The sequence below is a fragment of the Rattus norvegicus genome, chromosome 14, assembly GCF_021556685.1.
Source record: "Rattus norvegicus strain SHRSP/BbbUtx chromosome 14, alternate assembly SHRSP_T2T, whole genome shotgun sequence".
NCBI lineage: Eukaryota > Metazoa > Chordata > Mammalia > Rodentia > Muridae > Rattus > Rattus norvegicus.
In genome coordinates, this window is record NC_141547.1 from 58,375,204 (window position 1) to 58,447,292 (window position 72,089).

Sequence of the window (72,089 nt, forward strand, 5' to 3'; positions counted from 1 at the left end):
GCATAGTGAAGCATGTGTCTTTGGTACGTGTTGGAGCATCTTTTGGGTATATGCCCAGGAGAGTTATAGCTGGGTCCTCGGGTAGTTCAATGTCCACTTTTCAGAGGAACCTCCAGACTTATTTCCAGAATGGTTGTACCAGCCCACAATCCCACCAACAATGGAAGAGACTTCTTCTTTCTCTACATCCTCGCCAGCATCTCCTCTCACCTGAGTTTTTGATCTTAGCCATTCTGACTGGTGTGAGGTGGAATCTCAGGGTTGTTTTGATTTGCATTTCCCTTATGACTAAAGATGTTGGACATTTCTTTAGGTGTTTCTTAGCCATTCTGAATTCTCAGCTTAGCCATCCTCAGCTGTGAATTCTTTGTTTAGCTCTGAACCCCATTTTTAAAAGGGTTATTTGTCTCCCTGCAGTCTAGCTTCGTGAGTTCTTTGTTTATTTTGGACATAAGCTCTCTATCAGTTGTTGGATTGGGAAAGATCTTTTCCCAATCTGTTGGTTGCAGTTTTGTCCTAACATCAGTGTCCTTTGCCTTACAAAACTTTGCAGTTTTATGAGCTCCCATTTGTCAATTCTTGGTATTAGAGCATAAATCATTTGTATTATGTTCAGGAAGTTTTCTCCAGTGCCCATGTCTACGAGATTCTTCCCCACTTTTTCTTCTTTTGGTTTGAGTGTATCTGGTTTAATGTGGAGGTCCTTGATCCACTTGGACTTAAGCTTTTTACAGGGTGATATGAATGGATCCATCTGCATTCTTCTATATGCTGACCTCCAGTTGAACCAGCACCATTTGCTGAAAATGCTATCTTTTTTCCATTGGATGGTTTTGGCTCCTTTGTCAAAAATCAAGTGACCATAGGTGTGTGGGTTCATTTCTGGGTCTTCAATTCTATTACACTGCTCTATCTCCACCAGTACCATGCATTTTTTATCACTATTGCTCTTTAATACTGCTTGAGTTCAGGCATAGTGATTTCCCCTGAAGTCTTTTTATTGATGAGGATAGTTTTAGCTATCCTGGGTTTTCTGTTATTCCAGAAGAAATTTGTAAATTGTTCTGTCTAACACTGTGAACAACTGTTTTGGAACTTTGATGGGGATTGCATTAAATGTGTAGATCACTTTTGGCAAAATGGCCATTTTTATTATATTAATCCTGCCAATCCATGAGTACGGGAGATTTTTCCTTCTTCTGAGATCTTCAATTTCTTTCTTCAGGGGCTTGAAGTTCTTATCATACAGTTCTTTCACTTGCTTGGTTAAATTCACACTGAGATATTTTATATAATTTGGGACTATTGTGAAGGGTGACATTTCCCTAATTTCTTTCTCGGCTTGTTTCTCTTTTTTGTAGATGAAGGCTACTGATTTATTACAGTTAATTTTATACCCAGCCACTCTGCTGAAGGTGTTTATCAGGTTCAGTAGTTCTCTGGTGGAACTTTTGGGATCAATTAAGTATATAATCATATCTTCTGCAAATAGTGATATTTTGAACTTTTCCTTTCCATTCTGTATCCCTTTGATCTCCTTTTCTTGTCTGATTGCTTTGGCTAGGACTCGAGAACTATATTCAATAAGTAGGGAGATTGGACAGCCTTGTCTAGTCTCTGATTTTAGTGGGATGGCTTCCAGTTTCTCTCCATTTATTTTTATATTAGCTACTAGTTTGATGCATATAGCATTTACAATGTTTAGTTATGGGCCATGAATTCATGTTCTTTCCAGGACTTTTATTGTGAAGGGCTGGTGAACTTTGTCAAAGGCTTTCTCAGCATCTAATGATATGATCATCTGGTTCTTATCTTTCAGTTTGATTATATGCTGGATTACGTTGATGGTTTTCTGTATATTAAACCATTCCTGCATCCCTGGAATGCAGCAAACTTGATTATGCTGGATGATTGTTTTGATGTGCTCTTGGATTCGGTTTGCCAGAATTTTATTGAGTATCTTTCCATTGATATTCATAAGGAAAATTGGTCTGAAGTTCTCTTTCTTTGTTGGGTCTTTGTTTGGTATAGATATAAGAGTAAATGTGGCTTCATAGAAGGAATTCGGTAGCACTCCATCTGTTTCAATTTTGTGGAACAGTTTGGATAGTATTGGAATGAGGTCTTCTATGAAGTTCTGATAGAATTCTTCATTGAACCCATCCTGTCCTAGGCTCTTTTTGGTTGGGAGACTTTTAATGACTGCTTCTATTTTGTTAGGAGTCATGGGGTTGTTTAAATGGTTTATCTGTTCCTGATTTAACTTCAGTACCAGGAATCTGTCTAGGGATATGTCCATTTCCTCCAGAATTTCAAGTTTTGTTGAATATAGGCTTTTGTAGTAGGATCTAATGATTTTTTGAATTTCCTTTGGCTCTGTTGTTATGTCTCCCTTTTCATTTCTGATTTTGTTAATTTGGATACACTCTCTGTGTCCTCTCATTAGTCTGGCTAAGTGTTTAGCTATCCTGTCGATTTTCCCAAAGAACAAGCTTTTGGTTCTGTTGGTTCTTTGTACAGTCCTTTTTGTTTCTACTTGGATGATTTAAGCTCTCAGTTTGATTATTTACTGCTTTCTACTCCTCCTATGTGTGTTTGTTTCTTTTTGTTCTAGAACTTTTGGGGGTGCTGTCAAGCTGCTGATATATGCTCTCTCCTGTTTCTTTCTGCAGGTACTCAGAGCTATGAGGGCTCCTCCTAGCACAACTTTCATTGTGTCCCATATGTTTGGGTATGTTGTACCTTCATTGTCATTAAATTCTAAGAAATCTTTAATTTCTTTTTTTTATTTCTTCCTTGACCAGGTTATCATTGAGTAGAACATTATTCAACTTCCATGTATATGTGGGCACGCTTTCCTTATTGTTATTGAAGACCAGCTTTAGCCCAGGGTGATCTGATAGGTCACATGGTAATTTTTCTATCTTTATCTGTTGAGGCCTGTTTTTTGAGCGATTATATGGTCAATTTTGGAGAAAGTACCATGAGGTGGTAAGAAGAAGGTATATCCTTTTGTTTTAGGATAGAATGTTCTATAAATATCTGTTGAGTTCTTTTGGTTCATGACTTCTATTTGTCTGTTTTCATGATCTGTCCATTGATGAGAATGGGGAGTTGAAGTATCCTACTATTACTGTGTGAGGTTCAATGTCTACTTTGAGCTTTAGTAAGGTTTCTTTTATGTATGTTGGTGCTCTTGTATATGGAGCATAGACATTTAGGATTGAGAGTTCATCCTGGTGGATTTTTCCTTTGATGAATATGAAGTGTCCTTCCTTATTTTTTTGCATGACTTTTGTTTGAAAATCGATTTTCTTCACTATTAGAATGGCTACTCCAGCTTGCTTCTTCAGTTCATTTGCTTGGAAAGTTGTTTTCCAGCGTCTTTCTCTGAGGTAGTGTCTCTCTTTGTCTCTGAGGTGTGTTTCCTGTAGGCAGCAATATGTTGGGTACTCATTGCATATCCAGTTTGATTACTGTGTCTTTTTATTGGGGAATTTAGTCCATTTATGTTGAGAGATATTAAGGAATAGTGATTGTTGCTTCCTTATATTCGTGTTTGGATGTGAGATTATGTTTGTGCTTGTCTTCTCTTTATTTTGGTGTAAAATGATAGTTTCTTGCTTTCTTTAGGTTGTAGCTTGCCTCCTTGTTTTAGAATTTACCATTTATTATCCTTTGTAGGACTGGATATGTAGAAGATATTGTGTAAATTTGGTTTTGTCATGGAATATCTTGGTTTATCCCTTTATGTTAAATGAGAGTTTTGCTGGATATAGTAACCTGGGCTGGTATTTCTGTTCTCTCGGGGTCTGTATGACATCTGTCCAGGATCTTCTGGCTTTCATAGTCTCTGGTGACAACTCTGGAATAATTCTGTTAGGTCTGCCTTTATATGTTAATTGACCTTTTTCCCTTACTGCTTTTAATATTCTTTCTTTGTTTTGTGCATTTGGTGTTTTGACTATTATGTGATGGGAGGAGTTTCCTCTCCGGTCCAATCTATTTTGAGTTCTGTAGGCTTCTTGTATGTTTATGGGCATCTCTTTCTTTAGGTTAGGGAAGTTTCTTTCTATGATTTTGTTGAAGATATTTACTGGCCCTTTGAAGTGGGAGTCTTCACTCTCTTCTATACCTATTATCCTTAAGTTTGATCTTCTCCTGTGTCCTGGATTTCCTGTATGTTTTGGGCTAGTCGCTTTCTTCACTTTACATTATCTTTATCAGTTGTGTAGATGATTTCTATGGAATCTTCTCCTACTGAGATTCTTTCTTTATCTCTTGCATTCTTCTGGTGATGCTTGTTTCTACGGCTCCTTGTCTCTTCCTTTGCTTTTCTATATCCAGTGTTGCCTCCCTTTGTGCTTTCTTTGTTGCTTCTATTTCCATTTTTAATTCCTTCACCTGTTTGATTGTGTTTTCCTGTAACTCTTTCAGGAATTTTTGCATTTCCTCTGTATAGGCTTCTGCTTGTTTATTTGTGTTTTCCTGCATTTCTCTATGTATCCCTTGAAGTTCTCCATCATCATGATCAAATGTGATTTTAAATCTAGATCTTGCTTTTCTGGTGTGTTTGGATATTCAGTGTTTGCTTTGGTGAGAGAATTGTGCTCCGATGATGCCATGTATTCTTGGTTTCTGTTGCTTGGGTTCCTGAGCTTGCTTCTTGCCATCAAGTTGTCTCAGGTGTTACATTGTTCTGCTATTTCTGACAGTAGTTAGACTGTCCTATATGCCTGTGTGTCAGGAGTTCTATAGACCTGTTTTCCTGTTCCTTTTCTGCCAGTTATGAGAAGAGAGTGTTCTGCTTTCAGGTGTGCAGTCATTCCTGTCTATTGGTCTTTAGCTCTTCCTGTGGACTTGTGTCCTGAGTCCACCAGGAAAGTCACTTGGAGCAGAAAAGTTGGTCTTATCTCTGGTCTCAGACATGGAGTTGCTTCTCAGAGCCGGGTTTCAGCTCTCCTTGAGGGCAGCACTGAGAAGGGCCTTCCCTGCCTTCACTCCGGACCCTGTACACAGGGGGCCCAGATGGCACTAGGTGTTTTCCTCTAGAGTCAGAAATGTGGGAAGAGAGTAGTCTCCTCTGGCTTCCCAGGCGTGTCTGTCCCTCTGAAGGTCTAGCTCTCCATCCCATGGGATTTGGGTGCAGGGAGCTGTTTGACAGGGTCCCTTCAGATCTGGCGGTGTCTCCCAATGTAGGTTTTAAAATATATGTATGTGCATTTGAAAATCACTTAGGAAAATACCTGGAATATTTAGCAAGCATATGAATAATTTCAAATGGCCTGCCAATATTTCCTCCAAAGTATCTTTACTGTTATTACACATTCTCATCATGAATGTTAATTCTTCATGATTTCACATCTTTTGAATCTATAAATGTTCAATATTTAACTTTTTTGGAACTCATGTGTATGTTATATAAATCCCTTTGATGGAGGAAACAAAGAAGTGCAGGCTGACATAAACTGGATATAGATCTCTCCAGAGAGAGACACAGCCAGAATACAGCAAATACATAGACGAATGCCAGCAGCAAACCACTGATCTGAGAATGGGACGCCTGTTAAAGTAATATTAGAAAGGACTGAAAGAGCTTGAAGGGGCTAGAGACCCCATTTGAACAACAATGCCAATCAACCAGAGGTTCTAGGGACTAAGCCACTACCCAAAGACTATACATGGACTGACCCTGGCCTCCAACCTCATAGGTAGCAATCAGTAGCCTAGTAAGAGCACCATTGGAAGGGTAAGGCCTTGGTCTTCCCAAGACTGAACCCCTAGTGAACGTTATTGTTGCGGGGAGGGCGGTAATGGGGGGAGGATGGGGAGGGGAACACCCACATAGAAGGGGAGGGGGAGGGGGAGGGGTTGAGGGATGTTGGCCTGGAAACCGGGAAGGAGAAATAACAATCAAAATGTAAATAAGAAATACTCAAGTTAATAAAGATGGAAAAAATAAGTCCCTTCACTTTATTTTCTTTCCAATAAATATTATTATCATGTAGTCTTATTTTATTTACCATATATCTGCTCTGTGAATGTGTCTGGTAAAATACCTTGTCTCTTTTTTTGCGAATTCTCTATTTTCTGCTCTTAGTAGTAAGTTCTTTAAGTAGTTTGGAAAGAATACCTTTATAACATGTGCTTTTCAAAGATCTCAGTCTGTATATTGACCTTTTATTCACTAAGTCATCTGTTTTTAGAAAGAAGATTATTTTAATTTTAATGATGTCTTCAACATTTTAGTTATTTTATTCATAGATCAGGATTTTGGCCTTATATTTAAAAATTAATATCTAAGCCAAAGGTTATAGGGACAGTCTAATGATGTCTCTTCTGAATTTTTTAATATCTATATTTTAAATTTTCACCTATGATCAATTTTAAAATAATTTTGGAAAGTTTCCTGTAAGATGTGTTGATATTTAGCTGTTATAGACACATATTTATTAAAATTTATCATCGATCAAATTTTTAGAATATTAACTTAATTCTCTCTGTTTATTTTACTATTACTATGTGCTATATCATAACATAACTATGTGATTATTCTTTTAATGAAATTATTCTGACTTGAATTACATGTATGTTCATATATGAGTCTTCTAACTCTTCATTATTTATTATTGTACAGTGTTTTCTGTGGCTTTCATCTTTTCATGTGTGTTTTTGATTCATGTTGTTATGTACCAAAAACCTGGAGGTCAGCATGTAGAAGAATGCAAATCAATTCATTCTTAAAACCATGTACAAAGCTTAATTCTAAGTGGATAAAGGACCTCCATATCAAACCAGATACACTCAAACTAATGGAAGAAAAAGTGGGGAAGAATCTTGAACACTTGGGAACTGAGAAAAATTTCCTGAACCAAGCAGCAATGGCTATGCTCTAGGATCAAGAATTGAAAATGTGATCTCATAAAGCTACAAACCTTCTGTAAGGCAGAGAACACTGTTATTAGGGCAAAATGGCAACCAATAGATTGGGAAAAGATCTTCACCAATCCTACAACTGATAGAGGGTTTATATCCAAAATATATACACAGAACTCAAGAAATTAGACCACAGAGAGATAAATGATAAATAACCACCATTAAAAATGGGGTATGGAGCTGAACAAAACATTCTGAGCTGAGGAATAACAAATGGCTGAAAAGCACTTAAAGAAATGTTCAACATCCTTAGTCATCAGGGAAATGCAAGTCAGAACAACCCTAATATTCCACCTCACACAAGTCAGAATGGCTAAGATAAGAACTCAGATGACAGCAGATGCTGGTGAAGATGTGGAGAACAGGAACATTCCTACATTTTTGGTGGGATTGCAAGCTGGTACAACCACTCTTGAAATCGGTCTGGAGGTTCCTCAGAAAATTGGATATTCCATTACCTGAGGACTCAGCTATACCTCTCCTGAGCATATACTCAAAAGATACTCGAACATACAACAAAGACACATGCTCCACTATGTTCATAGCAGCCTTCTTTATAACAGCCAGAAGCTGGAAAGAACCCAGATGCTCTTTGACAGAGGAATGAATTAAAAAAATGTGGCACATCTACACAATTGAATACTACACAGCTATTAAAAACAAGGACTTCATGAAATTCATAGACAAAAGGAATGAACTAGAAAATATCATCCTGAGTGAGGTATCTCAATCACAGTAAAGCACACTTGGTATGCGTTCATTGATATGTGGGTATTAGCCCAATACCTCGAATTACCCAAGATGCAATCCGTAGACCACAGGAAGCTCAAGAAGAAGGATGACCAAAATGCAGATGCTCCCACTCCTTCTTGAGAGAGGAAAAATATCCATAGGAGGAGATATGGAAGCCAAGTTTATAGTAGCAACTGAGGGAATGGACATTCGGAGCCTGCCCACATGTGGCCCATAGACATACAGCCACCAAAACTAGATAAGATAGATGAAGCTAGAAAATGCATGCTGAAAGGGACCGGATATAGATCTTTCCTGAGAGACACATACAGAGCATGTCCAATACAGAGGTCAATTCTAGCAGCAAATCACTGAACTGAGAACAGAACCCCGTTTAGGTGAATTAGAGAAAGGATTGAAAGAGCTGAAGGGGCTTGTAACCTCCAAGAACAACAATGCCAACCAACCAGAGCTGCCAAGGACTAAACCACTATCCAAAGACTATACATGGACTGACCCAGGGTTCCAAATGCATATGTAGCAGAGAATAGCCTTGTTAGGGCAGCAGTGGAAGGGGAAGAAGCATTTGGTCTTGCGAAGGTTGGACCCCCAGTGCAGGAGAATGTCGGGGTGGGGAGCAGTAAGGGAGGTGTAGAGGGGGAACACCTGTATGGGGGAAGGGGTAAGGATGTGGGCTTATGGACAGGAAGCCGTGAAAGGAAATTCCATTTGAAATATAAGTAAAGAAATATATCTAATAAAAAAATAAAATAAACAAATTGCAGTGGCCTTTGGGAGTACCAGATACTTGTATCCATGACCTTTATAGTATCAGAATATTTTTTGTTATTTTCATCACTGTTCACTAGTTTTATATATAGACATATTATATATAATATAAAATTTTTAATGTTTTAAAATTTATATACTTAACACAAAGTATTTAACTTTCTTATACTTACTTCACATATAAAATCTTCTGTTCTTATATTTCTTATATAAATAGATTTCTTAGCTTATTATTCCTTGACTAAATGAACAATTATATGTCCAGAAAACAGCTAAATAAGTTATTTACTATTTACTAAACTTTCTTTTTCACTCTATGTCCCACAGTTATCATTTTCCTCAATAGCCTACCCAGGATTTTTAGTATCATGATGAATTGAGCAAACATTTGTTTCTAATTCTACAGAAAATTAGTCAAATGTAACCTGATAGGGTAGTATTCTTCACATGTACTTTGACGTATTATTGCATTGAGTTATTCAGTTATTAAAAGAAGAGAGCTTGAGAGATGGCTCAGTGGTTAAGAGCACTGACTGCTCTTCCAGATGTCTTGAATTCAATTCCCAGAAACCACATGGTGGCTCACAACCATCTGTAATGGGATTTGATGACCTCTTCTTATGTGTCTGAAGATACCTACAGTGTACTCATGTATAATAAATAAATAAATCTTAAAAAATAGAAGAACATAGAATTCTTCATAATTTTAATAGTGGCTCCTTTTTTTCTGTTTTGTCATTTTCTTTTGTTTGTTTAAAGTAATTTTTGTTACATTGTGAGTTGTATATGTGTTACATCTCATTTTTTAATGTTCTAATTTTTATTGGATCTTTTCATTTACATTTCATGTCTCTTTTTTGTCTTTTCTTTTTATTCTGGATCTGAGAACCAAACCCAGGGACTTGTGCTTACTAGGCAAGTGCTCTACCACTGAGCTATATCTCCAATCCCTTTATTTACAGTTCAAATGTTATTCCCTTTCCCAGTTTTTCATCCATAAGCCCCCATCCCATCTCCCTCCTCTTCTTCTATAAGGATGCTTCCCCTCCCCATCCTGACATTCCTCTACACTGGGCGGTCCAGCCTTGGCATTACCAAGGGCTTCTCCTCCCACTGATTCTCAAAAAGGCCATCCTCTGCTACATATGCAGCTGGAGCCATGGGTCTGTCGATGAAAACTTTGGGTAGAGGTTTTGTCCCTGGGAGCTCTTATGGTTGGTATTATTGTTCTCATGGAGTGGCAAGCTCCTTCAGCTCCTTCAATCCTTTTTTAATCCCTCCACCAGGAACCCTGTTCTCAGTTCAATGGTTTGCTGCTAGCTTTCACCTCTGTATTTGTCACTCTTTGGCTGAGCCTCTCAGGAGACAGCTGTATCAGGCTCCTGTCAGCATGTAGTTTCACCAACATTGTCTAGTTTTGGTAGCTGTATATATATGGGCTGGATCCTTATGTGGAGCAGTCTCTGAATGGCCATTCCTTCAGTCTTTGCTCCAAACTTTGTCTCCATATCCATTCCTATGAATAGTTTTGTTCTCCCTTTTAAGTAGGACTAAAGAATCCCCACTTTGGTCGTTGTTCTTCTTGAGCTTCATGTGGTCTGTGGATTGTATCTTGGGTAATTTGAGCTTTGGCACTAATATCCACTTATCAGTAAGTGTATATCCTATGTGTGGTTTGTGATTGGATTGCCTCACTCAGGATGATATTTTCTAGTTCATTCCATTCGCCTATGAATTTCATGATGTCACTGTTTTTGATAGCTGAGTGGTACTCCATTGTGTAGATGTACCACATTTACTCTATCCATTTCTGTTGAAAAGCATCTGGGTTCTTTCTAGCTTCTGGCTATTATAACTAAGGCTGCTATGAACATAATGGAGCATGTGCCTTTTGTTCTATGTTGGAGCATCATTGGGGTATATGCCCAGGAGTGGTATAGCTTGGTCCTCAGTAGTATAATGTCCAATTTTCTGAGGAACCTCCAAGGAGATTTCCAGAATGGTTGTACCAGCTTGCAGTTCCACCACTGGAGGAGTGTTCCTCTTTCTCAACATCCTCACCAGCATCTGTTGTCTCCTGAGTTTTTGATATAGTTGTTCTGACTGGATTGAGGTAGAATCTCAGGGGGTTTTTTGATTTACATTTCCATGATAACTAAGGATGTTGAATATTTCTTTAGGTACTTCTCAGCTAGCTCTGTGTCCCATTTTTTTACATTGGTGGTTGCTCCTGCCTGTAGGATTTGCTGAAGGAGGTAGAGCAGGAGGATCAGGAGATCAAGGTCAGCCTGTGCTATACTTCATTTTTGAAGTTATAATCCATTCATTAAGTTTCATTAATAAACAATATTTTTTCCTTTGGTATTATTTACTTCACTTAATCCCTTGTTAATATACTATGAACAGTGTGCGTATGGAAAGTATTATAAATAATGATGGAATTTTCCAAATTAAAATAAACATGTGGTACTTTGGGGAATTAGGCAGATCTTACTTCATTATTTGTTAGAGTATCCTTGAGGTAGAATTCTTTGTGAAAACAAATATAACTTTTATCAAGGTTTAGTTTAGTTGAGAACTCTGAGGTAATAACATCTACCTTTCTTCAGAGTGGCCAAGGCTCTTTCTTATGGGTTTATGTTCACTCAGATTTTTTTATCAATGGCATCAGTAGAAGACAGAAAACAGCAGTTGATGCTTTTAGTAATTTTTCATTTAGAAGAGTGGTAGCGGTATGCAATGTATACTGATATTAACATTACAGAGCTACTGTGGGTAATTTATGAGATGGAAACTGGGTCTTAAGAAAATAGTTTAAGAGCCTTTGGCATATGTCTCTGAGATGCTGTTAGAGTTGACATCACATGATTTTAGACTGTGAAATTTAGGTCACCTCAATGTAGTTAAAGGAGGTGATTATTTTTTAAGCATAAAGAGAACGACTAGCTGGTCAAGAGCAACAGAGTGAGAATATCTGTGCTTATGAGTAGCTGTGGATACTACTGCTGAGTTTCTGACCCTGCACTAGAAAGTCTTTCCCAAGACATAAGAAAAAATTGCCTGTGTGGTTATGAGTCACTTCTAGGATTACTCACTACACACTTGCATTTAGACTACAGAGTTACTGGGGGAAAGGTTTAAATGAATGTAAAGTCTTCAGCGCATTACTTTCTGAATGGCAGGAGACTCACGTATGAACTCGTGCTCAAAAGACCTCAGGATTATATGTAAATGAATATAGAATCCCTGATCACAAAAGCACACACTTCTGAATTTGAATGCCTCTACTTGCCATCATATCCTATGAGATACAGACTCTTTCTAGCTTTTCAGTTGTTGGTGTATAATGAGAGACAACACTTCTTAGGTTATTGATGTTCTTATGCTTACATAATGTTATTGTAATTCTATAATTATTAAATTAATTATAAACTGTTTAACATGAATGTGATCGTATGTTACATAAATTTAAATTATCAAGGTATTTGCAAATGTAATCTTATACTATAAAATTTTATATTAAGGAAGAACATTTTCATTTCTTCCTCACCGCATTGATGATGACCCATAGCATTGCTGTCTTGTTTCAACGCTCTGTGGCTTATGACTCTTTGTTTTTATTGCATAGAACTGCAGTATGCTGTAATCAAGTGGATATGATTTAAATGAAATACTTTTATTAAAGAGAACTTCAAAACAACATTAGGGAAGCAAACTTTTGTGTTTATTCTTCTTGCTGACTAAACGTCTGCAGTCCTAGAACATCTTTTGATATATCTTCCAATACATTGCATAAAGGATGCTTCATGAATTTTCTCCAGATCATTTTATTGAAGGATTAATGTTTACATGAAAACATGATGTTTTATGAATATATTTCTGTTATAGGAAAGGACACCACAATGGTTATGGTGTTTGCTAATGCCTTGCTAACGCTGTTTCAAATACTTTTCTTTTTAATTTTTATCCTACTCACACATCCTATAGCCCCCAAGAAGGAAAGGTTTCTACTGTGGTGGCTGAAACAAAGCATGGTGACAACTAGGAAACAGTGAAATTAGCTCCACTTATAGAAATGGATCTACATTTCATCCAGCATCAACATTTCTCAGTGTCAATTTCAAATTATTTTTTTCAAATTTTTCCATATGTACTCTGATAACATCATTTTATATACATCAAACTGGGACACATTATACTTACACTATAGTCTGCTAAGAATGTTTTATATTTCCTCATTTTTCCCAATACTATATTATCATGGAAAACAAGTTTGTGTTGTGTTTCTCTACCAAATTCTTTGTCTTATTAACTCTTATGTAATAATGCATCAACAAGTGATACTGATATTAAATTATATATTTGAAATGTTACTCTTCTTCCTATTTTGCTTTATGAGTTTTTACATGTGTCTCTATTTTTGTGGTATTTATATATGTTATGTGTTGGGTGCATTTGCCTGCTAATGTGGATGGAAGGAGGGAACACTGAATAACTTCCTCTATGACACTCCTTCTTCTTCCCTGTAACTGGAACTTCACATTTGTGTTTTACTGGTTCATTAGAGCATCTACATCCTCATGTTTCCACTCTCCTTGGGTCTGAGTTACAGATATGTGCAACCATGCTCAAGTTTTATAAAGGTGCTAGAGATTCAAACTCAGGCTTATATACTTATGCAGTAACATTTTTACTTAATTAACTTTCTCCCCAGCATCTCCTTTTCTTCTTAAACTTCATTTTATGTCTTCACAAAGTTGAAGAAACTTCTACATGTAAACATATTAAAGAAGATGCTTTTCTTTCCTATTAACTATTCTGACAAGCATATGTGAACTGTTTCTTCATGTCCTTTTTGGATTTTCTGATTCAGGATTAATTTCTAAAATGACTCATTGCAAAGATGTTTTTAATTGGCTGTGGTTCAAGATTATGTACTTTAGAACAAAAATGAAGGAATTATAGGAATTTTTAATTGTTTTACAAATCTTTGGAATCAGAAAACATCTCAGTAGAATGATTTCTTCACTAGATGAATAATGAAAAAGTATTTAATATACAAATTCATGTAATAAATGCATCACTTTTAAACTGTAAAAATGCTACTTAATATTATGCTTCAGGAAATTCTAATAATTTAGGAAATAATGTTCAATGAGAGCTATTAATTAAAATGATGCTGAAATTGGTTATCTTATTATAACATTCAGTAGGTGAAATTGAAATATTATAAGGTAGAATACGCACTGTGCATTAGGTTAATCTTAAAGACATAAAGAACAACCAAGTGAAACCTATTCCTAAAACGTATTCCTTAAGACATATTCCTAAAAGTTCAAACCATTTGCAATAATATTAAACATCATAAATATAAGAGAATATTCTGTGTTGGTTTATTTCCAGTATTTGTAAAGGTAAATATATTAGAACATAATAGAAGATGAGTATCACAGGGTCAGCAGTGTTAAACTAAATGGGGACTTTCAGGAGACAAAGAGGACTGGAACTCATTTAGCAGAAAATTCATACTTCACTGAGCTTCAGACCAAGGGAAATGCTGTATCAAATTGGACAAAGTTTTATTGCACCTACAAACCCTACCCAGTATTGTTCTTGATTCCCCCACATGCATGTCACACATGTCATCACAAATATGTACCTTCATACATGAGCATACCTATGTACAAACACTACATATAAAACATGAAAACTGTATTTATTTATATCAATTTTCAGTGAAAAGAGATTATTTTCTCATGCAATATATACAGAACACATTTTATTTTCCTTTACTCTGCTGAGCCGCAGTCTACCTCCACTCTCTTCTCCATCTAAGATCTACTGCACCTACATTTCCTTTCAGAAAAGACATAGCCTCCAAGAGACAACAACCCTACACAGCAAAACAAGATGCAATAAGACAAGGCAAAAGCCCTCATATCAAGGCTGGAAAAGGGAACCAAATAGGAAAAAGGAGTCCAAAAAAAATCAAAAGGGCCAGAGACGCACCTACTCCATTTGTTAGGAGTCCCACGATACCTCAAGATAACAGGAAAAGCATAGATGCAGGGAACCTGATGCAGCCCTTGCAGGACCCATGCTTGCCACTTCATATTCTGTGATACCACATGAGCCCTGCTTAACTGATTCAGCGGGCAATGTTCTCATCCCTCCTGATTTCTCCAGTACTTCTTCTCCCTCTTCTGCAGAGTTCCCCCATGTACAAGGGGAAGGACACAATAGAGACCTCCAATTTAGCATTATCTCTGGCTGTTGTGGGTTTCTCTATACACACTCATCTGCTGCAGAAGCCTGTGTTATGAGGACTGGAAAAAAGGCCTAAGGCCTTTTTCCTTCTGTAAGTAAGGCAGCATACTATGAAGAATAATTTCATTGATATTTTTTATTATTTAAAGAGATTTTTGTTTTGTTTTGATTTCATTTTTGCTCTGTTTTTCCAGAAGTAAATCTGTATCCCCCTCTAGCTTCAAATTCACAGATATGTGCTTGCCTTTAGGATGGTTTAGAGAGTTGTGATTGAAGGAATTCACTTTCTCCCCCTGTTGTGTTTTGTTTTTCTCTAGTTTTCTGTACTATCCAGTCTCAAGTTTCTAGCCATCTAGACAGAGTGGAGCATGGACCTCATGTTAGAAATGTCTTGGTCACTTCCACAACTTTTGTGCTGTCATTTCACTGTCACTTCCTGCAGGAAGTACAGATTGTAGTTTGAATGTTTTGTACCAGGATTAATGTCCAGGTTCTCTTTTGATGTCCAACAGAGTATCTTCCCTTACCAAAGACACTACCCCATAAGGGTGAAAACTCTTTGAAGCCAACCTTCAATGAGATGTGTGGATGTTACCCTTGGCAATGGGGTACCCAATATCAGTTTTTAGAGAATGATCCTGTGTCCTAGCATTAATCAGCACTTTTAGAGAAACACATGGGACCTCCTCTGCCAACAGCTCAAAGGAATGTAACCCAAAGCAATCTCACCATTGGAAGCTTTGCCTACATATACAAGACACCAGTTCAGACTGTGTATCCTTCATTACTAAAAATCCCCACTACATTTGCCCTCATAAATGCCAATTTCCATACTACCCTCCAAATGACTCCAGTTCCAACCAATTCTTCTCACACTCTCTCCGTCCATTCATCCTCTGTGCACCTCACTCCTCCAGCTCTAAAACCTATGCACCCCAGTCTACCCACAACATCTACTCTGTGTTTCCATTCTCAGAAAGATCCACAAGTCTTTGATAGAAATTTTGTCTTTACCTAACCTTTCTAGGTCTGAGGAATGTAGCTGTATTATAACTGATTTAGTAGCTAATATAGATTTGTGCAGACCATATATAGTAACCTCTCTCAGAATGTTCTTTTACTTTTTACGTTGCACCTAGTTGTTTTCAAATTCCATGCTGCCATTTTTTAACAGATGATTGATACTGTGTAATTTAAATGTACCCTAATTTCCTTATCCGTTCTTGCCTTAAGGGGCTAAAGAGGCAGCCTAGCTCCATTGTTTATTTAAAGATCAAAAACTATATTAAAGACTAGCTAGGTAAATTCCTGTTTATGATTGAACACCTGTTCTTCAAGTATTGGCCTATGTCCTACTTGTAATCTTAACTATAAATGTTTCTGTAATTTCTGTTCCAAGGATGCCAATTACATCTTTGTTTCAGTACTTTATCTATAAACCTCTTGCAACCCTATTTTTTTGTTTGCATAACTTCACTTAGGATGATATTTTTTACTTCCATTTATTTTCCTGCAAATTCCATGCATTCCTTATTTTAAATAGCCGTGTAGTATTCCATTTGTTTAAATTTTCTAAGTTTGTGGAGTACAGCATTTAAAATTATTCTTTATCAAATTTCTTTATCCAATATTTGTTTGAGGTATGTTTGGCTTGTCCCCATTTTCTGCCTATTATGAATAAAGTTGCTATGAACATAATTGAGCACTTGTCCTTGTGGTATGGTAGAACATCTTTCCAGCATATGCCCAGGAATATTATAGATGGGTCCTGTGGAGGAAATATTCCCAATTTTCTGAAAACTGCCAGATTGATTGTCAGAGTGGTTGTACAAGTTTACACTCTCACCTGCAATGGAGGTTTGTTCGTCTTGCTTTAAATCCTGATCAACATGTTACATTACTTGTATTTTTATCTTTGACAATTTTATGGGTATAAGGTAGAATCTCAGCGTCATTTTGATTTGCATATACCTAACATCTAAGGACATTATATATTTCTTTAAAGCCTTCTTGGCCATTAGATGTTTCTCTTTTAAAAATTCTGTTTAGCTCTTTACTCCATTTTTAATTGACACACACACACACACACACACACACACACACATTGTTAATGTCTAACTATTTGATTTACACTGCATTGTTGAAGATTTTTCCCCAACCCTTTGCTGCCACTTTACTCCATGGACAGTGTCCTTTGCCTTACTGATGCTTTTCAGTTTCTTGAGACCATGTTCATTAATAGCTGATTTATTAGTGTTCTCTTCAGGAGATTGTCTCCTGTACCAATGTATTGAAGGCTTTTTTTTTCATTTTCTCTTCTATTAGATTTTCTGTATCTGGTTTTATGTTGAGGTCATTGATCCACTTGGACTTAAGTTTTGAGAAGAGTGATAAATACAGGTCTATTAACTTTCTTCTACATACAGACATTCAGTTAGAACAGAATCATTTGTTATAAAATATGTTCTTATGATTCTCTTACTTTCCTTGGTGTCCATTGTTATGTCCTACATTTTGTTTGTGATTTTATTAATTTATACAACCTCTCTCATTTAGTTTGTTTTTGGAGAGGTATTTGTATAACTTGTTGATCTTCTCAAAGAACCAATATTTTTTTCATTGATTTTGTTACTTTGCTCTCTTTGGTTATATTTTATTGATTTCAACCCTCTGTATAAGTCAAGTGGGCCATGCAACCAAATATCATAAGAACTGGTACACTTGAGTAACCTCAGACCTTGGGGATCACAGAGATTTGAGAATTTCAGTAGTTGAACTGATTATTACTATCTCTTCTCTGGAATATGTTATCACATCACTCCACTAAGAGGACTGTGGGCAACCATTTATCTAATGTAGCACCTAGAGTCATTCCACATGCCAATAGACTATTGATCACATCTTAGAATCATTTCAATGCAAAACACCTAGCCCATAAATCCTATTCTAGTTCTAAGGTTTATGAAGTCTCTGTCCACATAAAATAAGATCCACAAGGTTTTTTTTTGGGGGGGGGTGTTTTTGTTTGGTTTTTTTGTTTGTTTGTTCGTTTGTTTGTTTTTAACTGAGTATCATCTGAGAATGGCTTCCTTTACTGAACTATAACTCTTGGGGAGGAGTTCTCTCTCTAGAAGTGTTTACTATTGGATCCTGAACATGCTTACCTGACCATGCTCATGGCACTGCCACCTCTGCAGTTGGTATTGTTGCTTTAACTGAGGCAAAACATTGGATACCAGCTACCTGCCTCACACAGGACACTAATACATCTTCACTTCTTTTCTGAAAGCTGAAACACCCCAGCATTCCTAGCTGGACCAGCGCCCTGTGAAACTTATTTGTCCTTAGCTCCTTTACACTTCTTGGTCTGTTCTAATATACAGAGGCATCAGGCACCTCTTAAGAAAGCAGATGGACAGTGGACACCAACACAGATTTATTATTTCTTATTCCTTGACATCTACTCCCTTTAGGTATACTTCTATTTCTTCCCGAGATTTTAGGTGTGCTGTTCAGTTGCTAGTATAATATCTCTGCTTTTCTCCATTTTTTTCAAATGTAGGCACTTGGGGCTATGAAATTTTCATTCAGTAAAGCATTGTTCAGTTTTCATGAATTGGGAGGCTTTCTTCTGCTTCTGGTCTTCTTGAGTCTCAGCTTTTTTCCATGGTGGTCTGATGGAAAGCAGGAGACTATTTCTTTTCTTTTCTTTTCTTTCTTTTTTTTTCTTTTTCTTTTTTTAATTGGCTTTTTTAAATTTGCATTTCAAATTTTATTCCCTTTCCGCGTTTCCCAGACATAAGCCCTGTATCCCACTCCCCTCAACTTTTGCTATAAGGGTGCTCCCCACTCCCTTTTTACATCCCCTATACTAGGGGTTCAACCTTGACAGGACCAATAATTTCTCCTTCCATTGGTGCCCAACAAGGCCTTCCTTTGCTACATATGAAGTTTGAGCCATGGGTCAGTCGATGTATAGACTTTGGGTAGTGGTTTAGTACTTGGGAGCTCTGGTTGGTTGGTATTGTTGTTCTGATAGGGTTGCAAACCCCTTCAGCTCTTTCAATCCTTTCTCTAGTTCCTCCAACAGGGAACCCATTCTCAGTCCAGTGGTTTGCTGCTAGCATTCGCCTCTGTATTTGACATGATCTGGCTATGTCTCTCAGGAAAAATCTATATCCGATTCCTGTCAACACCCACTTCTTAGATTCATCAATCTTATGTAGTCTTGTGACTGTTTATATACGAGGCACTTGTGGGACAGGTTCTGAATGACTATTCCTATAGTCACTGCTCCAAGCTTTGCTTGCCTATCCACCCCTATGAATATTTTTGTTTCCTCTTTTAAGAAGGAGTGAAGCATCTGCACTTTGGTCATCCTTCTTGAGCCTCATGTGGTCTGTGAATTGTATCTTGGGTGATTTGAGCATTTGGGCTAATATCCACTTAGCAGTGAATGCATACCAGGTGTGTTTTTCTGTGATTAGGGAACCTCACTCAGGGTGATATTTTCTAGTTCAATCCATGTCTATGAATTTTGTGATGTGACTGTTTTTCCTAGCTGAGTAGCAATCCATTATGCAGATATACCACAGATTCTGTATCTATTTCTCTGTTGAAGGGCATCTGGGTTCTTTCCAATCTCTGTTTCTGGTTATTATAAATAAGGCTGCTATGAACATAGTGGAGCATGTGCACCATCTTTTGGGTATATACACAGGAGAGGAATAGCTGGGTCCTTGGGTATTGAAATGTACAATTTTCTGAGGAAGCTCAAAAATAATTTCCTTGGGTAGTGAAATGTAAAATTTTCTGAGGAACCTCAAAAATGATTTCCAGAGTGATTTTACCAGTTTGCAATCCCATGAACACTGAGGAATGTTCCTCTTTCTCCATATCCTCACCAGCATCTGTTGTCATCTGAGTTTTTAAACTTAGCTATTCTGACTGGTGTGAGGTAGAATCTCAGGGTTTTGAATTGCATTTCCCTGATGACTAAGGATATTGACCATTTCTTTAGGTACTTCTCAGCCATTTGATATTCCTCAGCTCTGAATCCTTTGTTTAGCACTGTACCCCATTTTTGAATGGGGTTATTTGGCTTTCTGGAGTCTAACTTTTTGACTTCTTTGTATATTTTGGATATCAGCCTTCTATCAGATGTAGGATTGGTAAAAATCTTTTCCCAATCGGTTGCTTGCTATTTTGTTCCAATGACAGTGTCCTTTGCCTTACGGAAGCTTTGCAGTTTTAATGAGGTCCCATTTGTCAATTCTTGATCTTATATCATAAGTCATTGGTGTTTTCTTCAGGAAAATTTCCCTAATGCCCATGTGATCGAGACTCCCTCTTACATTTTCTTCTATTAATTTGAGTGTATCTGGTTTGATGTGGAGGTCCTCAAATCACACATTGTAGTCATACAATGACAGTAGGAGATGTCAACACCCCTCTCTCATCATTGAAAAGATCATGGAAACAGAAATTAAACACAGACATAGAGAAAGTAACAAAAGTTATGAATGGATTTAACAGATATTTATAGAACATTGTCAGCTAAAAACAAAAGGATACACCTTCTTCTCAGCACCTGATGGTACCTTCTCCAAAATTGACCATATAATCAGTCACAAAATGGGCCTCAACAGATATAGGAAGATAGAAATTATCCCATGTATCCTATCAGATCACCATGGACTAAGGTTGGCCATCAATAATAACAAAAATGAGAGAAAGCCTACATATGCATGGAAATTTAACCACACTCTACTCAATGATGACTTAGACGTAAAAGAAATAAATAAATTAAGGACTTCTTAGAATTTAATGAAAATGAAGGTACTACATATTCAAGTTTATGGGACACAATGAAAGCAGTGCTAAGAAGAAAACTCATAGTTCTGAGTGCCTACAAATAGAAACAGGAGAGAACATGCATCAGCAGCTTGACAGCACACCTAAAAGCTCTAGAACAGAAAGAAGCATATACACCCAAGAGGAGTAGAATGCAGGAAACAATCAAGCACAGGTCTGAAATCAATCAGGTAGAAACAAATAGGACTATACAAAGAATTAACCAAACCAGGAGCTGGTTCTTTGAGAAAATCAACAAGATAGATAAACCCATAGCCAGACTAACCAGAGGGGACAGAGATAGTATCCAAATTAACAAACAGAGAAATGAAAAGGGATTCATAACAAAAGAATCTGAGGAAATTTAAAAAAATAATCAGATCCTACTACAAAAGCCTATATTCAACAAAACTGGAAAATATGGAGAAAATGGACAATTTCCTAGACAAATACAAGGTACCAAAGTTAAAAGAGGAACATATTAACCATATAAACCATCACATAGCTTCTAAAGAAATAGAAGCAATCATTAAAAGTCTCCCAACCAAAAAGTGCCCAGGACCAGATGGGTTTAGTGCATAATTCTTTCAGACCTTCATAGAAGACCTCATACCAATACTGTCCAAACTACTCTATAAAATAGAAATAAATGGAGCACTACCAAATTCCTTCTATGAAGCCACAATTATGCTTATACCTAAACCATACAAAGACCCAACAAAGAAAGAGAACATCACATGAATTTCCCTTATGAATATCGATGCAAAAATACTCAATAAAATTCTCTCAAACTGAATCCAAGAACACACCAAACAATCAACTATCATAATCAAGTAAGCTTCAATCCAGGGATGAAGGGCTGGTTCAATATAGGGAAATCCATCAATGTAATCCACTATATAAACACACACACACACACACACACACACACACACACAAAACAGGATCATTCCTTTAGATGCTGAGAAAGCATTTGATAAATTCAACATCCCTTTATGACGAAAGTCCTGGAAAGATAAGGAATTCAAGGCCCATACCTAAGCATAGTAAAAGCAATATACAGCAAATCTGTAGGTAACATTAAACTAGATGGGGAGAAATTGAAGCAATCCTACTAAAATCAGGAACTAGACAAAGCTGCCCATTCCCTCCCTATTTATTCAATATAGTTCTCACAGTCCTAGTCAGAGCAATCAGACAACGAATGGAGGTCAAAGGGATACTCATTGGAAAGGAAAAAGTCAAAATATCACTCTTTGCAGATGATATGAGATTATACTTAAATGGACAGAAAAGTTCCACCAGAGAACTACTAAGCCTGATAAACAACTTCAGTTACGTGGCTATGTATAACATTAACTGAAACAAATCAATACCCTTCCTCCTCTCAAAGGATAAAGGGGCTGAAAAAGAAATTAGAGAAATGACACCCTTCACAATAGACCCAAGTAATATAGTATTCCTTGGTGTGACTTTAACTAAGGAAGTTAAAGATCTGTATGACAAGAACTTCAAGTCTCTGAAGAGAGAAATCGAAGAAGAACTTAGAAGATGGAAAGACCTTTTATGCAGGATTAATTTAGTAAATATGGCCATTTTTCAAAAAACAACCTACAGATTCAATGCAATCCCTATCAAAATTCCAACTCAATTCTTCATAGAGTTAGAAAGAGCCATTTTCAAATTCATTTGGAATAACAAAAAACTCTAGTCAACAATAAAAGAACTTCTGGGGGAAGCATAAACCCTGACCTCAAGCAGTATTACAGAGCAATAGTGATAAAAACTGTATGATATTGGCACAGAGACAGGCAGGTAGATCAGTGGAATAGAATTGAAGACCCAGAAATGAACCCGCACACCTATGGTCACTTGATATTTGACAAAGGAGCTAAAACCATCCAATGGAAAAAAGAGCATGTTCAACAAATGGTGCTGGTTCAATCAGAGGTTAGCATGTAGAAAAATCCAAATTGATCCATTTTTATCACTCTGTACAAAGTGGGGAATTTTTCCATTTTCTTCTATCTATTGATACATTGGGACTGAGTATATGGTAAATTATGGGGTTACTTTCATGAGTAGAAGGTATATTCTTTTGTGTTTGGGTGAAATAGTTGTCAATATTAGTTCCATTTGTTTTAAAATAGCTGTTAGTTGCAGTATTTCTTTATTTCATATTTTCTGGATCTTCTGGCCATTGGTCAAAGTGGTTTTTGAAGTCTCTTGCTATTGGTGTTTAAGTATCAATAAGTACTTTAAGCTATAGTAGTTTTTCTGTTACAAATATTGTTATTTTTATAGCATAGATGGTCAAAATTAAAGTGTTATCTTGGAAGTTATTTCCTTTGGTGAATATATAGTGTTCTTCCCTATTCCTTTTGATTTGATTGGGTTTAAAATATCTTTCAGCTGGATTTCTTAATTTGGTACTTTTGACAAATGCCCCATTTCCCAGTCTTTGACTAGCCTTTCAGCCTTCCTGAGCCCTGATGACAACATCCTAATGTAACCTGAAGATAGTTTCAAAAGAGAAAACACCTAACAGTCAATAGGAAACTAAGTCAAACTCTATAGCATAAGGGAAAAATGGCAAGTTATAATGCCAACCAACATACCACTAACCAGCACATTTCCACTGTACAGTTTAGGATCCTCTAGAACCAATAAGAACCTCTAGCCTCAGAGTAACATTTTGAGTCAACGACTTGACTTACTAGAACAGCTCGAGGGGGCATTGATGAATCCTGTTCCTCCAGCATAGCTGTTATTTTGTTCCATGCCTCCCAGTCATTTTATATCATTACTGACAGAAAAAGTAGCTTTACTCAGAGCAGGGTCAAGATGACCAAATACCCTGTCATGTTCTGAGTTTTTTTGTTTTTTTGTTTGTTTTTTTTTGTTGTTGTTGTTTTGTTTAGATTGCTTGAACTTTCCTCAACCATGGTCTTCACTCAGGGCCAATCAAAACACAGATCATATTGAATTGTTTTGTTTAAACTGTTGAAAATTGTGGGGAAACCTTGTAGCCCTCCCTGTATTTTCTTATTGTGGTTCTTTGTTTGTTTGTTTGTTTGTTTGTATGACTGGGAAAACATACGAGGTTGATACTTTCAGTCACCATGTCTCAGCCATGTCCTGAGATTATCAATAAACCAGCCCTGTTTAACTCAGATGGGTGTCTGTGTGGTTCAGCATTGGCCTTTCCATTCCTTATTCTCACATAGTCTGCCACGTCCCATTAATTTTAATTCCATCAGTGATTGATGAACTATCAATAAGCCATGTGTTAGCCATGTGTTGTGACCATTCCCTTGATCCTCACAGTTCAGTAGGTGCCTCTGTGTTGAGGAGTGAGCTGTTTAGCTACTTGAGCTATTTTCTCAGTGCAGGAAGGTGCAGGACCTTTTCTTCCCACATTCTGGTCATGAAGGAATTCAGATAGACACCAGTTTCACTGTTATACCTCTCCATCCATGCCTAAGCCTGAAAAGGACTCTGCTTTCAAGTGGATTCAATCAATAATTATAATAGGAGTCCTTCTGATCATATAATGGTTAGCAATGACTGACTATAAGATACACCAAGCCTCAAATTATGTCCAGATTTTCCTCAAAGAGGAATATTTATTCCCTGAGTATGGTAAGTCTTTACAATGGAATCCAACAAACAAACATTGGTAGATTCCTTTTTGCTTCATGAAGAGTGTCCAATATCTTATTCAGCAATAAATATGATATCCATAATTAGGGTGTAATCTGGTGCAATACTGTCCAGTGTTGCATGCACAGAGATGAGGTACCAGGAGTCACAAAAGCTATTAATTGTTTCTATCCACATTAGAAATTAGCTGCCTTTCTAGTAACCCTGTAGAAGATTTTTATAATAATCTATGCAAATGGCATATAATATCTCTAGTGTGCAGACAAGCCAATTAGGAGCTGCATCTGAGTTTAAAGCTGTTTAAGGATATAGTGCCAAGGTATGATTATCAAATTCAAGCTGTTTTTGGAACTCAATTTATTGACCTTCATCTAACAACTAATGTTGAGAAAGAATACTATCTTTAGAACTATTTCATTGCCTATGACCCTAGCTTCCTCTTTCTATAGTGTTCACTATTGTAACTGAGGAGCAACTTACAATATTGCTGTTGCCAAATTTTCCAATCTTGGGGAATAATTCTGTTCTGAGTTGCTCTTGTTTTAATATCTGCTTCACATAAGTGAATGCACACCATATGCACTAAACTATTCTTTAAATATCTTTTAATCTGACTATAAGATTACATTTAACATTTTTATAACCTTGGTGTTACCTATCATCTGCTGACAGTTCTTGTAACCACCTCCCATCTCATCTCCTCTCCAAATAAAGTATACTTTTACAGTATTTTCCGGGGTTTCTTTAAGGATTTATCAATTTCCTCTTTAAGGACCTCTCACATATTTATATAGTTCATTTCAACTACTCTCTCTCTCTCTCTCTCTCTCTCTCTCTCTCTCTGTGTGTGTGTGTGTGTGTGTGTGTGTGTGTGTGTGTGTGTGTGTGTGTGTGTGTGTGTTATTCAGCTAGGCTGAAATATTCAGAACCTACTATGATTGGAGAGCTGGGCTTAATTAGAGACATGTTGCTCTGGCGGTTGACTATGTTCTTACCCTGGAAACTTGGCGTCTGCAGTTGAAGTAATTATAGGTGTAAGTATTGATTTTTGCATTTGCTTCTTCAGTTGAGAGTTTTGTTTCTTGGTATCCATTTGTTGTCTGAACTTTCAGTCAGTGCATTGAATGTACATTGCCTGTTTTATACCTACTTTCCTGGTGTGTTAACTGGGACTATTGCTGGTATTGGAAAGTGGAGAAAGGGAGTCCAGGATGAGTTTGAATGTGGGACCCATAGGAGGCAGTGGACTAAAGGGAAGGGGTGATATAGTTGGTGTTTCATTACAGTTTTAGAAATAACCCTGACAACTGGATTTGGGGAAGAGAGAGAGTGGAGAAATTCAAACAGCCACCCTCCTAATCTTCTCACAGCCATGACCTGTGGTTGATCAGAGGTTGTTGTTGAGCAGAGGGCTGGGAGACAATGATGGGGAGCAGAGCAAGATATTCAGGATCCACAGTAGGCATACTCAGTCACAAGGTGAGGGGAAGCTGGTATTCTGGTGTAGCACTAAGGATATCCCTATGGGTAAGAGGAACAGAAATAGTAACGGAAAATACTTTTAACTATCCTTATCTTTCTATATATACTATAACATACTATGTGTATCAGGCTTGCAGAGATCTGCAAGTATGATTGGTCAAAATAAAAAGTTTTAAAAATATCATTGATAAGCCTATACACATACACACACACACACACACACACACACACACACACACACATATATATATATTCCTTAAAAACTACTATACTCTAAATTGTGTCTTTCCTTTCTATGTCTGCCTAATTTTGTAGTATATTATGCAACATTTATAAGTATTTTCTTCAAATATCCAATATTTAAAAATTAATTGGTTAACATTAACTGGTTAGAAAAAATATGGAAATTCAATTTTTATGTTTCAATAGCGGATTTATTTTCAATGATCCAATCTGAATTACAACTCTGCTCAAACTCCATCAGTCTGTAGTACAATATTGATATAATATGCTGTTTTTTCCCATTGGATTTTTCTTGCAAGAAGATATTGAACACCCTTGGTTGTCAAACATGTTGGGTATAATCATATTGCAGGAGAAGCTTTCTTAGTTCAGAGTATAACACACTGTTTTCAGAGTTTTTATTTTGATTTTCTGATGAAAGAAATAAAACATAAAACCTGTTAAAAGTTGTCACCTACTGATGTACTGATAAAAAAAGCTCTCATTTTAAAATGTTTGGTATTAAGTTTGAAGTTTAATTTTTATCCATTTCTCAGAAAATTTAGGCAAATGCTTTTATCTTTTTTGTAAAGTTCTCCTAATAACTAAAAATAGAACAATTCCAACCACAACTGATATATTTCCTATGAAGAATGAATTATTGACTATATTAAATTTTATACTGAGTAATTGTATATTCCTGTCTTAAAAAATAAATACTGTCATGATTTGAATGTGGTTGGCCCAAGGAGTAGCACTATATGTAACTTGTTGGATTGTCACTTTGTGTGTGACTAACTTCCAAGTTCCTAAGTACCTGTATGTCAGTCTTCCACTAGCAGCCTTCAGATGATGATATAAAACTCTTAGTTCTGCCTGCACCATGCTTACCTTTATGTTCCTGTGTTCCTGCATTGATGATATTGCACTGAACCTCTGAATCTGTAAGGGAACACCAATTAAATGCTTTCTTTTATAAGGCTTGTCAGTTCACAGCATTAAAACCCTAAGACAAATACAGTAATATTTTGACATTTTTAACCCTTGTTGTTTATATGTGGAAAATTCAAGTTCTTTCATATTCCAATTAAAATGTTTAATCATTTTTGGATTAAAGTACACATCTGTCATGAATCACGTTCTTATATGTTTTTATATAAGAACATTGAAGACATATATTCATCTATGTGTTCAGATTAAGAGTGGCATTTTAATTAGCCATATACAGTCAGTATGTGTACTTTTGAGGTAAGTACTGTGTTTTGAATCTCTTCCTCATAACTCTATATCTAAAATTTCTTTTTTGACTGTTCATAATATGAAATATTGTACATCATCAAAGTTTTCTTGAGTACTAATTAAAATTTACCTTTACTATGATCTTTAGTTCAGGAGATATATTATTTATTCTATTAATCATTAGTGAAACTTGAAAGTTAGCTTGCTCTGTTCCCAATTTTTGTTGGCAATGTGATTTCCCAGGCATCTCAAGAGAGTAGAGAATATATAATGAGATTTTGGCTGAAGTTTTGTTTTAAATTTTGGGGAGAGTAAATTTGATCCATAAATTAAATATAAGCAAATAATGATATCGACATGCTTTAACAGAAATGCATTTGTTTTGTTTTGTTTGCTTTCTTTAATATTATCAGATGTTTCAGTGTGTCTGCTTGTGGATGATTCTGTTCAGGTCAAGTTACAGATTAAAATAAAACAATTATAAATTATATATATATTGATAGCTTCCATTTCTGAAACAAAATATTATGACCAAAAAAACAAATTGAAAAAGAAAGGATTTATTTTGGTGTACACATCCAGCTCATAATCTATCATTGGAGGAGGTAGGACAGGAACTGAAGCATGGGTGAAATTGTAGGCAGAAACTGATACAGAGGCCTTAGAGGTGTAGTGCTTACTGGCTTGGTTCCCAAGGCTTGTTTGGCCTGCTGTCTTATAGAATTCAGGATGCCAACCCAAGAATGGTCCGACCTAAATGAACTAGGCCCTCCCACATTGATCTCTAATTGAGAAAATGCTTTATAGCTGGATGATATGGAACCATTTTCACAATTAAGGTTTCTTCCTCTTTGAAGACACTAACGTGTGTTATGTTGACACACAAAATCAGCCAATAAAATTAATAATGTATAGATGTTGTCCAAACTATTGTTTTTTTCTATAACTTTGATTCTAATTATATTGGAAAATATATTATTTATATAATTCACTAAAAATTATATTACATGATATTGGAAAATGCAGAGTAATGAGCAAACGGTTCTTAGAAAAATGTTCTAAAGGGAAAGACCTATAACATTTCATTGTTTACTATTCACCTCTGTTATAATGGAAACAGGAAACAAAAATTGTTTAAAAAGCAATTTTATTTCTTATGAAACATGATGTATGGAAGCATTTGTTGCAAAGGTTTCAAGAGTGGAGATGATACTATCTTCTTCAATGGTGTAGTTATTGTGGAAATTACAACATGGTTACAGTATTGAGATAGATTTTTTTTTATTTTGATGTATTTGTATTGTGAGGCTAAATTGTAGGGTTATCCAGTAAGGTTAATTAAAGTTTAGTATATATTAAGGTATAAACCCCACAGTCAGAAGTTGTACATTTGTGCTTGGTAATAAGAGCCAAGAGAGTGATCAGGAAATATGACAGCTGGTCCCTGACATAAAGAAAAAAATTTTTCTTTTCTTTACATAGAATGTGTTGTAACAAATAAACCTTTGGTATATTCTTTTCCAAGTATATGCTTATTCGTGTGTTTCACTTTACAGGATCCTTGTCATTCACTTGACTTCACTATGGCAGAAGTTTACTATACTTGTTGCAGCTCATGTGCTTTGCAATTAGGGACTTTTATTCATGAAATTATGAGCAGTATGGATTTTCTTGCTATTTTCCAGGCAGTCATTTATCTACTTAGAAAGGTGACAGTTCTGGACAGACACATACTATTGAACAATTTTACAAAATATAATATACCCTCTACAGATAAAAAAGCCATGTCACCATAACAACTTTGTTTCTTTTGTATTAACTTGTGCATTTATTAACAACTTATTTTAATTTTTCAAAGTAGAGAAAAAACAATGATGGGATTGCAAAGTGTTTCTGTGTTTTGGTAATTTGAAGTGGGGAGACTTCATTTTTGAGAAAAGAAAAAGGTAATTATCAGATGTCATTAATTGCCAATTAAAATGACAGGACTTGATCTGACAAGAAGAAAATCATTCACAAATACCTATAAAAGTAACTTTTATCAGCCTGACATAACTGCAGTTTTGGAGGCTTATTGCTGTGTCTGCTAACTCAGGCCTAGTCATGGAAACTTCTAGCTTCAATACAGTACAATCTAGACCTAAAATGTTTTCAGTCCCTAAGATTAACTGCTTACCAAGCTATCCTTTCTAGTTCTTTCTGAATTCAGGTTGCCCGATTCAACTCTACTGTCCTGGCTAAGGCTTCTCTTCAAGCTGACTGATTCATAATGGCTTCTCTCAGCATCTGACTGAGTTGCTCTGCTTGACTGAAAACTAACTCTAGCAACCTTTTGTATTTGATATAAATGTCATTCCTGTTCCTGGTTTCCTGTTCATAAGCCCTTAATCCCTCCCCTACCCCTCCCCCATACATGTATTTCCCCCCAATACATCCACCTTACTGCCCCACCCATATTCTCCTGTACTGGGGTCCAACCTTGGCAGGACCAAGGGCTTCCACTGTGCCCCAACAAAGCTATTCTTTGCTACATATGCAGTTGGATCCCTGGCTCAGTCCATGTATAGTCTTTTGGTAGTGATTTAGACCCTGGAAGCTCTGGTTGATTGGCATTGTGTTCTTTTTTTTATTTTATTTTTATTAAATTGAGTATTTCTTACATTTCTTTTTTTATCTTTATTAACTTGAGTATTTCTTATTTACATTTCAATTCTTGTTCCCTTTAGTGGTTTCCGGGCCAACATCCCCCTAACACCTCCCCCTCCCCTTCTACATTGGTGTTCCCCTCCCCATCGTCCCCCAATTACCGCCCTCCCCAAGAATCATGTTCACTGGGGGTTCAGTCTTGGCAGGATCAAGGGCTTCCCCTTCCACTGGTGCTCTTAATAGGCTTTTCATTGCTACCTATGAGGTTGGAGCCCAGGGTAAGTCCATGTATAGTCTTTGGGCAGCGGCTTAGTCCTTGGAAGCTCTGGTTGGTTGGCATTGTTGTTAATATGGGGTCTCAAGCCCCTTCAAACTCTTTCAGTCCTTTCTAAGATTCCTTCAACGGGGGTCCTGTTCTCAGTTCAGTGGTTTAATGATGGCATTCGCCCATGTATTTGCTGTATTCTGGCGGTGTCTCTTGGGAGAGAGCTACATCCGGTTCCTGTCGGTCTGCACTTCTTTGCTTCATCCATCTTATCTAGTTTGGCGGCTGTATATGTATGGGCCACATGTGGTGCAGGCTCTGAATGGGTGTTCCTTCTGCCTCTGTTCTAAATTTTGCCTCCCTATTCCCTGCTAAGGGTATTCTTGTTCCCCTTTTAAAGAAGGAGTGAAGCATTCACATTTTGGTCATCCTTCTTGAGTTTCATGTGTTCTGTGCATCTAGGGTAATTCGAGCATTTGGGCTAATATCTACTTATCAGTGAGTACATACCATGTGTGTTTTTCTGTGATTGGGTTACCTCTCCCAGGATGGTATTGTGTTCTAATGCGATTGCAAACTCCATCAACTCTTTCAATCCTTCCTCTAATTACCCCCAAATATGTCCTGTTCTTAGTTCACTGGTTTGTTGCTAGTATCGACCACTGTATTGGACATGCCCTGGATGTGTCTCTCAGGAGAGATCTATATCCAGTCCCTTTTAGCACGCATTCTTTAGCTTCACCAATCTTATTTAGTTTTGGTGACTGTATATATATGAGCCACATGTGGGGCAGGCTCTGAATGGCTATTCCTTAAGTCACTGCTCTAAATTTTGCTTCCATATCCCCTCCTATGAATATTTTTCCCCTTTTAAGAAGGAATGGGAGCATCTGCATTTTGGTCATCCTTCCTCTTGAGCTTCTTGTGGTCTGTGGATTGCATCTTGGGTAATTCGAACTTTTTGGCTAATACCCACTTATCAATGAGTGCATACCAAGTGTGTTCTTCTGTGATTGGGGACTCAGAATGATATTTTCTAGTTCATTGCATTTGCCTATGAATTTCACGAAGTCGTTGATTTTGATAGCTGAGTAGTACTCCACTGTGTAGATATAACACATTTTTTAATCCATTCCTCTATTGAAGGGCATGTGGGTTCTTTCCAACTTCTGGCTATTATAAACAAGGCTGCTATGAGCATGTGTCTTTGTTTTATGTTGGAGCATCTTTTGGGGATATGCTCAGAAGAGGTACAGTTGGGTCCTCAGGTAATGAAATGTTTTAGCAATATTTTCTAATCTTCTGGTTCCTTCTCTTTCTCCATATTCACCAGTGTGTGGCTTATTCTCTCTTCAACCTCTTTCTGTAAAACTGTCCCAGTAAATGCTACCTATGAATTAAATGAAACTAAACTGCCTTGAACTCTATTCCTCTGCATTGCCTCTCAATCCAACTTCTTAACTCTGAATTCCATTGAACTGAATGATAAGAATGCAACTGACTGACAGAACTAGATTCCAACTCTGTAACATTGAACTGCAATTTATTGATCACAGAGTGTTGGGATTAAAGGCATGGACTACCATGCCTGGATCGAAGGGATTTTTTTATTGTTGTTGTTATTGTTTTGTTTGTTTGTTTTACCTTTCCTTTACTCTGTACTGAGCTGACTTCAAGCTCAGAGAACTCCTTGGCTCTCTCCTTGGATTAAAGTTATGGTCCAGTCAGATCACACAGACCAGAAGGCCATTGGATAAGATCCCTTTCCAGAGATGTATATATGTTTCTGTATGGCAAAATACTCACTTTAATGAGTATTAACTACTGACTATCATTATATATTGTTTGATCTAAGGAAAAACAAGAGATTCATGTAAGGTGTTAAGTTTTCATAGAGAAAACAATTAATGATGTGGTTATTTATAATATATACACTTAGTTTAAAATGATTGAAACTAGGGCTGGATAGATGGCTTAGTGGTTATGAACACGTGGCATTCTTGCGAAAGACCTGAGTTTGGTTCCCAGAGCCCATATTGAAAATTGTACAACTACCTATAACTTTACGGGACCTATTGTTCTCTTCTTCCTTCTACAAGAACCTGCATCCATATAAACATTACCACACATAGATGCATGTGTTTAAAATTACAAAAAAATAATTATTTTTAATTTTTTTTAGAAAAAAACATAATGGTTTTATGTTTATTAAAGTTAAGACAATTCCTCAAAATATCAATTCCTCATTTAGGGGATTCATGAGAAAATATGTATCTTTAAACTTCAGTAGTACCTCCCCCCTTTTAACAGTAGTTTCCAGTTCAGAAAAGAATAGAAATGAGTCAAAATTGCATAAATACTGTTAACAATATTATGGGTAATTTGTTAACTCTCCAAGGTTTTCTTCACATATTTCTTTCTGGCTAATCAACCCCACACTGGAAAAGGACCAAGAACATTCACAACCTTCTGAATCTCTAGGAGAGGGAAGAGTATTCCCGTTCCCTTTTCTTTTTGTGAAACACATGGCTTTCTTACAGTCTGCCAGCTGCATGAACTATCAAACCACTGGCTTCTCTTCATGTGAGATTCTCCTTTAGAAGGGACCAATATTTTCTATTTATATTGTTTATGCAGTTGGTTGGAGTATCTGTCTTATCTTCCTTAACTTTTGTCAATAAGTGCCTGCAGGGAAGAGTTGTCAATTTCTTTTGCTTCTGTGGACTCATCTGAAGCTTTGCCTTCTCAAAAAGAAGGAACTTCACTTTGTCACTGCCCCACAAAATAATAGTGAGGCCTCTGTGTGAAGTGACCACCAGGATTTTTCTTGATCCACCAGGCAAGTGCACAGGCTCCACCTCAGCCTTGTTCTGTAGCTTTGTCCAAGAATGAGTTCAAACACCTCTTCTCATTCTGTTCTCTGCAAGCTTAAGATTGATCTTATGTGGGTCTCTGAGCTGTTTTTAGTGCTTGTCTTTTCCAAGTTATTTTTGTACCTTTTTGAAAAGAATAAAGTATACATATTTTTCCAATAGTTTCAATAATGTCTTGAGTAAGTAATGGGTAAGCTCATCTGCATGTTTCCTCCTCAATAGAACAGTTTAGAAGGTGTGGCCTTGTTGGAGTAGTATGGCCTATTCAAAGTGTCTGGACAACTGGGGGGTGGGCTTTGCAGTTACAAAAACCCATGCCAGGTCTCTGTTCATGTTCTCTCATAGTCTGGGTTTTGGTAGAAGCTCTCAGACTAGTGCCTTCCTGCCTTCCACCAAGTATCTAGACATAACACTAAGCAAGCCTCTACTTAAATTCTTTCTTTTATAAGAGCTGTGTTGGTCATAGTGTCTCTTTGCAGCATGGAACAGTAACTATGGCAACTTTAAAAAAAAGATCCTTGCTTTAATCATAGGACTATAATAATTGTAGATAATTTTTTATTGTTGATCTCTTGAATCAAACTGTGTTAATGAGAATCATATTTGCTATGATTTTAAAGGCTTTATTTTGGTTAAATAGTCTCTATGCCATTTATCAGAAACTCGTGAAGCATAGATATTAGCTAACAAAATGCAGATTTAATTCTGATGGCATTAATAGGCTTAACTGTCATCTGTGTCATTAAAAAGCAAGCAAACAGATTCGCTGTTAGTATGTAACATGTAATACCTACAGGATTATATTTATTTTTCTCTCCCTCTGCAAAATATTTTTTATTCAGCATTGCATTAGATGTTCATGTTGTATGTAAAACAATATCATTCTTTCTTTTAAAATTCTCTTACATGTTTGTCAGAGATTTTATTCAAGTGTCAATATCAGTAAATATGTTTTCAAATGTATTTGCTTTGTTGTTTGTTTTATCCCCTTCCTCTCTTCTCGTCTTTCCCACTGTACCATATCCATTTTTGTTTTTTGATAACTTCTGCATGGCAAGTTTTTTTCATATGAAAGAAATGGATAATTTTTTAAATGTATGATTGTTACTTATCATTTTGATTCATAATATAATGTTATTAATTTTCCCATCTATATAATAAATAATTTCCCATATATATATATATATATATATATATATATATATATATGTCATGTGTGTTCTGGGGAAGAATCTTTTTTCTCTTGTAAACATGCTTCAATGGCTGCAGTTCTTGGGTTCTTTGTTTATGGTTGATTGGTTGATGTTGGATGTGATGAAATTTACAAGGTGACTTTTATTAAGTTTATTGATATCATTCAGCTTTTATGTTCAGATATAAATATAATACAGATATATGTGAATGCTTTAAATGCTTATATTCTATCTTCCAACACCTCAGACTTAATTTGTAAAATAAAGATTCTAGCTTTATGAAACTTTTAGTTGTATTATCAGGTGAGAAGGCAAAATTGTCCTAAATGTACCTTTGCTGTGCAACATTATATGATTTACTCATATAGCTAAGATTTATAATCATGTTTGTCATCTGAATAATTTCTGCAAACAAACAATGGCCTTGTCTACTCCAATCAATGGCTAGCATAATCATTAACACATTGTAAACAAACTTGAAATTGTATAACTTTCTTATCGAGTCTACAATGTTAACAAAGTGAAAGTAATAAAACATCAATTTAAGATGCTACATAAATAATTCATACTATGCTAAACTACACATTTTTAAAGAATGCACTTAATTTTAGAGATGATATTATTAAGTAATTTTATACTTTTATATCATTAGGAATAAATATATTTTATTAGAACAACATAGAATTTACATACATTCTAGTTTTATCTATATATGTAAATATATAAACTCTCATGCTTATGATTTCTACAATCTTTTAAAGATTTACAGTAACTCACACACATACACACATCTTATGAGAACTGAAATCTTTTGTTTGTTCTCATTGAGCAATTCAGAGTTCTGATTTTTAGTTTATAGAAACATTTCTGCCACATAATAATAATGCCTAATTTTAAATACTAAATATATAGAGATATAAAAGGGACATTTGATAGAAGGAACTTCTGCTGTATCCCTTGTAATCAACTATATGTACTTAGTGTGTTTTGATACCACATGTTTTGATATTTCATCTCCTTTTATGTACTGCAGTTTTTAAAATAATTGTATATCAAGTATAGTGTTTTCCTTTATGCACACAATCAATACATACATATCATAAAGTGGCTCTGGAAGGAAATTTACCTCGAGCATATATGCACTTGGATACTTGTTAAAAACTCTTGGGGAATTTTTTTTCATTTAATTTTACATTTCTTTGATATTTTATGTATTTACATTTCAAATGTTATCCCCTCTCCACCTATCCCATATTTCCTCTCTCCTCCCCCTGCTTCTATAAAGATTCTCTGACTCCCACCCACTCTATCTCTATGCCCTGGCATTCCCTGCATTGCGGAAAGAGCCTTCCCAGAACCAAGGGCTTTTCCTCTTATTGACGCTGGACAATGCTATCCTCTGGTACATATGTGGCTGGAGTGATGTGTCCCTCCATGTATACTCATTAGTTGGTGGTTTGGTCCTGAGGAGCTCTGGTAGAGTCTGGTTCGTTGATATTGTTGTTCTTCCTATTGGGCTACAAACCCCTTCAGCTCCACCAAAGACTTGAGAACAGACTTTATCTTCTTTGCAGTCATTTGTGTAAGGACCATAAAGTTATAATTTAGTATTAACTCGCCATTGTGGACATTTGCTGTGTAATAAACATTGATCTCCACCAATTTAAATATAACTGAATGGTACTTGCTCTGCAGTAGTGAAATCAGAAAGACAGTCTCCACAGGATCATGTGCCAGGTGGCTGCTCTTCTTCATCATTTTACTTATCTTTAAATACTAACAACCTGTAATTAAAGCCTTTACTACCAGCATTTATCTCAATAACTGTCCTGTGTAAGGTCATATATGATTTACAGCCCAGATTAACAGGGAGATAACTAAATATTTGTTCAACACATAAATCCACTGTATTATTATATTGAAATATTTTACCAGGAAACTATTATTAAATAAAAGATAATTCCACTGTTCCATAATTTATATGAAAAACCTTATTTAATTCTAATGAATATTTTTATGACATGTTAGATCTTGGAACTATGAGGAAAGTTAACATAAGTTATTATGATGTTGTATCTTTATCTTTATGATGTAATACATAGGCTCTTCAGTTTCAACAATGATAAACACTTTGCAAAATTCTCTGTCAAACTGACCAGAAAGAAAATAGTTTTTATTATAATCTAACAGTTGAAAATTTTAACATAATAAAGCATGAAAAGTTGAAATGTAATAAATATTACATTGAAAAGTGTGTTAAAGGCTTCACATCCTTTAGAATATATCTAAGTTGTCTTTTAGTGAGTGCTATAACTACACTGTAATGTATATCTTAAATGAACAGTTGTAGAATGTGCTGTAATACCCATCAAGTTTTATTGGAAAACTGATAGGTTTTATTTCTGGACATACAGGTGCAGTGAATCATAGAAAGTGCAGGGAAAAGAAGTTCAATGAGGATTCAACCTAGAATTTCTCTGCTCTTTGGAAATCCCAATTATGAGCAGGATATGTGTGTAAGATTTACACAATGTCATTTTCTTAAACAAGTTAAGGTGACATACTCAGCATACCTTAAACTTTATCTTCTAAAAGATTAAACATAGCAGTAAAGTACATAGTCTTGTTCACGTTAGTGTAGAAGAAAGATCAACATAATACTTAAAAAGTCATAGTAGTAATAAATTAATAAACTTTAATAAATTCATGAGGAAGGTTCTCAGATGAACAGAAATTGGAAAGGATTTCTGTATAACATGATTCCTGGGCCACATGCTTCTGAGTCTTTCTATATTTTATACCTAAATCAACTAGGCTTTTACACAGCTTTACAGAATACATATATTTTAAAATTTGTATAATGGTATAACAAATTTCCTTTCCGTGTTCATCTGAGAAAATATGCAGTTAAATGTACAGTACTGATTTCAGAGATAATTGATTTACTCTTTAATAATAGAATTGACAGAATTTACAAAAACCAAATCAATTCATTTGAAGCAAGATTTTTCAATTTTAATTTGGAAAATTTCCTCATAGCAAATCATTACTCATGAGCAGATATTAGTGTTTTGTATACAATAAAAAGCATATATTAACACATATCAAAGACATATACAAACATATAGAGACATATATATATATATGACTTTTCCTTTTTATTTCTTGTATCTTGATTTTCATATATAATTAACTTTATGTATAATTTTCTAAATATATATATATATACATGTATATATACGTAGATATATATACATATATATATATGCAACTCTTTATAATGTTTTTCACTGATTTAGGTTTGATGGTGATACCTATTGTATAAATTTTTTATTATTCCTTAATCTTTTTACTACAGTCCAGTCTTTATCCCCCTCTTGCTCTTCCAGATGATAGTTCCTCATCCCATATGTCCTTCCCTGTCTCCAAGAGAATGTCCCCACCCCCACAGGTATCTTACCACGCCCTCCCCCCACTCCGTGGGGCCTCAAGTCTCTTAAGGATTAAGTACACCTTCTCTCCCTGACGCCAGACCAGGTAGTCCTCTGCTGTATATGTGTTGGGGGCCTCATATCAGCCAGTGTGGGCTGTCTGTTTGGTGCCTCAATGTCAGAAGAATCTTGAGGGTCCAGGTTAGTTGAGACTGCTCGTCTTCCTATGGAGTTGACATCCTCCTCAGCTTCTTTCAGCTTTTCCCTAATTCAATCAAAGTTGTTCCCAGCTTCTCTCATACTTAAGAATTAGTTTTAATGGAGAGAGGAGTGTCCAAACACTAGTCCTTTTCCTCTTCTCACAACACTGCTGAAGCAAAGCAGTCATTTATGAACTCGTTTTGTGCATAACCAGTTTGTGTGTGTGTGTGTGTGTGTGTGTGTGTGTGTGTGTGTGAAGTTTCTCAGTAATCTATGTATTTGAATTTGGTGGGAACACAAATTAAAAATAGAAAAGGTCTTGGTCTTACGGTGTTATAAACATCTCCAGCTCCTTCAACCCTTTCTCTAACTTCTCCAATCGGGAAAAGTCCTTGATCCTGCCAAGGCTTAATCCCCCCACCACCCCCCAGTTTAGGGGAGTGTCAGGGCAGAGACTCAGAAAGCAGTGGTCAGATATGTGTGGCAACACCCTCACAGAAGAAGGGGAGGGGGATAGGATACAGGATTTATGGACAGGAAACTAGAAAAGTGGATAAAATTTGAAATGTAAGTAAAAAATATCCAATAATAATATTAAAAAAAGAAATAGGGAAAGGAGAGATGTACCCTCTCATAAGCATATGTCACCAGCAGTGCTTTACTTCTCAACAAACAGGCAAAAATCCTAACTTGTATTCTTTACTTTCTGTACCATAAAACATAAATTATATTAAAATACCTTCTTTATATAATTGTAATGATTAAATGAAGAACAAATTAAACCTTAAATTGCATATACCATGAAATAATTTCTAGCACTGAGTCCACATAATTATTATGTTATTAGCATTTTCCTATCAAATCTTTAAAATGTTGGAAATTACCATGGGATTGTACTCTGGGTTAACAAATACAGGCTGGTTTTTTGCTTTGTTCATTGTACGCAGAAAGTTAATTCCTAGATCTTGTTATGGTGTGTATCTTAACGAATATAAAGAATTGTATGAGTCTGAATCCTATGTTCAGCGTAGTGACACACATATTGTTACATAGATATCTTTATTATTGACTCATGTCATATATTTATATATAACTATATGGTTATATTAAATATAACCATATTTATTTATGCATACACACAGTTTTATAAAGAAACTGATAAAATTCTATATGTTAATTTGTAGATAAAATAGCCAAAATTGTAATGAGTTAGATAACCTGGTTACTGACTTGTTCTTCTCACTTGGCTGGACATAAATGATTTGAGATGATAATATTCACCAATTCAAGTTTAATAGCTTGAATAATAGGTACCATAAAATTGAAAATTCATTCCCTAACTCGAATGTCTAAATGACTACTTGGATAAACTTATTATACAAACTGGATGAGGGTTCTCTCAAAGTACATTATGGGTGTTCACCTAGATTTTCCCAAGAATCTATTACAATAACATAGTTATCCATTTGATTACGACCATGAAATATATAAATATGCAAAAAAATATGCCAACCATCATTATCTGGCAAGTTTATTCAATTCTAAAAAAAGGTTTATGCTTGCTAAAAATATTGACTACAATAACATTTTTATATTTCTAGCATACATCATCTTGTTAGGGAATGTAAGCAGGGGCAGGATGTTTCAACACAAAACAGGGATCTGTCTCTAATAGGTTGAAGTGATAACAATTGGTGTAGTACTGTGTGCTACTCAAAGTTGACAATAATTTATATCTGCTTATTAGAAAACATAAAGGTAGAGCAAAAGAGTAGGATTATAAAATAGGTATGAAAAATTAAATATAAGTTTGTGGTGCAGTGGGAGATGTGGTTAAGAATTTAACCATTATGTGAGTTCAAATTGAAGTTCTTTATTTTATAAAAGCTTAGAAATTTATTACCTGGGATACGTGAACACAAGTATGACAGCCCACTCTCATCAATGGACAGACCATGGAAACAAACTGAACAGAAACAGAATGAAATTAACAGAAATTATGATTCAAGTGAATTTGACAGATATCTATAGGATAATTCATCTTAAAACAAAAGAATATACATTCTTCTCAATATCTCATGGTAACTTCTCCAAAATTGCCCATATAACACACAACAGACATCAACAGATACAGGAAGATAGAAATAATCCCATGCATCCTATCAGACCACCATAGACTATAGCTGTTCATCAATAACAACAAAAAACAGAATGACCATATACAAACAGAAGTTGAACAATGCTCTTCTCAGTGATAACCTGGTCAAGGAAAAAATAAAGAAAGAAATTAAAGACTTCTTAGAATTTAATGAAAATGAAGGCAAAACATACCTAAAATTATGGGACAAAATGAAAGCAGGGCTAAGAGGAAATCTCATAGCTCTGACTGGCTCCAAAAAGAAACTGTAGAGAGGATACATCAACAGCTTGACAGGACACCTGAAAGCTCTAGAATAAAAAGAAGCAAATACACCCAAAAGGAGTAGAAGGCAGAAAATAATCAAACTCATGGTTGAAATCAACCAAGTAGAAACAAAAAGAACTGTGCAAAGAATGAACAAAATCAGGAGTTAATTCTTTGAGAAAATCAAGAAAATAGATAAACCCATAGCCAGTCTAACTAAAGGGCACAGGAAATTATTAATAAATCAGAATAGAAAAGAAAGATATGACAGAAAATGAGAAATTCAAAGAAATCTTCAGATCTTAATACAAACGACTATGTTCAACAAAATGCAATAGTCTGGAGAAAATGGAGAATTTTCCAAACAGATATCATGTACCAAAGTAAAACCAGGATCAGATAAACCATGTAAACAGTACCATGATGCCTAAAGAAGTAGAAACAGTCATTAAAAGTCTCCCAAACAAAAAAGGCCAGTACCAGATCAATTTAGTGCAGAATTCTAGTAGAACTTCAAAGAAGACCTAATACTAATATTCTTCAAACTATTAGAAAAAATAGAAACAGAAGGAACATTACCAAATTCATTCTATGAAGCCACAATTACATTTAATTACATTTATACCTAAACCACACAAATACCCAACAAAGATAGAGAACTTCAGAACAATCTCACTTATGAATATCGATGCAAAAATACTCAATAAAATTCTTTCAAGCCAAATCCAAGAAGACATCAAGGAAATCATCCATTATAATCGAATAGGCTTCATCACAGGGATGGAGGAATGGTTCAATATACAGAAATAAAGATAATCTGCTATATAAATAAACTCAAAGAAAAAATACATGATCATCTCATTGGATGCTGAGAAAGGATTGGACAAAATTGAACATCCCTTCATACTAAAAGTCTTGGAAAGATGAGAAATTCAAGGCCCATACATAAACATAGCAAAAGCAATATACAGAAAACAAGTACCCAACATCAAACTTACTGGAGAGAAACTTGAAGGAATCCCACTAAAATCATGGACTAGACAAGGCTGCCCACTCTCTGCCTACTTATTCAATATAGTTCTTGAAGTCCTAACCAGAGAAATTAGACAACAAAAAGACATCAAAGGGATAGAAACTGGAAGGTAAGAAGTCAAAATATCACTATTTGTAGATGATATGATAGTATACTTATGTGACCCTAAAAATTCTAACAGAGAACTACCAAGCCTGATAAACAATTTCAGCAAAGTAGCTGGATATAAAATTAATTAAAACAGTAGTAGTCTTTCTCTACTCAAAAGATAAATGGGCTGAGAAGGAATTTAGGGAAAAGACAGCCTTCACTATATTCACAAACCATATGAAATACTTTTCTGTGATTCTAACCAAGCAAGCGAAAGGTTTGTATGACAAGAATTTCAAGTCCCTGAAGAAAGAAATCAAAGAAGATCTCAGAAGATGGAATTATCTCCCATGCTCATAGATTGGCAGGTTTAATATTTAAAAATGACCATCTTTCCAAAAGCAATCTACAGATTCAATGCAATTCCCATCAAAGTTCCAACCCAATCCTTCAAAGTTAGAAAGAGGAATTTGCAAATTCATTTGGAATAATAAAATACCCCAGATAGTGACAATTATTCTCAATAATAAAAGAACTGCTGAAGGAATCACGATCTTCAACCTTAAGCTGTATTGCAGAGCAATAGTGATAAAAACTATAGGTTATTGGTACAGAGACAGGCAGGTAGCTCAAAGGAATACAATTGAAGACCAAGAAATGAGCCCACACACTTATAGTCACTTGATCTTTGACAAAGTTGCTACAATCACTCAGTGGAAAAAAAGAACATTTTTAGCAAATGGTGCTGGTGCAACTGGTCAGCATGTTGAAGAATGCAAATTGATCCAGTCATTTTAAAAAAATTTATTAGATATATTTATTTACTTTCATTTCAAAAGTTATTTCCCTTCCCGATTTCCTGTCCATAAACTCCATTTCCTACCCTTCCCCTCCCCAATAGGACATTCCCCTTATACATCCCTTTGATTGCCACCTCCATATTCCTCTGCACTGGGGGTCCAACCTTGGCAGGACCAAGAGCTTCCCCTGCCCTTGGTGCCCCAACAAGTTTATTCTCTGATACATATGCAGTTAGAGTCCTGGGTCAGTCAGTCCATGTATAGTCTTTTGGTAGTGGTTTCGTCCCTGGTTTAAGGTCTGGTTGGTTGGCATTGTTGATTTTATGAGGTTGTACGCTCCTTCAACTCTTTCAACACTTCCTCTAATTCCCCCAAGGGGGTCCTATTCTCTGTTTGGTGGTTTGCTGCTAGAATTGACCTCTGTATTGGACATGCTCTGGATGTGTCTCTCAGGAGAGATCTATATCCTTTCCCTTTCAGCATGCATTTTCTAGCTTCATCAATCTTATCTAGTTTTGGTGGCTGTATATATATGGGCCACATGTGGGGCAGGCTCTGTATGGCCATTACTTGAATTGCTGCTCTAAACTTTGCTTCCATATATCCTGCTATGGATGTTCTTTTTTTCCCTTTTCAGAAGGAATGGGAACATCTGCATTTTTGTCATCCTTCTTCTTGAGCTTCATGTGGTCTGTGGATTGCATCTTTGGTAATTTTAGCTTTTTGACTAATATCCACTTATCAATGAGTGCTTACCAATTGTGTTTTTCTGTGATTGAGTAACGTCACTCTGGATGATATTTTCTAGTTCATTCCATTTGCCTATGAATTTCATGAAGTCATTGTTTTTGATAGCTCAGTAATACTCCATTGTGTAGATGTATCATATTTTTTAACCCATTCCTCTGTTGAAAGGCATCTAGGTTCTTTTCAGCTGCTATGAACATGGTAGAGCATGTGTCTTTGTTGTATGTTGGAGCATCTTTTGGGTATATGCTCAAGAGAGGTATATCCAGGTCCCCTTGTACAAAGCTTAAATCCAAGTGGATCAAGGACTTCTACATAAAATCCAATATTGACATTATAGGAGAAAAAGTAGTGAAGAGCTTTGAATGCATAAGCACAGGGAAAATTTCCTGAACAGAACACGAATGGTATTTGCTCTAAGATCAAGAGTAGACAAATGGGACCTCATAAAATTGCTATGCTTCTGTAAGGCCAAGGACATTGTCCTTAGGACAAAAGGTGACTAAGAGATTGAGATAAGATATTTACCAATCCTACATCTGATAAAGGACTAATATCCAACATATACAAAGAATTCAAAAGTTAGACTCCAGAGAATCAAATACCCCTATTAAAAATGGGGATCAGAGCTAAAAAAGAATGCTCAAGTAAAGAATATTGAATGGCCAAGAAGCAGCTTAAGAAATGTTCAATATTCTTAATCATCATGGGAATGGAAATCAAAACAACCTTGAGTTTCCACTTCACACCTGTCAGGATGGCTAAGTTAAAATCTCAGGTGACAGCATATGCTAGTGAGGATGTGGTGAAAGAGGAATACTCTTCCATTCTTGGTGGGACTGCAAGCTGGTAAAACCACTCAGGAAATCAGTCTGGCAGTTCTTCAGAAAACCAGAAGGCCCAGCTATACCATTTCTGGGCATATACCCAAAAGATACTCCAAAATATAACAAGGACACATGCTCCACTATGTTCATAGCAGCCTTATTTATAATATCATGAATGTGGAAAGTACCCAGATGTCCTTCAACAGAGGAATTGATATAGAAAATATGGTACATTTACAAAATGGTGTACTATTCAGCTATTAAAAACAATGATTTGGGGTTGGGGATTTAGCTCAGTGGTAGACCACTTGCCTAGTAAGCACAAGGCCCTGGGTTCGGTTCTTGGCCCCGAAAAAAATAAAAAATAAATAAAAACAAAAACAATGACTTCATGAAATTCATTGGCAAATGGAATAAACTAGAAAATATCATCCTGAGTGAGGTAATCTGATCCCAAAGGAACACACATGGAATGCACTCTAAGTGGTTATTAGCCCAAAAGCTCAGAGTACACAAGATACAGTACCAGACCACCTGAAGCTCAAGAAGTCAGAAGACCAAAGAATGGATGCTTCAGTCCTTCTTAGAAGAGAAAAGAAAATACTCACAGGAGGAAATACAGAGACAAAGTATGGAGCAGAGACTGAGGGAAAAGTCATCCAGAGATGGCCCAACTGGGGGATCCATTCCATATACTGTCACCAAAGCCGGACAAAATTTTTGATGCTAAGAAGTGCATGCTGATAGGAGTCTCATACAGCTGTCTCCTGAAAGGCTCTGTCAGTACTTGAGAAATGAAGTCATATGCTTGCAGCCAACCACTGAACTGAGAATGGAGTCCCCAATGGAGGAGTTTGAAAAAGGGTTGAAGGAGCTGAATGGGTTTCCAACCCCATAGGAAAAAAAATCATGTTAACCAAATAGATCCCCCAGTGCTCCAAGAGACTAAACCACCAACCAAAGAGTACACATGGAAGGACCCATGGCTCCAGTGGCTAAGAATAGAATTATTGTGTATCAATGAGAAGAGAGACACTTGGTACTGTGAAGGCTCAATGCTCCCTTGTAAGAGAAGTTCAGGGTGGGGAGATGGAAGTGAGTTGGTGTCTGGGTGCAGTAACACTCTCATAGAGGCAGTGGGGACAGGTAAGTGATAAGGGGATTCCAGAGGAGAAATGGGAACAGGGGATAATATTTGGAATGTAAATAAAACTATTATCCAATAAAGTAATACCCTTTTCTGCAGAAGTTTAATTTAATAATGCAAATTGCCCCAGAATGCATTTTAAATTATAGAAACAGTTTCCAGAAAATTCACAGAATCCAAGGATAGGTAGTAAGACCTATATGTTCACTTAATTTATCAAATCTCCCACAAAGGCCCAAGATTTCATGCCAATGTGTTATTGAGGTAATACATGCCCCTATTATTATCTCCATATTCAATATGCACTTCTTACATAATTTTTAAGAATTACATGTTTTTGAATAAGCAGAGTTTCACTATGATATTTGAGTCTAATTTCTTAATGAAAAGATTTATATGTAGGAATATTCAATTGTTGAATTTTACTTTTGTGAAACACACATTTTACATGCTGTAAAAAGAAGAGCAAAAATGCCATCAAATTATTCATTGTAAGCTTATGTAAAAAGAAAATAAATGATGTTGAAGGTTTAAAAAGTGTGTGAAATTAAAGAGGGAACTCTCTCCTTCACAAAGAAAAAAAAACTGTTACTGAGATTTTAAAGTAAAGTATATCCAAACGGTAAAAAGAACCAATCAGAGACCTTTAAGTGGAAATGTGACCCACAAAAGAGTAATGTCAAGAGAATGTCTCTGAGCCTCACTGTAATGCACTTCCTGGCAGGTATTTGTAGGTATTTCCTTTCTAATTTTACCTATACATGGGCTATTAAATCAGAACATGTTTGTGATGATTTGCATATGCTTGGTTCAGAGACTGGCACTATTAAAATTTGTGGCCTTGAGGAGTGGGTGTGCCACTGTGGTTGTGGGCTATCAGACCCACTTCCTAGGTGCCTGGAAGTCAGTCTTCCACTAGCAGCCTTCAGATTAAGATGAAGAACTCTCAGCTCTGCATGCGCTATGCCTACCTGAATGCTGCCATGCTTCCTGCTTTGGCAATAATGGATTGAACCTCTGACACTGTAAGCCATCCCCCAATTAAATGTTTTCCTTACAAGAGTTGTCTTGTACCATGAAGAGAGTGTATGAGAAGCTATTGATGAAGCCTAGTTGCTGCAGAAGACTCCAGTGTACTGGAGACACCAGTACCATGTTGTAATCACCAGGAACAGCGGTACCAGTAGAGTGGATCAATATGAGCTCTGAGTGCTACAGAGGGCAGAGTTGGAGAGGTTACACCAGCCTTTCAGAGAAGCCCAGAGTTCATGTGTGGATCCCAGACATTGAAACAAGAATCTGTAACATTGAAGTTGCCTTGGAGACTACAAGATGTTCAAGATGTCAGAGCCATGAGATTCCTTTTGAGGAAAGCTGCTAACAGGGAATGGAATCAGCCTAGGAAAAGAAGTTTGTTGGAGTCAACAAAGATGAAAAAGGAGTTGGAAATCTGAAGACTATTTGCCATCAGACATGGACATGAAGACTGGAATTTGTCCAGCTGGTTTCCTATCTTCATTTGGGCATTATAGTAAAGTGATTGGATGAATCTCAAGAAGAGAGTTTGAATTTTGGACTTTTAACACTGTTGTTACCGCTATAGACTGTTGGGACTTTAGAAGTTGTACTAAATGTATTTTTTAACAGTATGGATAGATATCCCCCACCAAGACTCATTTTTTTGAACAAGCTTTTGGGTCCAAAGAGTGGAATGTAATGGGTTTTATATGCTAGACCAGGGAGGGGCACTATTAGAAGGTGTGGCTTAAGACCATCACCCTAGCTGCCAGGAAGTCAATCTTCCACTAGCAGCCTTCAGATGAAGATATTGAACTCAACTCCTACTGTACCGTGCCTGCCTGCATGCTATCATGTTTCTGCCTTGATGATAGTGAACTGAACCTCTGAATCTGTAAGCCAGCCCCAATTAAATGTTGTACTTTATAACAAATATAAATAAATAAAAGTTGCCTTGGTCCTGGTGTCTGTTCACAGCAGTAAAACCCTAATCTAGACAGAGTCTTTCTGGTGGTAAAAATTAAACTACACAGAAGAAAAGACAACATGTGTAGCAGGAGCACTAACAATTCAGAGTGATCGAGAGTTATGTGAACTCCATGTTAGCACTGGAGAGTGGTTCTAGATAATTCCATTTTATTTGGAAAAAATGATAGGTAGAAAAATGCTTTGAAAAAACTGCCTCTAAACATATATGACTGCAAGGTAATTTGGGTATGAATGTCTATGAATGGTTTAATAGATCTGAGTAGCTCCACTAGGAAATCATAATTTGTTAGAAATGTATTTAAAAATATGAATTTCCCCAAATCTTTTGCTTATGCACATGGAATAATTCAAGAAAATTACTTGTGTAAAATCTCTGTTTTTACTTTATGTGTTCATTAATATATTCTTTTTTTTTTCTCCAAGGCAGGCCCTATGCCCAGGAGTAGGTGGTCTACAGTACAAGATTGCCTCGGTTTTTTTTTTTTTTATTAACTTGAGTATTTCTTATATACATTTCGAGTGTTATTCCCTTTCCCGGTTTCCGGGCAAACATCCCCCTCCCCCCTCCCCTTCCTTATGGGTGTTCCCCTCCCAACCCTCCCCCCATTGCCGCCCTCCCCCCATAGACTAGTTCACTGGGGGTTCAGTCTTAGCAGGACCCAGGGCTTCCCCTTCCACTGGTGCTCTTACTAGGATATTCATTGCTACCTATGGGGTCAGAGTCCAGGGTCAGTCCATGTATAGTCTTTAGGTAGTGGCTTAGTCCCTGGAAGCTCTGGTTGCTTGGCATTATTGTACTTTTGGGGTCTCGAGCCCCTTCAAGCTCTTCCAGTTCTTTCTCTGATTCCTTCAATAGGGGACCTATTCTCAGTTCAGTGGTTTGCTGCTGGCATTCGCCTCTATATTTGCTGTATTCTGGCTGTGTCTCTCAGGAGCGATCTACATCCGGCTCCTGTCGGTCTGCACTTCTTTGCTTCATCCATCTTGTCTAATTGGGTGGCTGTATATGTATGGGTCACATGTGGGGCAGGCTCTGAATGGGTGTTCCTTCAGTCTCTGTTTTAATCTTTGCCTCTCCCTTTCCTGCCAAGGGTATTCTTTTTCCTCATTTAAAGAAGGAGTGAAGCATTCACATTTTGATCATCCGTCTTGAGTTTCGTTTGTTCTAGGGATCTAGGGTAATTCAAGCATTTGGGCTAATAGCCACTTATCAATGAGTGCATACCATGTATGTCTTTCTGTGATTGGGTTAGCTCACTCAGGATGATATTTTCCAGTTCCAACCATTTGCCTACGAATTTCATAAACTCGTTGTTTTTGATAGCTGAGTAATATTCCATTGTGTAGATGTACCACATTTTCTGTATCCATTCCTCTGTTGAAGGGCATCTAGGTTCTTTCCATTTTCTGGCTATTATAAATAAGGCTGCGATGAACATAGTGGAGCACGTGTCTCTTTTATATGTTGAGGCATCTTTTGGGTATATGCCCAAGAGAGGTATAGCTGGATCCTCAGGCAGTTCAATGTCCAATTTTCTGAGGAACCTCCAGACTGATTTCCAGAATGGTTTTACCAGTCTGCAATCCCACCAACAATGGAGGAGTGTTCCTCTTTCTCCACATCCTCGCCAGCATCTGCTGTCACCTGAGTTTTTGATCTTAGCCAATCGCACTGGTGTGAGGTGAAATCTCAGGGTGTTTTGATTTGCATTTCCCTTATGACTAAAGATGTTGAACATTTCTTTAGGTGTTTCTCAACCATTCGGCATTCCTCAGCTGTGAATTCTTTGTTTAGCTCTGAACCCCATTTTTTAATAGGGTTATTTGTTTCCCTGCGGTCTAACTTCTTGAGTTCTTTGTATATTTTGGATATAAGGCCTCTATCTATTGTAGGATTGGTAAAGATCTTTTCCCAATCTGTTGGTTGCCGTTTTGTCCTAACCACAGTGTCCTTTGCTTTACAGAAGCTTTGCAGTTTTATGAGATCCCATTTGTCGATTCTTGATCTTAGAGCATAAGCCATTGGTGTTTTGTTCAGGAAATTTTTTCCAGTGCCCATGTGTTCCAGATGCTTCCCTAGTTTTTCTTCTATTAGTTTGAGTGTGTCTGGTTTGATGTGGAGGTCCTTGATCCACTTGGACTTAAGCTTTGTACAGGGTGATAAGCATGGATCGATCTGCATTCTTCTGCATGTTGCCCTCCAGTTGAACCAGCACCATTTGCTGAAAATGCTATCTTTTTTCCATTGGATGGTTTTGGCTCCTTTGTCAAAAATCAAGTGACCATAGGTGTGTGGGTTCATTTCTGGGTCTTCAATTCTATTCCATTGGTCTATCTGTCTGTCTCTGTACCAATACCATGCAGTTTTTATCACTATTGCTCTGTAATACTGCTTGAGTTCAGGGATAGTGATTCCCCCTGAAGTCCTTTTATTGTTGAGAATAGCTTTAGCTATCCTGGGTTTTTTGTTATTCCAGATGAATTTGCAAATTGTTCTGTCTAACTCTTTGAAGAATTGGATTGGTATTTTGATGGGGATTGCATTGAATCTGTAGATTGATTTTGGTAAAATGGCCATTTTTACTATATTAATCCTGCCAATCCATGAGCATGGGAGATCTTTCCATCTTCTGAGGTCTTCTTCAATTTCTTTCCTCAGTGTCTTGAAGTTCTTATTGTACAGATCTTTTACTTGCTTGGTTAAAGTCACACCGAGGTACTTTATATTATTTGGGTCTATTATGAAGGGTGTCGTTTCCCTAATTTCTTTCTCGGCTTGTTTCTCTTTTGTATAGAGGAAGGCAACTGATTTATTTGAGTTAATTTTATACCCAGCCACTTTACTGAAGTTGTTTATCAGCTTTAGTAGTTCTCTGGTGGAACTTTTGGGATCACTTAAATATACTATCATGTCATCTGCAAATAGTGATATTTTGACCTCTTCTTTTCCGATCTGTATCCCTTTGATCTCCTTTTGTTGTCTGATTGCTCTGGCTAGAACTTCAAGAACTATATTGAATAAGTAGGGAGAGTGTGGGCAGCCTTGTCTAGTCCCTGATTTTAGTGGGATTGCTTCAAGTTTCTCTCCATTTAGTTTAATGTTAGCAACTGGTTTGCTGTATATGGCTTTTACTATGTTTAGGTATGGGCCTTGAATTCCTATTCTTTCCAGGACTTTTATCATGAAGGGGTGTTGAATTTTGTCAAATGCTTTCTCAGCATCTAATGAAATGATCATGTGGTTCTGTTCTTTCAGTTTGTTTATATAATGGATCACATTGATGGTTTTCTGTATATTAAACCATCCCTGCATGCCTGGGATGAAGCCTACTTGATCATGGTGGATGATTGTTTTGATGTGCTCTTGGATTCGGTTTGCCAGAATTTTATTGAGTATTTTTGCGTCGATATTCATAAGGGAAATTGGTCTGAAGTTCTCTTTCTTTGTTGTGTCTTTGTGTGGTTTAGGTATAAGAGTAATTGTGGCTTCGTAGAAGGAATTCGGTAGGGCTCCATCTGTTTCAATTTTGTGGAATAATAGTTTGGATAATATTGGTATGAGGTCTTCTATGAAGGTTTGATAGAATTCTGCACTAAACCCGTCTGGACCTGGGCTCTTTTTGGTTGGGAGACCTTTAATGACTGCTTCTATTTCCTTAGGAGTTATGGGGTTGTTTAACTGGTTTATCTGTTCCTGATTTAACTTCGATACCTGGTATCTGTCTAGGAAATTGTGCATTTCCTGAAGATTTTCAAATTTTGTTGAATATAGGTTTTTATAGTAAGATCTGATGATTTTTTGAATTTCCTCTGAATCTGTAGTTATGTCTCCCTTTTCATTTCTGATTTTGTTAATTTGGACACACTCTCTGTGTCCTCTCGTTAGTCTGGCTAAGGGTTTATCTATCTTGTTGATTTTCTCAAAGAACCAACTTTTGGTTCTGTTGATTCTTTCTATGGTCCTTTTTGTTTCTACTTGGTTGATTTCAGCTCTGAGTTTGATTATTTCCTGCCTTCTACTCCTCCTGGGTGTATTTGCTTCTTTTTGTTCTAGAGCTTTTAGGTGTGCTGTCAAGCTGCTGACATATGCTCTTTCCTGTTTCTTTCTGCAGGCACTCAGCGCTATGAGTTTTCCTCTTAGCACAGCTTTCATTGTGTCCCATAAGTTTGAGTATGTTGTATCTTCATTTTCATTAAATTCTAAAAAGTTTTTAATTTCTTTCTTTATTTCTTCCATTACCAGATTATCATTGAGTAGAGCATTGTTCAATTTCCACGTATATGTGGGCATTCTTCCCTTATTGTTATTGAAGACCAGTTTTAGGCCGTGGTGGTCCGATAGCACGCATGGGATTATTTCTATCTTTCTGTACCTGTTGAGGCCCGTTTTTTGACCAATTATATGGTCAATTTTGGAGAAAGTACCATGAGGAGCTGAGAAGAAGGTATATCCTTTTGCTTTAGGATAGAATGTTCTATAAATATCCGTTAAGTCCATTTGGCTCATGACTTCTCTTAGTCTGTCTACATCACTGTTTAATTTCTGTTTCCATGATCTGTCCATTGATGAGAGTGGGGTGTTGAAATCTCCCACTATTATTGTGTGAGGTGCAATGTGTGTTTTGAGCTTTAGTAAGGTTTCTTTTACGTATGTAGGTGCCCTTGGATTTGGGGCATAGATATTTAGGATTGAGAGTTCATCTTGCTTGATTTTTCCTTTGATGAATATGAAGTGTCCTTCCTTATCTTTTTTGATGACTTTTAGTTGGAAATTGATTTTATTTGATATTAGAATGGGTACTCCAGCTTGCTTCTTCTGACCATTTGCTTGGAAAGTTGTTTTCCAGCCTTTCACTCTGAGGTAGTGTCTGTCTTTGTCTCTGAGGTGTGTTTCCTGTAGGCAGCAGAATGCAGGGTCCTCGTTGTGTATCCAGTTTGTTAATCTATGTCTTTTTATTGGGGAGTTGAGGCCATTGATATTGAGAGATATTAAGGAATAGTGATTATTGCTTCCCGTTATATTCATATTTGGATGTGAGGTTATGTTTGTGTGCTTTCATTCTCTTTGCTTTGTTGCCAAGACGATTAGTTTCTTGTTTCTTCTAGGGTATAGCTTGCCTCCTTATGTTGGGCTTTACCATTTATTATCCTTTGTAGTGCTGGATTTGTAGAAAGATATTGTGTAAATTTGGTTTTGTCATGGAATATCTTGGTTTCTCCATCAATGTTAATTGAGAGTTTTGCTGGATAGAGTAACCTGGGCTGGCATTTGTGTTCTCTTAGGGTCTGTATGACATCAGTCCAGGATCTTCTGGCCTTCATAGTTTCTGGTGAGAAGTCTGGTGTGATTCTGATAGGTCTCCCTTTATATGTTACTTGACCTTTTTCCCTTACTGCTTTTAATATTCTTTCTTCATTTTGTGCGTTTGGTGTTTTGACAATTATGTGACAGGAGGTGTTTCTTTTCTGGTCCAATCTATTTGGAGTTCTGTAGGCTTCTTGTGTGTCTATGGGTATCTCTTTTTTTAGGTTAGGGAAGTTTTCTTCTATGATTTTGTTGAAGATATTTACTGGTCCTTTGAGCTGGGAGTCTTCACTCTCTTCTATACCTATTATCCTTAGGTTTGATCTTCTCATTGAGTCCTGGATTTCCTGTATGTTTTGGACCAGTAGCTTTTTCCGCTTTACATTATCTTTGACAGTTGAGTCAATGATTTCTATGGAATCTTCTGCTCCTGAGATTCTCTCTTCCATCTCTTGTATTCTGTTGGTGAAGCTTGTATCTACAGCTCCTTGTCTCTTCTTTTGGTTTTCTATATCCAGGGTTGTTTCCATGTGTTCTTTCTTGATTGCTTCTATTTCCATTTTTAATTCCTTCAACTGTTTGATTGTGTTTTCCTGGAATTCTTTCAGGGATTTTTGCGATTCCTCTCTGTAGGCTTTTACTTGTTTATTAATGTTTTCCTGTGCTTCCCTAAGTGTGTTCATGTCTTTCTTGAAGTCCTCCAGCATCATGATCAAATATGATTTTGAAACTAGATCTTGCTTTTCTGGTGTGTTTGGATATTCCATGTTTGTTTTGGTGGGAGAATTGGGCTCCGATGATGGCATGTAGTCTTGGTTTCTGTTGCTTGGGTTCCTGCGCTTGCCTCTCGCCATCAGATTATCTCTAGTGTTACTTTGTTCTGCTATTTCTGACAGTGGCTAGACTGTCCTATAAGCCTGTGTGTCAGGAGTGCTGTAGACCTGTTTTCCTCTCTTTCAGTCAGTTATGGGGACAGAGTGTTCTGCTTTCGGGCGTGTAGTTTTTCCTCTCTACAGGTCTTCAGCTGTTCCTGTGGGCCTGTGTCTTGAGTTCACCAGGCAGCTTTCTTGCAGCAGAAAAATTTGGTCTTACCTGTGGTCCCGAGGCTCAGGTTTGCTCGTGGGGTGCTGCCCAGGGGCTCTCTGCAGCGGCAGCAACCAGGAAGACCTGTGCCGCCCCTTCCGGGAGCTTCAGTGCACCAGGGTTCCAGATGGTCTTTGGCTTTTTCCTCTGGCGTCCGAGATGTGTGTGCAGGGAGCAGTCTCTTCTGGTTTCCCAGGCTTGTCCGCCTCTCTGAAGGTTTAGCTCTCCCTCCCACGGGATTTGGGTGCAGAGAACTGTTTATCCGGTCTGTTTCCTTCAGGTTCCGGCGGTGTCTCAGGCGCAGGGGTCCTGCCGCTCCTGGGCCCTCCCCCACGGGAGCCCAGAGGCCTTATACAGTTTCCTCTTGGGCCAGGGATGTGGGCAGGGGTGAGCAGTTTTGGTGGTCTCTTCCGCTCTGCAGCCTCAGGAGTGCCCACCTGACCAGGCGGTTGGGTCTCTCTCTCACCGGGTCTGGGAGCAGAGAGCTGCTGCTCATTAATATATTCTTAATTTTGATAATTGGCCCACGGGCACCTGGCAGCTTGTAATTTGCTTGAAAATGATCTTGTGCAATCTACAAACACAGAATACAAGTAATATGTAATGCTATTTCCAAAGTTCTTTGAAAACTCTGGTGGTATCTATGTCGTCTCCCTCTCCGTCCCGAAGAAAGGAGCGACACCACGACGTTCTTCTCAAAGCAGTTTATTCAGGAACCTTTCTTTCTGCATGTAAGAAGCAATCTCTTACCCCCAAGCACATTCCCTACTAAAAATCCCATAACCACGGCCCATCGGTCCAGTCTACATAGTCTCAGTTCATAGGTCCATGCTAAATGGCATGATCTTGTGTCATGGTGAGCCTGTGCAGCTCTCTCGATGGACGTGGCTTACTTTTGGGTGTATGAGGAAGTCAGGTGCTAATTATAAGCCTTGGCAGCAGTCCCGGGCGCCATCTTGGGCTTGCTGCCACACCTGCTCCCCACATCTCCCCCTCTTTATATTTGGCAGAGAGAATCCCTGTCTTAGGTTGCCCTCTGCAGCAATGCCCCTTACCCGTCATTGGGAGACAAACAGCTTAGGTTTGATCCCTGTCTTAGGTTAGTGACATGCCCAGGGAGTCCTATCCGTCATTGACTACTTCTCTAGTATGCCAAGCCACACTTGAGGAGACTGTCCTCTCTCCACTGCTGCAAAAGCCTGAATCATTAAGGCTTGAGTTCTGTGTTGATGAAACTGCATACAACAAATGCACCAAAAGGCCAGGACACTCATAAGAATCAGGCACAAGGCGAGTCCAGAGAGTCTTACCCATTCCTTTAACCGAGAGGCTGCTGTGGTGATCCAATGGGCCAGTCCTCCAGCTAAAGACACGTCCACACGTGTGGAGTTCATATGGATGATGTATTGTCTAAACTACCGCACTAGTCCATCAAAATTTTAAGACCAATTTCCTGTAATGTACTGAGATATATTACAGGATAACTGAGAAGCACGACTGACATTCACAAATGGTATGGAAGTAACACACAGTCCTGAATATTTCCACTCACAACCCAATTGCATTAACTCCATCTTAATATCCACTTGTTCCTGGAGCAAGTCGACCCTTTGATACAGCAGCAAAATTCCTGCTTTCAACTGACTATTAATATTACCCTGAACATCCAAAGCTTCTGCAACACCTGTGGATAAATTTTTTACAGCTGCCGCAATCTGTACTACGGAGGTAAGGGATATGGCTGTAGCAATGGCTGCGGCAGCAGAAACTGCTATAGCAATAACAATGGCTGCAGTAATGCCATAATCCCTTTTTGGCCTAAAAAAGTCATAGCAGATGGAGCCTGAACAGGCCAGGGTACAAAATGAGGCATCCTAGTCACAATAGCTAAAGAATATGGAGAAGCATTCCAACATATACTATAGAAACAACTACCACTACTACAATTAACAACATTATCATCATAACTCCCATTATAGACAATAAACACAAAAGGAGGCCACATATAGACAGGCGTAGCCTTAAAGGAAACATTAAGCCCATAACCAAGTTGAGAATCAGATGTTTCAAACCCTATAGATCCATTCCAATGAAAGCATACATTACCCCAACCCCCTCCCACTAACATGCTCAGAGGACAGATATCTGTGCAACTACCATTCACCCTACACAACAACCTCACATCAAAAGGATTACTAGCTACTGCCTGAGCTGGATTTTGATAAGTCCAATTATATCCTGAAAATGAGCTATTATGGCCTGTGCTAATATAAGGAGAAAAGGTAAAATACTTCTTTACAGCCCATGCTGCCTTTCTAGCCTGACACCCAGTTCATGGTGGAAGTGACTTATGGGTACCCGTGCAAAAGGGAGCCCATCTAGGTTGGGAAGGTATGGTATCATTGCCTTTGGAAATACTGGCAGGCCACACCCCTCAAATCCAGCTTTGGTAGAACTATTGATAGGCATGTCAAACCATGCAGCTGATTGATTATACATTTGAATGCAATCACTATTCTGAAAAATATTTTGAATCATCTGAAAGCATAGCAATCCTTCTAACTAAAGCCGCATCAAATCATTTATAGGTGCTATATCCTCATCCCAGGGTAGGAAGGGTAGCTTTAGTGAAGCATTAGAGGAAAAAAAATCAGGGGAACACTTGTGCCAAATGCTTCAGTGGCAGGGTCTTGGGAAACATGGATAAAAGCCCCCAGCGTAGGTCTTCAGCGATCACCGCAGGAAGCATCCACAACACTAGGAACATCCATAGTATCCTTCTTCCGTTCATCTTGGACCGCTCTGGTCAGCCTCTCCGGGACCCACAGTGGCTGCCTATGATCCTGGGGAAACACACAAACAGACCCTCTCACCCAAACCAACACTGCCAAGTACCAGTTAGGATGTCCTTCCACATTACCATGCCTTTTGAAGAAGCATCAGGGTTGATGTGACTGTCGGCTTCGACCCGCCCATGTTTGTCCTCATTCAAAAAATTCAAGGTAAAAATGGCAATGGCTAATCATTCCCTAGGGGTGGAGCCTGTGGAGGCAATTCCTCCATTTTGTTTAATTAAACATTCTTTTAGGGTGCAGTGGGCTCGTTCAATAATGCCCTGACCCTGAGGGTTATAGGGTAATCCATGGGTCAATCGAACAACCACCATTTTACTATAGGACACAAAAGAAGCGGAAGTATCGGCTGGCCCATTATCAGTTTTCAATTCTTTAGGCTGCCAACCTAGTTCCTTTCCCTTAACTGTGCAACTATGCAGCTATACGCCTCATCAAGCAACTCCTCTCTGGGAGTTGCAATAAGGATGTCATCCATGTTTCACCTTAGGAAGCCTCTGTCTAACCTCTTTTAAGGCTGTATCAACATATAATTGATACATACTAGGACTATTTGGCATATCCTGTGGCAGAACCGTCCACTCAAACCTTTTATCAGGCTCTTCATGATTTTGAGAAAGAACAGTGCAGGCAAACCTAACCATATCATTCCGATGCAAAGGAAATGAGAAAAAAACTATCTTTAATATCTAGAACTATTTTAGGCTAATTTTTGGGCAAAGCAGATGGCAATGGCAGCCCTCTCTGTACCGAGTCCATCAAAACCCTATGTCTATTTATTTCTCTCAAGTCATGTAAAAGTCTCCATTTCTCTGATTTTTTTCTTTATAACAAATATAGGAGTATTCCAGGGGGAAGTAGAAGGGCATATATGGCCCAATTCTAGCTGTTCTTTTACCAATTCCTGGGCAGCATTCAACTTTTCTGAGGGAAGTGGCTACTAAGGAACCCACACCGGTTCCTCAGTTTTGCATGTAATGGGTAAAGTTCCCTCAGTGGCCCCTATGAAAAACCTAGCCCGTATGATCAGTCTTTTTGCGGACTGTCACAGGGGAGGCTTTGCCCTGTAAAGAGCAGCCTAGCCCCCTTCTAGGGACATTGCCCATTCCCATCATCATATTTTGGGCCTGCGTGCTGTAGCGCCCTTCATTAGTTAAAATAAAGCCCATTTCTTTCATCAGGTCACGACGCCATAAGGACACTGGTACGGCCAATACATATGGTTGAAATTCACCAGAATGTCCCTCGTCATCCTTCCAATGTAGGATACGAGAGCTCATTTCCAGCATTTGGGCATATCCTAGTCCTCTCAGTGTTTGCTCTGACCGTTGTCTTGGCCATGCAGTTGGCCAATCCTTGATGCTGATGATACTACGATCAGCACCAGTATCTAGGAGGTCAGATATGGATTTCCCTTCAATAGACAGTTTTAACAGTGGCAAGGTGTCAAGGTTCAAGGAACAAAAGATGTTAGAGACCCCGGTTGAGCCGAAGCCCTTACTTCCTCATTCCAAATCTTTAGCAGGAAATTTAGAGTGATAACTAGGTAAAAGGAGCAATTGAGCTATCCTATCCCCAGGAGTTATCGCAACAATGCCTCTAGGGGAAGACACTATTATTTTAACCTGCCCAGTAAAATCCGGATCAATCACCCCAGGATGAACTATTAACCCTTGCATGTTAACAGAGCTTCTTCCTAAAATCAATCCCACTGTATCAGCAGGTAAAGGGCCCTTAAAATCTGTATCCACTAATTGAGTTCCCATTCGGGGGGGTTAATATGAGTCTGGTGGTGGAACTGAGATCAAGTCCTGCACTTCCTTTTGTTGCTGTCTGGGGTGGACCCAGTGCATCAGAGGATTCAGGTTGGCCATCCTTCCTACACCACCATATATTTGCGGGCCCTGGGGTTGGGGGCCCCTCCTCAAGTTTTTTTGGCCGGGCACCGGTATTAAGTGGCTGCCTGTGAATGTCCTTAACCGACCGGCACTCATTGGCCCAGTGATTACCTTTTCTGCATTTGGGGCATAGTTCAGGCATCTTAGGCCGTTGATTCCCTGTTCCATTTAGCTGTGGGCATTGGCGCCTCATATGGCCAGGCTGCCCACAGTTAAAGCAGTTATTATTCTTTTGGCCATTCTGTCCTTGGGACATCTGCATGACAGCAGCAGCCAACCCTGAATTAGACAAAGGCGCCCCCAAGTCCCTGCAGAGCTTCATCTATACCTCTAAGCCTTTTCCCTTATACGGAGTAATAGCTTGTCTGCACTCTTTAGTACACTGCTCGAAGATAAGCTGTTTCAACAGTGGCATGGCGGTATCAGGATCCCCAAAGACCCGGCCTCCCGCCTCCAACATACGAACCACGTAATCTGCAAAGGGCTCAGTGGGTCCCTGGATGATCTTAGTCAAGTTTACGCTCACCTCTCCTCTATTAGGAAGGGATTTCCATGTCCTGGTCCCTATAGTGTTGATTTGTTCATATACTTGAAGAGGATAATTGATCTGAGCTGCCGCAAATCTCCCTTGTCCTAGCAACATGTCCTGATCCCAAACTTGCTGCCTGTTACGAGCATTGACCACAGCCTGCTCGGCGGCAAACTCAATAAAGTATACTTTCCAGTCCAAATACTGGCCTGAAGTCAGACAGGCATGAGCGAGATTCTGCCAATTGCTAGAAGTCATACAAAAGCGATGTAAGGATTCTAACTGCACCACTACATAAGCAGCAGTAACACTGTATGTGTGAACTCCTTCGGCCAGCCTTTGGACAGTCTTCCAATCTAGCGGCTCATGTGTGCGATTGCCCTGTGCATCCTGAAATACAGGGAAGCATTGGGCTCGCAGTTCCCTCCAGGTTTCTGGGTGTAGACTATGTCCTTCTACCCAGCCCGTATCATATAGTGGTGGATGAGGTGGCCCCAGAGCTGATGTCTCTACCTTCAGTTTTACTTTCTCTAAGCTGTCTGCAATGCTCTCCAGATCGTCTTCCGACATATCTCCCTCGCTAGAAGTTCCCTCGGTCTCTGATTTTTGGGAGCATTGCTCTCTAACCTGACTTATCGCCTCATTGCCCTTTTTTAGTTCTGCACCACATCTTTCCTCGTCTCCTATGCAATTTTTCACTAATTTCCATACTGGCATTACTCTTTTTGGTAAAATCCCCTGCTCCTCGGCAAATCTCAAGTCTTTCCCTAATTTTTCCCAACTGGGCATCGGCAGGTGTCCTGTTACAGGAAACCATGGAGCAACTTGGTCCACTGCTTTTAAAAAATTCTCCACTATGTCTTTCTTTAGCCCGATTCCTTTCGTTTTCAACAAATCCTTGAGGGCCTGGTGAACTGTCTGAGTGGAGGTCGAGTTTCCCATTGCGCTTGGTGCAACTTGTCCCAAAATCAGGAACCTTATAGTCTCAACCTGAGAGCTTAGCTCATCCCACTTACCTGGGAATTTACCGGCTAGCCACCCTGACTGCGATGAGTTCTGAACGAATGTCCCCACGAATGTCCCCGTAAGGGCCACCACTTGTTGTCTCCGACTCCGACCTGCAGAAAGGAGCGACACCACGACGTTCTTCGCAAAGCAGTTTATTCAGGATCCTTTCTTTCTGCATGCAAGCAGCAATCTCTTACCCCCAAGCACACTCCCTACTAAAAAAACTTGGCAGCAGTCCAGGGCGCGATCTTGAGATTGCCTCCACACCCGTTCCCCACACATCTAGATGTGTTAACAACCAAATAAGGTACTTAGTGGTTCATAGCAACTGATACAAATACTAAGCACCATCTCATTTTAAAAAAAAAATGTCACTGGGAGATCTATACCATCCAATGAGTTGTTTGATAATAATTTCAAGAAGGATTTCATTCAGTAGAAAGTTTTCATTGGTTCTTGGGTAGAATTACAAAAATATGTTTGTCATATACAGGGAAATTGCTGCATTAAAATACTATAACTTTGTAATTCATGTTCTTGTTTAAGTTCACACATTTTAATGTAATTCTTGCTTGCTTAATTACTAATGTCAATGAACACAAAAACAAATTTTATAACCAGAAAAATTCTAAATCATTGCTTTTCTAGAGGTTAAATAAATTGCTTGATGATAACATAAACTAGGAAAGAGATAAACTCGTATTTAGTTCCAGAAATAGTCAATTCACTCCAAGAATAAACAACTACCTTGGATAGGATACAAACACTTTCTAAACAAAAGACTTACAGCATAATATCTTGGTGTTCAGATATTCACCATCCACTTTTGAGAACTTCGGGTTTCTTTCAGTTTTGGTTTGGGTTGGTTTAAGGTTAGAATAGGGTTTCTTTGTGTATAATTGGCTGTCCTGGAGTTAGCTCTGTAGAACAGGTTGATTGCAAGCATAGAGATCCCCCTTCCTCTGTCTTCTGAGTGCTGAGATTAAAGGCATGCATCAGCCTGCCCAGCTGATATCTCTCTCTCTCTCTCTTTCTCTCTCTCTCTCTCTCTCTCTCTCTCTCTATGTGTATGAGTATATATGTATATATGTATATATGTATATAGTACACACAGACAAAGTGTACTAATTACACTTACAGCAACATTATACAAACTTCCTATCTTCAACATACACTATTTATATTTATCTTAATATATATGATATAATGTCTAACCTATATGTAATATGTATTTTTTTATTTGTGATACATGATATGTGTTGTATAATATGTAATATATAATATGTAATGTGAAATGTATAATATATAATGGGTAATATGTAAATAAGTTATAAGTATAATATATAATGGGTAATATGTAAATATGACTTATGATATGTAATATATATTATATAATATGTATTTTATAGCTTAATATGTTAGTTATATATAACTTTACACACACACATTTACACACCACACACACACACACGCAAACACACACACACACATATATATGTGTGTGTGTGTATATATATATAATATATATATGTATGTATATACATGTTTCCATAGATATATAAATTTAAAGGATGGAAGTTCCTGCAATGTTGCTTTAAATTCTTTCAGTTCAGCCCTTTCGAGTGATGTACGCAAGGCTAACCCTGTTTTGACTGTGAATTAATATCTTAGCATTATAACCCACATTTGCACTATCACTCACAGTAAGCTGTGAAATGAGATAGCTAGAGCTCTTTAGCATCATAAGTTAGTGAAAGTAGTGGGATGTATATAGGAAGGATATGTGCATGAAATAATGCAGTTGGTTATTATTTGAAGTTATGAACTGTAAATTCCTATGCCCACCTTTAAAAAGTGGCACCAGTGCCAGAATGTTATTAGAATTTTGGTCATTTAGTATCAAAACAGTTCATAGTATCTGTTGGGGGAAAATACCAAATCTAAAATCATGAAGAAAAACCAGGCATGTTGTTTATCCTATTACAGAGAGTCTTAGTATGTATTTAATGTAAAGGAAAATGTAATTATTGTCCTGTAGTGTTTTAAAGTATTGTGTGAATTATTTTTTATATATTCAAATTAAGACCCATTCTTAGATTATTCTAGTTGTACTGAATATGTAAACCGCATATATGAAATGTTTTTAGATGTGTCAATTCTTAGAATCAGATTTTCCTTTGTAGAACTGTGAATGTTAATGACAGTTTATTATATCACACTACAACAGTAACTTTAACCAAGGGAAAACCATATTTGTGATCTGATAAGACTGATTGAGCAGTGTTCATGGTTCCTGACACCAAACTAGGCCCTTTCACATGAAATATCTCCTAGGCATTATACATGCTTCTGACATGCACATTATAATTTTTAAAATTATATGGCATAATTATAAATTGTGATGAAAAGTTAGGCGATTTGAACAAGAACAAAAGATAAACACTAGAAAGATTCTTTTCTATGTAGTAATATCTTAAATGTAACAATAATAACCGTTTTGTTAAATAATTTGTTAGTAAATATTATATTTTGGAGTACAAAATTTTTGTTCAAAATAATAAATTTTGTACTCGTATCATGAAATGTAATCTAGAGAGCCTTTAAATTAATAAATGTGTCTGTCTTAGGATTTTTATTTATTAAAGTTCTAGTAGCAGGTTTACATAGCAAATCAATCAATTGAAAGTTACTTTCCATATGGATTTACTTCTACTTTTATGGGATCCATTTCTCAAGCCAGGTCATTCAGTAGCTTAGCTGTGGATATTAACTTAAAAGAATGTAGCAAAGTCAAAACTAAAATTCAGCTTAAAGACTTTATGTAGTAGTAAATTTCAAAATGGTAAAGTAGTTGGCTTAATGTGTTCAGTAGAACAAATTCATGATTGCTAAACTGTTTTATAGTGACAGCATGTTAAATCTGCACTCTAAAATTTTATTCACCACTAGTTTAATGCTGAAAAACTTTCTTTAGAACTTAAATTTTACAGAAAAATAAAACACACTTTTATTTCTTTTTATTGTTGTAAGGGAGTTGAATATCTATCCATTGAGTACTTTTGCATGTAAAATCATTGTAGGGTAGCAGAAAATCAAAAATCAAGAGCACATGTAATTAATTTGTATTGTTGCTGCTATAATTATCTACATTATGCCTGACAAGATCAAACTGAACTACAAAGAAATAAGTGAGCTTCTAAAAACAATTGCATATTTAAGCACATCTTTTTGTCATAACAAATCCAACTGCAGAGTATTTTAAAATGGCAAATGAAGCCAAGAAAAAATAGAATTTTAATGCTGTTAGTAAATCATATATATATATATATATATATATATATATATGAAGATGAAAAGCTCACACTGAGTCTTTCACTACAGTATTTTGCAAGTTGATTTCCAAGATAACAATGTAACTCTTATGTGCTTGATTTATTTATTTATTTATTTATTTATTTATTTATTTATTTATTACTTAGCAAAATACATTCAGAGAATCCAACCAAGGCTTATTTTGTATAACTGTAAATGGGATACGATACATTTTAACCCCATCACTTTAATCTTTTACAGTGTATTAATATGGCTTGGTATAGCAATTATCTTTTTATTAATTTGTTTTTCTCTGCAGAAATGACCACTAGCCTGGTCCTACGAATAAAGTAGACATGGCACATTGTGCACTGGCTTTTCCTTGGACTGTGAAGGTGATTAATTTCCTATTCCTAAGCGCCATATTTGTCAGAATTAGACCCAACTTTGAAGAATACATTTGCAATTTTTTTATAGCACTGAAAACTGAGTCTGAATCCTGATATATTCAGTAAATAGGTAATGAACCACACTTGATTTTTTCTTTACTATCTAGTCTACACAATAGTGAATACATCACACTACATTGTTCTTTTTGTTTTATTTTTTCATACAGAATATTTAGATTATATTTACTCCTCACACCTCAATATCCATCTAAACTTAAGTTTCCTCTATATTTCTTTATCTCTCATCCTCTCTGTCTCTATCTCTGTCTCTGTCTCTGTCTCTGTCTCTCTCTCTCTCTCTCTCTCTCTGTCTTTCTCAGTCTGTACCAAACAATAAACAGAGCTAAGCAAACAAACAGAAAAGCATAAACATACAATAAGACAAGACAAAACAAAACAAAACACCCTAGACTGCTAAAATGCCCAAGAACTAGATAGGTCATGGACTTATGGGAATACCAAATATTATAGTTTAACTAGTGGAACATAGAAATGAACTCTTAATGGCACATCATTCTATCTATAAGTTAGTGTGTTCCTCAAACTCTTCAAAGAGATTCATAGAAAATAAAACCTATTGTATTTACTTATTACTTAACGAGTATGTAAGGTTCTTTAAAATGTTTCAAGTTCAGTTTCTTCCAAAATAAGAATTAGTTTCTACTGACATACATGGATAACTTTCAAATTGATTAAAAGTCTCTCCCTTTTCATTGTATTTTGTTGAGTTACACTGAACCTCTCATATATCCAATTATGTTTGGTGTCTCATCTGGTGGTGATTCCCACTAATTTTATTTCTAACAAACAGAGAGACAATATCACAAACATCTAGCCTTTGCTTACTATACAGATAAACCAACCTTTCTGCAAGGTAACTTGAGGCTCAGAATATAAATTAAACTGAACCATTCTTTGCCCCTTTCTTAAATTCAGCTAATTAGATAAAAGCCAATGAAACCATAGTATCCCTACTGTATTGAAACTAAAAATGAAATGATTATTTTACAATTGCCATAGCAGCCAGAGTAGCCAAATTAATTTCTCATGACTTATCTCACTTGTCCCAAGCACGCTATGGCTTTATTTACTGTTTATTTTTATTTTTGATTCTTTTGTCACAATGATGGTATTGCTCCACTTCTAAGGGGCATTTTGTTCACTTTTGTGAATAAAATATTACTTAATATATTCTTTGTTTCTTCATAGCAGGAAGCCAGTGATGTGGTAGGCAGTTTTTATTATTTTTAGCTCAAATCCGAAAGACTAAATCAGACTTCTTTACCAGGTGCAAGCCAAGAAAGATATGTTGGTCTTGTGTGGAGTAGGTATTCTGTCATTGTGGAATAACCGAAGGCTGACTTGAAAGATGGGAGGAGAAGCCATTGGTCCTGCCAAGGCTGGACCATCCCCCCACTCCCCAGTGAGGGAAATGTTAGGGCAGGGAGGCGGGAAAGGGCAGTGGTTGGGGAGGGGAAACACTCTCATAGAAGAAGGGGGAGAGGAAGAGGGTAGAGGGCTTATGGATGGAAACCAGGAAAAGGATAACATTTGAAATGTAAATTAAAATATACAACAAAAATAAAATAAAATGAGGGGGAAAAAAGGAAAGATAAACTTAAAGGTGACATGCAATGTAACAGTGGATCCCATGGCCTGGAGTTTACTGGAACTTATATACCTGGCTACAGTTCCTTAACTAGCCCTGAGAAAATGACATAAAACCTCAAAGAACTAAAAGGTTCTAAAGGATTTGTCACTTAATACTTCCTCTCATGTTCTGTATGTTTAAATTTAAATTTCTTTGGTTAGACCAGGCTTCAGGATATGGGTGTAGGTTCTGGTTGATGCTCAACACATGCACCTGCCTGCATTTTTCCTACACAGTGCTGTCGGTTGGCATCCTAGGTGCTCTGGATCATCTGGAATGTCCAAAGTGTTACATCTCTCCAAGGGGAATCCAGAACAAGGGTAGCTGCCCAGTCTCTTCTGTGGCCATGGCTGTTGCTTTCCTAGAGTTAGTGGCAAGTGGCAGGAAAGCTTTGGAAAAGAAAACTCTTCCGTTGAATGTTACATCTCAATAAGTCAGGCACTCTTAGATGATCTTTGGTGAAATAGCTCCTGCACTTTATTCCTTCTGGATTCTTATAAACATTTGGGATACGTTGGGATCTAGGGGTAGATGCTTTCTATTGCATTGGTCTGAGATGATAGGGATGTCTCTCTCTCTCTCTCTCTCTCTCTCTCTCTCTCTCTCTCTCTCTCTCTTTCTTTCATGGAAGGACTTCAGGTGTTGTCCCTGAGTGACTGATTGTAACAGTTTTCTCAATGGGGTGTCTTGGTGGTCATGTTTTCCAGGAAAGGTTCCTCATCGGGAGCAGATTTCAAGACCTACTTTTCGAAATTATGAAAATTTCTGGAGTTCCTGAATCCCCTCAACCTTTCCAGGGTTACTATCTGTTAAAGGGTCCTCGGTCCCACATTTGTCTTTTTGGATGTCCATCACACTGGTTAATTCAGACTGCTGCTCTTCTCTCCATACCAGTTTCTTTATTTGATTTGATTTATTTTGTTTATTTACACTCAAGCCATTATCCCTCCCTTCTCGGTGCCCCCTCTCACGATTCCTCATCTCATTCCTCTTCCATCATGCCAGTTTCTTTAACTTGACAAGGAGAAATAATTTTGCACTGAGGCTCTTAGTGATTATGTAGTAATACTTTCCCAGTGTTGAAATTCTCACTCATTTTACGGGAATGCAAGTAACATTAAGAATAACCATAAGAGGGTTTCATTTCAAACTATTCTTGTAGATAACATTTGCTTTTATCTTTAGTGAAAACAGACATAACAAACACAATAGAAATATGCCAAGTAGAAGACATTTGGAAATGTAGTTATAGATATGACTCACTGCTCTTCAAAAATAAAGCTACAGTGAATACATAAATATCTTATTGATTATTTTAAAGTTCTCCTAATTGATACCAAATAATGGTTATCAGTTACATGGCTATCTTTTTAAAAAATGATAGGAAATGTTACAAGATTTTAACCTTATGATTTGAAAATTGCCTTATTGACAAGAAACATAATTCTAAAGCAATAACTGGCTTAATGATTTCTTATGCAAAAGTTTACTTAGTTCTTAATTCTGTTCCAAATAAAATTTGTGTATCTGTATGTGTGTACAAAATAATTGCATAGACACACATCAGATCATGTTAATACAGATTCATTTTTATGGTGGTTTGAATAAAAATGGCTGTCATTTGCTTATAGTGAGTGGTAATATTAGATGGTGTGACCTTCTTGGAGGAAGTGTATCACTAAGGATGGGCTTTGAGTTTCAAATCCTCAAACCAAGTGTACTGTCTCTTCCTATTGTCTGTGAGTTCAGATGATGAAATCTCAGCTACCTATCTTTCTTGTCTCCTGGCATGCCATTATACTTTCCACCATCCATGGAAATAATGACCTAATCCTCTGAACTACAAGCCTCCTATACATAAATGTTGTCCTTTATAAGAGTTGCCATGGTCATGATGTCTATTTACAGCAATAAAATTCTAATTAAGACAGGGTCCATTAAGACAGAATTAACACTGAAGTCACTTTTGCATGAAAAAAAAATCATTAAACCAGTTCTTGCCTTAGAACTAGGTTTCTTCTCAGTAAGGCAATACACAAATCATAAGATTATAATCTTGTAAAATTTTCCATGACTCTTTTTGAAAGGTCCATAGCATTTACCACAGTTAAGGTAAAACTAGCTTTCATTCTAAAACTCTTTGCTGATATCAAGTTCAGTCTCTATGGAAATTCCTTTGTAGATAGACTATTACAGAAAGTTTGCTCACTGAGTCATCCATTAAAATTCTGAAAAAAAAAGAAATAACATGTGAAGTTCTAAATCTATTATTGTTTTATTTTTTGTGGAGAAAAGACTTGTCATAGTGCACAGGCAAATCACTTTCAAACATTTACAATTACATTGTACAAATCCTAACTTTCTATATGTATGATCTGTGTTTTAATGCTTATCTTCACAGTAATTAAAATCAATTTTTCTAGAGGTTATCAGTTAATCATCTGGGCTTCTCAAAGAATGCAAATCTTGATAAAGCAAGCCAATGCTACTCAGCAGAGTATGTCTAATATTCTAAGATAATGAGTTACATTCATAAATAGACTTTTAAAGATTAGTATAATTATTTAAATATGCAGGTTTTATTAATAAAGAATGACACATTAAGACATGGTTAATATGAAGTATTAAAATTGGCCATAATATTTTCAAAAGTATATGACCTTTTCATCTAGTGTGTTAAATGCCTTCCTGTGCAGCATTAGAAAGAGTCAAATGCAATTGATTTTCTCCACTGGTAAACGAAATATGATCCTTATTTTTTGAGCTAAAACAGATAAGAGTGTTGCAGTTAATAGAGGGTCCTAGAAGTAATGTTTGGACAGGTCTAGGTCAGACAATAAGAGGGATGGAAGATTTCTACATGCTCTCAGGAATCCAGAAGCTATCCTTGAAAAGATTTGAATATTCTAAGAGATATTGTGAGAAACCTCTGAGATGATATGAGGACTGAAATAGCTGTCCCAGGAATTTCCTCTCTTAGAAGTGATGTTAGGCATATACACGGGTAAATGGTCTTTGACCTCTAAATCCAGTATAGCTGAAATAATATTCCTATTTACTTGAAACCTAGCATCGTTTAACCAAAAAAAAAAAAAACCAAAACAAAACAAAACAAAAACAAAAACAAATTCTTTAAATGAGGAAAAAGAATACCCTTGGCAGGGAAGGGAGAGGCAAAGATTAAAACAGAGACTGAAGGAACACCCATTCAGAGCCTGCCCCACATGTGGCCCATACATATACAGCCACCCAATTAGACAAGATGGATGAAGCAAAGAAGTGCAGACCAACAGGAGCCGGATGTAGATCTTTCCTGAGAGACACAGCCAGAATACAGCAAATACAGAGGCGAATGCCAGCAGCAAACCACTGAACTGAGAATAGGTCCCCCGTTGAAGGAATCAGAGAAAGAACTGGAAGAGCTTGAAGGTGCTCGAGACCCCAAAAGTACAACAATGCCAAGCAACCAGAGCTTCCAGGGACTAAGCCACTACCTAAATACTATACATGGACTGACCCTGGACTCTGACCTCATAGGTAGCAATGAATATCCTAGTAAGAGCACCAGTGGAAGGGGAAGCCCTGGATCCTGCTAAGACTGAACCTTCAGTGAACTAGACTATGGGGGGAGGGCGGCAATGGGGGGAGGGTTGGGAGGGGAACACCCATAAGGAAGGGGAGGGAGGAGGGGGATGTTTGTCCGGAAACCGGGAAAGGGAATAACACTTGAAATGTATATAAGAAATACTCAAGTTAATAAAAAAAAATAAACCAGTGACGGTATATGAACATACAGAATCATACCATGAAGCAATGATTTTTAGACACTATTTTTCAAGTAAAATGCTATGCCTGTATACATCACCAGAATAACTCCACAAAGTACACACAATCAAAGAAAATGTGGGCATCTGATTGTTACTTGGTCAGACAATACAATGCTTCCGTACTACAAAGCATCATGTTTTCATCAGAGAATAAATGTTCTTCTAAGTATTAGTGGATTTTGTTAAACTGGAACATTTCTAAAATTAGAGATTGATAGAACAATGAGAAAGGAAGAAAAACAAATGAAAAAGCCTTGGAATGGGAGAAAAGCATTTCATTGTCTTCTGTTCCAGTGCCTGTCTCCATACACCACACTCAGATACTGACTGGGGATGTGGGATTAGCTGGGAGATGGAACCCTGGCTACATCTAATTTCCATCCTGAACGCCACAAAATCTAAATAAATCAGAACAAGAAAAACAATGAATTTTCTGTCATAATCTCAACCATTTTTAATTTTATGATATTTATAAATATTTTAATTAGTTGGGCTTTTATGAGATTTTATGTAGTGGCATTTTATATCATTACTGGTGGCTTTCTATATTTTATGATTTACATACAGACACAAGGAAATTATGCATTTATAAAATTCTTGGTAAATGTTAGGTAATGCTATGTATGTAAGTAAACTCTGAAGAAGGATGGACATACATTGATATCGCTCACAATAGCATTTTATCACTCTCATAAATTTTGAAATCCATGAATCATAGACACTTAAAACAACCACAAAAAATTGCATGAGATGCTATATGCAAAAGTAGATTCACAAAAGAAGACCATTGCTTCTATATGTTCATGAATCTGTGAGTGTATTTGAAAGGTCAAACTCAACCTGTACCTGTTTAAGCATGCGTGCACACCACATACACACACACACACACACACACACACACACACTATATATATATATATATATATATATATATATATATATATATATATACTGAATATATGTACATATTCAGTAGTTTCAGGGTGTTTGAAATCCACTTAGGAACAGATCAAAAATTAGATTAATGAATCAGGTAACACATTTTCATTCAGGCTTTTCCAAATATATACGTGTGTAATGTGACAGGTAAAGCTGCCATGAACCAGCCTTCCATTATTTTGCTAAAAAGCTATGATGGAAAGTTATAGAACTAAAGTTTGTAGAGACTGTTTTTTAAGAACTAATACTCTCTGGAAGCATGGCTGCGTTAATGAGACACTTAAACAAGCACAGTTTGAAAAAGAGGTTGCCATAAAAAAGTATTTATGCTAACAAGGAATGCAGGAAGCTCAAATAATTATCAATTGCCCACCTATCTTTTGTCATTGATTCCAAGAAGTGAATTGTTTCTAAGAAAGTACACCTGCAATAAAACTTAATTTTAAAGTTTATTAGTCAGTTCGTCTAAAACAATCATAATAAACATGAAGGGAGCCATAGCTAATGAGCAAATACAGGCTTCCCTATCGAGCACAAGCAACATTAAGCTTACAATTCCATCAAGGATTCTTACAATTATAAAGTGAATTGTGAGCTGCTCCACTTTAAGTTATGCAGGTTGTTTCCTTGATATTTACCTGGCTTTGAGTGGACTTTGGTTTAAAAGCTCATGAGTTAAATTCTTGATACCAATGACTTCCAAATGTCCAAAAGTCAGTATCTCTCTACAGTTATCAACACAAGATCAAGACATCCAGATCCTGACAGAGGAAGTATATGATCTCCAGACCTCCTCCATTTTGGAGGAGCTGTTGGTAATGGATATATGATGCATGGAGGGAAAGTCATTCATACTGAGGACATGACAACTTATAGGCTTACCTTGCTCCTGCTCATACTCCTATACAACCAGGTGCATGTGAGTAGCATATACTGGTTATGAGGAAAATGGAGATGGGAGGAGTTGTGATCGGGAATAAATAGAGAGTTGGAATGTTAGTGGGGTTAAGTATAATTATATTTGATTGTATATATGTGGGAAACTTTCAAAATTAATCTTTTAAAGGGTCAGCTGAGACCAAGAAAGGAACAATATACCTGGGCAGGTTAGGGATTTTGTTTGTAGTTAAAACAGCTAATATATCCCTGTTGTCCTGTGTAGGTAAAAATTTCTGTTTGTATCAAGCATTGGCTGATCTTCAGAAAGTGCAGGAGATAGCCCCAGGAGATAAAGCTATCCAGGCAGAATTTCTTAAAGTCAAACAAATAATAAAGGCACAGGAAGATAAAGAGAAGGTAGTGTGTGCAAAAATGTTTGCTTAATAAGGATTAAACTTTCCTTAACTATTTTATATTGATTATATAAAAGACAACGAATATTACTGCTACCTGGTCCGTGATATTTTCCCTTAATGTGTGTCATTGTTTACATAGCAGTGTTGACATAGGTTCCTTCATAATAAAGTGTTAAGAAATACAGTGAATCTCCCCTTAAAATGTCTGCATTTCCACCAAGAGCAGTATCTGGCTAATGTTTAAACTCTAACTCTCTTTAAATTTTAGGCTTTGTGGACCGTCTAGGCCAGTAATTCTCAACTTGTGGGTCCACTGGAAAACACTGATATTCTTACATTATGATTCAGAACATTAGCAAAATTTTAGTAATAAATTAGCAACAAAAATAAATTTATGTATTGGGTCATCACATGAAGAGCTGTAGTAATGGGTTGCAGCACTAGGAAGATTGAGATCCATTAATATAACCTGTCAGAACTATATGTATAAATCAGGGGGCATAAGTGCTGAAGAAAGTTCTATTTGTAGTTGAGAATAGGTTCTCATTTGCTCTGTGTTAAGTCCTTGCAAGCTGTATGTTTCTATTTGTAATTGAGAATAAATTCCAGTTACTTAGATCTAATGTAATCTCCAAAACATGTTTTTTTAACCTATATTAAGCTTGTGATCACATTCTCATGATATACATATTTACCCCTTATTCCTTCCAATTCATTGTATTTTTCTAGCAATGTATAACAGCTATCTCTTTTAGACCAGTAAAAACGTTATCACTCCCATAAAAGGAACATCTAAAAGCCCAAACTTAGTTTAGGTATGGGCCTTGAACTCCTGATCTTTTCAAGACCTTTATCATAAAGGGGTATTGAATTTGCAAGTGTTTTTCAGCATCTAATGAGATGATCATGTGGGTTTTTTTTCCTTTGAGTTTGTTTATATAGTAGGTTATGTTGATGGATTTTCTTATACTGAGAAATCCTTGCATTGCTGGGATGAAGCCTACTTGGTCATGGTGAGTTATTACTTTGATGTGATTTTGGATTCGGTTTGTGAGAATTTTATTGAGTATTTGTGCATTGATATTCATAAGCAA